Genomic DNA, 72,089 nt, shown 5'->3' on the forward strand with positions numbered 1-72,089 from the left:
CTTAAGGCAGGCATTACCTAGTAAGGCATGGTTGGGGGGTGCTGCAGAGACTGATGCACCAACCAAACACCATACACGGTGAGGACTTAGACCTTCTGCTCAGATGCAGTAGGTAGGCAGCACAGTCTCCTTGTGGGTCCCATAATATGGGGAGTGGGGACTACTTCTGACTTGGACTCTGGTACCCACTCATGGATCACTTCCTGTTGTGTGGCAGCCTTGCCAGGCCACAGAAGAAGAAGATATAAGAAGTCCAGATGAGAGCTGATAAGCTGAGGTCAGATGTTAGGAGAGGAGGGCTCCCCTTTCTGAAGACTAGAGGAGAGGGAGGGAAATAAAGGAGGAGGGGAGTGGGACCCAGGGGCAACAAAGGAGGAGCTACGATCAGTATCAGGATGTAAAGTGAACAAATTAATAAATATAAGTAAGACCCCAGGGAAAAAATGAATTCCATCTAAAGAGTATAAAGGTGCCAACTACAAATTTATCAAAACAGATTGGTAGCAGATTGGGTACATGGGCACACTCACACCACTTAAAGAACAAGAACATCAGAACAGAAAAAGAACCAAAGAGTGAAAATAAAGCAAGCCAAAAACCATATTGAATACACCAGGCTGAAAAAGGATACAACAGATTCACCTGGACCTACAGAGCAAAAGGATGATGGACCTACTAACCCAGTGTTTTTCCCATGTTCCCACGACGCAGCTCAGCTCAGTCTTCACTGCTATATACCATCTACTAGCATTATTATCCATCTTCTCCTCATCAAGTCTTGTCTTGTAAGTCTGTATCTTAACTCTGGGACCCAGCCACTCTCCTATGTTCATTTTCTGCAACATTCTAATTGGGTTCTGTGTTATCTAAATTGGTACAGTAACTTTTCGCATGTGTATTAGCTCTTCATTTGTCAGGACTCTTTGAACTCTGTAAATCATGAGATTTCTGTAACTCTCATGTACCCATTCTGTAATGTGCATGTATATATGCATAGAGAATTATTGGGTGAAGTATAATATGTAATCTGAGAGTTAATAATAGTGTTTAAGGTTAAAAAAAAAAAGAAATCATGTTTACCAGTGGCTTGATGTCAAGGGAAATCAGGACGACTTGGAAGAAATTATAATTACAAACCCCAAATATCATGAAGTTAGTAATTTTAAATGTAAGTAGACAGGAATGCACACTTATGCAGAGTAGCCTCATGCACTCCATTCCACAAGTCTTCTCTACACACTCTTCACAACTCTTCCATGTGCAAATGATAGCTATGACTTGAGTGTCACCCAAAAGATCATATTGAAATTTATGTGGTATTGCAAATGAATTCAGAGTTGGGGAGATTACAAGATGGCTCATTCATGACAATGCCTCCTTCATGAATGGACAAATGCCAATATAGTAGGAATACAGGGGTTGAATTCACACACCATCTTAATCACATCATGTGCTTCTACCATGTTATGCCACAGTCAGAAAGTCCTCAGCAGGAGCTAAAACCATGATCTTAGGTTCTTAAGTCTATAAAAAATTGATGAAGCAAACCAATTCCTATTATTTCTAAATAACTTTATCTAGAATATCATAATATAGCATTAAAAAATTGACTAAGGCCTTGGCTTGACTTTTATTTACTCTCCTGAACTCTGCTTTTTTGATTCCCGTGATAGTCTAACTAGATAACTTCTCCATCTGAACCTGATACTCCAAATGAGACAGGCATATCCTTCATTCTAAAAGTGGGACACTTAACATGTGGGCAGCCTAAACAAAAATGGCTAATAATGTCAAAACAACAGAATCTCATATAAATTTGAAATTATCCTAGAAGTTTCAGTATATAATTTGAAAAAGTAAAAGTGACAAACTATTAAAAAATGTGTACATACATAGACATGTGTGTGCATGCAGGGTGGTCCACTTGACAGAAGGTCCTTATAAACTGCATTAGATCCAGAAGCTTCCAAAATGCCTTGAATGCAATTTATGAGGTAGGCTTTCTTTGGAGGTCTGCAGGGCATAAATAACTATTGATTAGCTTCATAGAGACAGGATCTTAGTAGAACTCTGAACAAGAGCATTAGAGAAATGTCCCCAGTGGGGTCATTTTTTGCTGACCTGGGACTGCATAAAAATGGGAGTATTGAATGCTTAATGTCACATTTTATTGCTTGGTTCAGCTAATTTGTCTTGTGGGAAGCAAATGTTTTTTAAAGCATTCCAGAGCCTTTGTAGTGTTAAAGCTCATTACCTTTGGTTTCTTGTGAGCCAAAAAATATACAACCAATGAGGTCCCTCTGAAACTCAACACAATGCTGTGACTACACATGCAAGCAAAACTGTGTGCGATGTCATAACAAGGAGGGCAACTGAGTCATTTGCTTTCATGCAAGTCAATGTTACTAAGTTTTGAGTGATTCCTTTGTTACTGCTGTTTGAAAATACAAATTAATAGTTTCTTGAACAGACTAAGGGTAGAGTCTATTCTCTTTAGGATATTTTTTTCTGTTAACCCCAATCTCTTCATTTTTAGTTTGTCTACAATCTTAGAAAGAGACTGTATATATTCTATCTAGATGGATTACCTTCATGGGCCGAAATGTATCTTTTTATTCATTTACAAAGCCCTGTGTGAGATTCTTTCATGCATTTAATGCTACTGTAACTTTAAAAAGTATTTATATCTTTATACTTATAGTCCCAATGTAGTGTTCTGCTAAAATTAAACAATCAATATAAAACAAAGGCCAGATGACTCTATTGATTTCAAGAGACTATTAAGGGCCTGACAGTCAGACTCTCAACTTCCTCATGAGACTTTTTTTCTCACATATAATACTTATGAATTTGTATTACAAACTCATTGAGCTATGGATAGGCACTAACAGTTGACATATTCAGAGTTGAGGTTTTGTTATATCTGATACGTACTTTAACTATTATTGTTTCTGTCTATTGAAAATGTCCATTTTCCCATCATCTGAATTATTCATTATATAGAATAACATTTCAGGCTGCCTCTGGCCTGAGAATATTTTCTTTGCCCTCTTAAATTCTTTTCCACAAGTGAGAATGATAAATTCCTTCACTACTAGTAGAGCCAAACAAATAAATATATTGAAAAAAACTTCAAGATAATTTTTACCCTGTAAACTACTTTAAATATATCACAGTATTCCAAATGATATAAAATTGATGTGCAGGTTATTTTAAAACCATTCTTAAGTCATCTAAGTCATTCATTGATGTTGAGATATTTTATTATGACAGTTATACAATTTATTTGATTTTTCCTGAGCTTTAATAATTATTATTAGTGGGAATAATTTTGATATTTTAGCATATGCATATAGCACACACTAGATTCATTCCAGATCATTATATTCCCAATCTTTGTTAAGCGTTGTTCTTCATTCATCTAAACTTTCTTTTAAAATTTCTGATACATATGACCATTTTTTTCAGAGTTCTAAATATATAATTCTTGCAGATTTGTTTTTTGGGGACATAGTCATGCATTTCTGATAACTTTTAATGAAAAGTTATCGTGTATGAGTTAAGTAAAGGTTCATCATGTAGACACCAGTTAACTTATCTCAATAAGGAAAATAAGATATTTTAACATCAGGTTAGTTTTGTTTGTTGTTTGTTTATTTTCTGCAGTGTTGAGAATAGACCAAGAACCTTGTACATGATAAAAAAAAAACCCTCTACCACTAGGCAACACTCATAAGTCAAATTTATCATTGGTGGAATTACATATTCTATTATATTCTTTGCAGTATGTGCAGTTTGTTTTAATAACTCACCACAAATATTTAAGTCTCAAATAAACATTGCATGTACATATTTATTGAGCTGGAGAATGAATTTTTAGATTTGTTTATGAATACTATTTTAATGTTTTGATTACCTTTATTCTATAGAAATTTGTTAATGCCTCAAGTTTTAAATACACACAAAGTTCTATTATTTTTATTTTTATTTCTTATTTTGTCTTTAAACTATGTCTCAAATACTAAACTATCAAATGAGTATTATTCATCTTAAAATAAAACACTGTGTTTTCAAGTACTTTATTATCTTTACTTCTTTATACTTTGCCTCTTCATTATTTTGTCAGTGTGATGCCTAATCTTGGATGTCAATTTGACTACAACTGGAATCAGCTAAATCTCCTGTAGCTGGGTATGGGTGTGAGGTATTTTCTTGACTGGACTATTTGAAGTGGGAAGGCTCATCCTAAATCTAGGCCATGCCTTTTGGTGGTGGCCCACATAAAAGGACATGGAAGAAAGAAGCTTTTTGCATGCTTGCCTCACTCTCACTGGCAAGTGCATCTCCCCTGCTGCTGAGGCATTCCTTCGTTGTTGTTAGAATCTACTTCATCAGGATTGCAAGGTAGACTAAAGACCAACTGAGACAACCAGCCTTATGGATTGAACAACTATTGGATAACTGAACTTTCTCTCTGTGGACAGCCATTATTGGACTAACTGGACCACAACCTGTGTAAGCCATTCTAATAAATTCTCCTTTAATCTATTTGCTAGAAAACTATCTAAAATATGTTTCAAGCAGTGAGTGCTTCAATCATTGTTGGTGACGTGAGTTTGTTGTTTCTGTACTCAATAACTTCATTCCGTTATTTTCAAAGTAGTGTGCTTACGTTTTATGTTTTTTAAGTTTTGTGTCAAATTCACGCAAGCTAGATTCATCAGAGAGGTGGGAGGCTCAATTACGAAAATGCCTCCATAGGATCAGGCTGTAGGCAAGCTTTTAGGGCATTTTTAAAGTTAGTGCTTGGTGGGAAAAGACTCAGTCCAATGTTGCTGATACCATTCCTGAGCTGGTAGTACTGACTTCTACAAGAAAGCAGGCTTGGAAACTGAGAGAAGCAAGCCAGTAAGCAGTGCTTCTCCATGGCTTCTGTATCAGCTCCTTACCTCCAGGTCCCTGCCTTGCTTGAGTTCCTGTCCTGAATTCCTTTGATGATGAACTGTGAGTTGGAAGGAAAACTGAATAAACCCTTTCTTCCCCAAGTTGCATTAGCCACGGTGTTTCAGCATAGCAACAGTAATGCTAAGACAAATAGAAGCTCCATTCTTTTTTTTTTTTTACATGTGTTATGAGAGTTTTATTGTTGTAAAGAGATACCATGGACACAGCAACTCATGAAGGAAGCTATTTCATTGAGGCTGGCTTACAGTTCAGAGGTTTAGTTCATTGTCATCATGGTGGGAAGCATGGCAGAGTGCAGGCAGACACAGTGCTGGAGAGGTAGTCAAGAGTTCTACATCTGGATCCACAGGGAACAGAAAGAGAGAGAGAGAGCGAACCACTAGATCAGCCTTGAGAGAAGCCCCATTCTTTAGGGACTTGATCTTTCCTGACTCTATGAGATTTTGCATGCTATATTCTCAAGACATAGCATTAATTCATCATATTAATTCATCCATTAATTCTGAGATAAGCAGTCATAATGTCCTATCCCTTTGGTGACAGTGATTGGTGTGTGAATAAGAGTATCACCAAGCTAAAGTGATAGTGTTTTCACAGGGTTCCCTTAAGTGGATTAAGGAGGAAAATCCCCTTAATTTGTGATCATTTAGCAGAGTAGCCCTGATCTACAGCCTTAGATAATAGAGGCCTTGATAAAGATACAGCTGCACAGCTGATGCCAGGAGAAGACACAGAGCCAACAGCCTAGAAGATTTGATGTTTCCAGTTACTGCCTCCCTTGCATTGGTTCTGTAAGATTTTGTCTATCAATGCAGTCACCAAGTGTTAAAACAGAACTGTGTCCACATCCTCTCACATTCACTCCAGTATATCAGCATGTGTGAAAAAAAAAAAGCAATGCTTTAAATCCCATGCAAAGCAGATCCATCTCAAGTCACCATGCTGGCATCAGCAGGATTTTAGACATGGAATTCTGCCTACCGCATAAGGAAAAGTATGAGGCCAGGCTTCCAACAGGAAATCGGTGTCAACAACAGTCTTCAAGCTATTTTAATCCTTCAGAACCTTTGTGAATTGCCACAATGTTTTCATGCTCTCACACATTGTTTTCTAGTGGTGTTCAAGTGTTTCTTCATAAATTTGAATCATTCCAAAGAATGTAATTGCCAGCATATGGTAAATTTGAAAGCTAGAAGAATCTAGTCACTCAAGAAATGTTGTCCATTGGAACTTAAAAACTTAAGACATGCACCAAAATATTTTACAACTATACTTGGCATACTTCTACTTAATAGTTGCAACTGTTCATGGGTCCTGTTTCTCTCATTCAGACATGTTCTTATGTATATCTGCATCAGAATCATAGTCCAATAAATAAAATGTTTACATAAATGGTGACTCATATCATGCAAAAAGGTTAAATAAAAACTAAGATATGATTTTTAGTTTTGTGTCAAATATTTCTCTGTATTTTGAGTATAATTTTTTTTCTGGTCTGAGCTGTTTCTAATTCAATGTAAGCGTGCAATTAGATTAGTCTGGTTTTCTTTGGTATAATGAAATAGCTGAGGCAAGGAGCACATGAAGAAAAAAAGGTTTATTTAGCCATAATGTTGGAGACTCTGGGCTTGGTGCTTTCATTGGTTGCATTCTCCTCTGTCCCTTTACTGGCTTACATCAGGGCAGAAAGAAAGGGTACAAAAATGCATAGGCAAAAGATAGGAAGCAAGAGTTTCTGAATCCTGGCTCCAGCTCTTACACAAAACTTTTCTCTAGAAACATTGATGGATTTCATGGGAACTCCCTTAATCCTTTCTCACGGGCAATGTTCTCAAATAACCTAAAGATTTTCCAAATCTCAGTGTCCCACCACTGCCTTAGGGATTCAGCCTCTAACCCATAAAACCTTCCCAGTGAAAAACTATACCCAAACCATAGAAGACACCAATAATAGATAAACATATAATTTTGATAAGAACATATATAATATAGTATAAACTTAATTCTATGCATATAAAGAGGAATAAAAGATAAAATTAAGTACTATGATTCAGAAAAGGAAAAGTTATAGAAAATAAATGTAGATCTTTGACTGAGGTAAGATTTCCATATTCCCTCTAATGAACACTGGACATGGTCACATCAAATATGCCCTGGCTGTGTGAAGATGAAGAAAGACAGCTACAGGATGGAGCTTTGACATTCATTACACAGCATCTGTTCCTAAATTAATATATACCTGTATTGTATAGATCCTTGAGAAAACTTTTAAATAAATATTCAGTATGTATTATATTCTTTTTGGCTATGTGTGCTTCTATTAAGCATTTAATATCCTGGGACTTCCACCAGTCACTGCTGTCCACCTTAAAATAATAGATTCTGGAAAAGCTTTCATGCAATTTAATGACCCATCTTGGTGGAAGAGGGCTGGGAAATTGGCATCTTTGAATGCTTTGGGAGTAAGTTGCCTGTCTGCAGAAAACACAGCAAGTTTCCTAGACTCTGAAGTGATTGGGTTAGCAGCTACTCACAAAAGGTCTAGAAGGACTCTTTGGATGGCTTTCAGTTGACATCAGGAAAGAATTGACAGTTTCCACATTCTCTTCCTGGGCCTCTTATACCTCAGCCAATATGGTGCTTTGTGAGATGAGCAGAGTCTCTCTCTCTCTCTCTCTCTCTCTCTCTCTCTCTCTCTCTCTCTCTCTCTCTCACACACACACACACACACACACACACACACACACACACACAGCAAGGATCTATTCCCTGGACAACCACATACTGAAATATCTTTGTACAAGTAGTCTTTGGATCTCAGGGTAGAATACTTTGGTCTTCTTGTGGGTTTTCAGACTGTTGTTTAACTTCAAGGAGCATGGAAATTCCTGTTTACTGATATAGCTCACTGTGTATACAAGGGAACCACAAGATGCTAGGGTGAGGCAAAGCTATAGAAATTATCTTCCAACCACTTTCTTCATCTTGCTGGTCTTGGGCATCAAGCGATGTATGTTCAACATTTAGTTTCTTTTTTTATAATATATTTTATTAATTTATTCATATTATATCTAAATTGTTATCCCATCCCTTGTATCCTCCCATTCCTGCCTCTCTCCTATTTTCCCCTTACTCCCCTCCCCTATGACTGTGATTGAGGGGGACCTTTTCCCCCTGTATATGCTCATAGGGTATCAAGCCTCTACTTGGTAGCCTGCTATCCTTCCTCTGAGTGCCACCAGGTCTCCCCATCCAGGGGACGTGGTCAAATATGGGGCACCAGATAGGACTCAACAGATAACATATTGTGCTAAGGTAAGATTTACTCTTCTATAATTATGCCACATAACACACAGCCCAGAGACATCTCACTTGCATGAAGCTTTTCAGTGGTACTAACACCCACACATAGCCTGGGTATGAATTATGAGTTTAGAAACATAGATAAGAAGGAAGGTTTAGTGAGACCACTGTGTCAGTGACCACAGAGTCCTAGCAGTGGCAAAGACTACAACAACTACATAGGTTGTGTGTTGGTGCATGAAGCTGCATGCAGTGTGGTGTGTACCACCCAGGCTGATGAGTAACCATGGCACAGTGTGCCTTGATGTTGACTTCCTAATTGTAGCCTCCAGTCGTTCAGCACATTTTTACTGACACTTTCTAGGTACCAAGCCCACACAAAAAATTTTACATCTAACAAAAATGGCTGCTGTCTTCATGACTCTTAAAGTCCAATAACAATATGGTATGGGTCATATAAGTCCCTCCATGTTGTAGTAAATGAATATGTACATATCTTATCTATAGACTGTAGATATATTTGGACTCTCACTGTTTTTAGAGAAATAAAACCCCCAGACTATCAACTTCTATAAGTTTTAACAGTAACCCCAATCATGTTATAACTTATTTTTATCTAATTTTAAAACTGGAAAGCAGGAGATCTTGGTTTGAAACTGTCCCAGTGATCCTTTTCCTTGTGTCTTAGCATGTATACGTATCCCAGGAAGACTGAAAGTCTGTGTAGTGCTGACACTTCATTATTGATCTTCCCACCACTCTAAGCACAAGAGGGTCTGGATACTTACTTCATCTCTTCATTTCTTGAGCCAAAGATGGGCAGAATGCTTGAGAGGTTTTTGGACCTTCCTTTTCTTCTGAAATCACTGAACTTCATGATACTTACCAGTAACTTATATAATATATGAGCTTTCCTTCCTATTTACTCTTGGTATTAAATGAGATGTCAGAGTTAGATTATGCTGGTGAACCTTTCCTTGTGTGCTTGCACATATATTAACATGTATACCTATGTGTATATGTGTACATATATGTAAACATGTGAGCCTATGTGTATGTACATGTATACCTGTGTGCTTATATATGGTCTAGGCAGGCTCCGTTAGCTTGCAGTTTTCTCTGCAAGTGAAGTATGCTAACGTTTTAGGGTTAAGGCTACAGGAATCAGGAGCACTTCTACACTGTACCCAAGAAAACATCAGTGAATAGAGATAGTTAACAAATTAAGACCTTGAGTCCCCGGGAGAAGGAAGAACATCACATCTTGTAAGTAGGATACCCTTTGTCTAGTATCCTACAGCTAACATTTCATTGACAGAAGGATAGAAAGATTGGAAACTGTTGTTGATTCTTTTTGCTGTTATTGTTGTTTTGTTTTTGTTTTGTTTCCAGACAGGGTTTCTCTGTGTAGTCTTGGCTGTCCTGGACTAACTTTGCAGACCAGGGAGGCCTTGAACTCACAGCAATCTGCATGCCTCTGCCTCTAGAGTGTTGGGATTAAAGGCATGTGCCACCACACCCAGCACCTGTTGTTGATTCTTAAAGGAGAATGATCTAAGTGTGAGTCCTATATTTGCCATCTATGTGGGGGAAATTCTTTAATCCAGTGTGCATATGTGAAAATGAGTGATAAAATATGAATAAGCTACCCATTGCAATGTCTGTTGTATATTCAGAAAAAATGATTACTGCTGCCCTTGTTTTCATATGGTAATTTCTTCTAGAGTGATGCTGAATGTCAAGGCAGATTGTGAACATTGTGCTACAATAGTTGTATTGTCTACCTGAATGTAGAAAACTCCCTATTGGTGTTCTGTTCAGGAAGTTGTCTCCTGTGCCAATGTGTTCCAGCCTCTTCCCCACTTATTCTTCTAACTGATTTAGTGTCTCTGGTTTTATGTTGAGGTCATTAATCCAAGGGACTTGAGTTTTGTGCATGGTGATAAATATGGGTCTAATTGCATTTTTCTACATGTAGCCATCCAGTTAGACCAGCACCATTTGTTGAAGATGCTATCCTTTTTCCATTGAATAGATCTGGCTTCTTTGTCAAAAATTAAGTGACCATATGCGTGTGGATTCATTTCAGGGTCTTCAGTTCAATTCCATTGATCAACTAGCCTATTGCTGTGCCAGTACCATGCTGTTTTAATTACTGTTACTCTATAGTACAACTTGAGATCAGGTATGGAAATTCCTCTGGAGGATCTTTTATTGTACAAGATTGTTTTAGCTATTCTGGGTTTTTTGTTTTTCCATATGAGTTGAGACTTGATCTTTCAATGTGTTTAAACATTGTATAGGTATTTTGATAGGGATTGTATTAAATCTGTAAATTGCTTTTGGTAAGATGGCCATTTTTACTATGTTAATTCTCCTGATCCACGAACAAGGAGATCTTTCTGACTTCTGATGTCATCTTCAATCTCCTTCTTCAGAGATTTGAAGTTTTTCTCAAACAAATTTTTCATCTAGGAAAACAAGAGCTACTCCTAGATATTTTATGTTGCTGTGGCTATCATGAAGGGTGTAGTTTCACTAATTTCTTCCTCTGCACAATTGTCATTTGTGTATAGGAAGGCTACTGATTTTTTGACTTAATTTTGTATCCAGCCATTTTGCTGAAGGTGTTTTTCAGCTGTACCAATTCTCTGGTAGAATTTTGGGGGTCACTTATGTACACTATTATATCATCTGTGAATAGGGATAATTTGACTACCTCCTTTCCCATTTGTATCCCTGAGATCTCCTTTTGTTGTCTTACTGTTCTGGCTAATGCTTCAAGAACTATATTAAAGAGATATGGAAAACATGAGTAGTCTTGCCTTGTCCCCGATTTTAGAGGAATTTCTTTGAGTATCTCTCCATTTAATTTGATGTTGGCTGTGGCTTTCTGTATATAGCTTTTATTATGTTCAGACTGGGAAAACATCTTCATCAACCCTACATATGACAAAGGTCTAATATCCAAAATACATAAAGAACTCATGAAATTAAACTCCACCAAACCAAACATCCCAATTAAGTAACGGGGCTCAGAAGTAAACAGAGAATTCTCCAGTAGAGGAATATCGAATGGCTGAGAAACACTTAAAGAAATGCTCAACATCTTTAGTCATCAGAGAAATGCAAATCAAAATGACTCTGAGATTCCATCTTACACCCATCAGAATGGCTAAGACCAAAAACTCAAGTGACAGCACATGCTGGCGAAGATGTGGAGAAAGGGGAACACTCCTCCATTGCTGGTGGGAATACAAGCATGTGCAATCACTTTGGAAAGCTATCTGGCACTTTCTCAGAAAACTGGGAATAGGGCTTTCTCAAGACCCAGCTATTTCACTCCTTGGAATATACCCAAAAGATACTCTACCACACAACAAGGACATATGCTCAACCATGTTCCTAGCAGCCTTATTCATAATAGCCAGAACCTGGAAACAACCTAGATGTCCCTCAGTCAAAAAATGGATAAGGAAATTGTGATATATTTCCACTATGGAATACCTCTCAGCTATTAAAAACAAGGAAATCCAGAAATTTGTAGACAAATGAATGGAACTATAAATGATCATACTGAGTGAGTTAATCCAGAAGCAGAAAGACTTACAAGGCATATGTTCACCAATAATTGGACACTAGCCCAAAAGGGATGTCCCATGAAAGTCTTCACTTAACAGGAGATTGAGATAGATGTGAGTACATCCTATTGGCACCCTAGATGAGCAATGTATGGGAGAATGGGAAAATAGAAAGATCTGGAGGGTCCTAGAAGAACAAGAAGAACATCATGATGTGTGGATCTGGACCCAGGGGGCCTGCTCAAACTACTGCAATAAATGCAGTAAACATTGAACCCTACTCTGATCTAGCCAATGGACAGGACATTCTCCACAATTATGTGGAGAGTGGAGACTGACTGTGACATGAACTCTAGTACCCCATATTTGACCACTTCCCTGTGGTGGGGAGGCCTGGTGGGCACTCAGAGAAAGGATAAGAAGGCTACCAAAATGAGACTTGATATCTAGCCTATGACCATATAGTGGGGGAGGAGGTTCTGCTTGGTCATAGACCTAGGAGAGGTTAATAGGGTGAAAGTGGGAGGGAGGGAGGAATGGGGGGGGATACAAATGAGGGGAAAACAATTTAGTTGTAATCTGAATGAATTAATTATATAATTTATTTTTTTAAAGGAAAATCCCTATTGCCATTTAACAGCAGAGCACATGGAAGGCTGTGTCACCATGAACCATTGCATCTTCTTGTTACCTACTTTTACCTGTGCATTCTTGAGAGTATCTTTTCTAGAATGCTGTAGAACCCTTCCTCCTCTTTAAAGCCATGCTCCAAGCTCATCTTTCTCCATGAACCAACCTGGTTGTGCACCTGTTTTGGTTAATTTACCAGGAGATAACCGGGCTTTTTATCTAGAGCAAAACTGACAAAGGCCATCTTTCATGTGGCTGTGTGTATGCATATATATGTTTTCCTGATTTGTTTCCTATATTTATAAGCCTCTCTCTAGTCTACCAAGGATGGTTCTTTACTGAACCAAGGTAGAGACTGGGAAATTTCTGTGTGTGCCTCACTTACGGGGTAGGTCAGGACATCTAATCCTCTACCTACAGACCTGTATCAGTCATAGCACCCTCTCTGTGAAGAAGCAAATTGAGTGGAAAATTCAGCCTCTGGCACGTATGCAGAAGCACCAGTGCACCAAACATTTATTTGAATAAAATAAATGCATAAAGGCTTGAACTATATTATCACATTTAGGTCAAACCTTAGCTATTACCAGACATGCAGGCCAGAGGTTTCTAAGGTTGTTATTTCTTAAAAACATGATTGATTTTTGGAGATTTTTTAAAAAAATTGAATGTCATGAACCAGACATCCATAATTATATTATTTGTCTTCTACAAATGAAAAGGAATAAATTAAAACTCGACATGTTGCAACAGGACTGTTGACATTATACACAAAGCCTGCTTATTGTCCTAAGATTCTCTTAACCTTCAGCCAAAATCTTTCAAAACTATTAGTGTTAAATCTAGCAGCTGTTGTCAAAGTTCCACTGTTCTCTGTTTTATGCATTGTGCTTTATTTGAAATGTTTGCTGTATTTGTGTATATAACTTTCTGTGAGCTGTTCCTTGAAAGCTCCGAGGATTAAACATGAAGGTTGAGCCAGTTCAAAAGGAACAAAGTTAAGAAAATTAAAGAAAACTTGCTAAAATGAATGTTTAAACCATTAAAATGTTTAGCTAGGTTTGCCTGGAGCTGTTTCCTTTTATGTAAAACATGATGCATTTCTTTGCCATTTTCTCTCTCTCTCTCTCTCTCTCTCTCTCTCTCTCTCTCTCCCTCCCTCTTTCTTAAACAAATGAGGTTAAGGAAAACAAGCTTCTCTGATCATTTCCCTTTTCTCTTTAAAAGCATTAGAAATGTAATATCTAAATATTTTATGCAAATAGATATGCTTGATTGAAACAGAAATATCTCAAGCATCCCAAGCATTTGGGCTGGTGGTTTATGGAGATATTCGGTGATGGAGATGTGGAGCTGTAAGGATCATCCCTGAGCATGAATTGGCTTGTAACTTTAAGTCCTTAGGCTCTGACTATGAGGATGACAAAACATGGCTCTACTGCAGTGTTCAGATGCAGGAAAAATATCATTATAGAATTAAGTGTAGATATGCCAGGCAATCTGGACTTATTAATTCAGTTCTAAAAATAAGAATAAGTCATAAATTGTGATTTCAAATGGGAAATTGGGCTACCCAGCTCTCTGCACTAGCTCATAGCATTTGGGGCGCCTTCCTTGTCTACCCATTTTAAGAACTATGAATGATTTTTGCTTAATGCAGAAGGTCCAATTCTTTAACCACAATGCCATTCAGTGGGTCATTAAATTTTTTTTCATGGTAACCCAAAACAAAAAAAGATACTAATTTTTCATTTGTTAAATAGATGCTAAGAACTTCATAAAAATCTATGCTTAACAATTTTGAAGTCCTTTAAAGTTATGTATTTTGCCTGATTTAAAAGAAAAATCATTTTATTTTACCTTTTATAAAATAATTACTTGCAAGACATCTGTGCTTGATAAATTATATATAACTTCCCAAAGCTTGGATGTTTTCCCTTCCATGTTATGCCTCAAATAGAGTTCCATGTAATGGTTGCTTTTTATCCACAGCCATCTAAACAATTCTGGTGGTTTACAAGACACAGGGTCATTAGAAGTCACATGATACAATGTTCAGAGAAACCCATGCCCTGCTTTCATCCAACAGTCCATGTGCTCCATAAAGGATGACTACATTTCCTATCAGAAAAAAAACTGAGGAAGTTTGAAAACTTGAGTCTCCTATATGAATGAATTTGGTCAGCATCTGTGACACATCTCACAGACTTGGGCAGTTGTGGCCCTAGCATGTCCTTAGAAAAATGCTCACATTGCCTCTTGTCATGCTAGGAAGCTAGTGAGATAAAAATGGATAGAAGTCATTAAGGACAGGCACCGCTCCACTTCCTATGCCCTTCTCATAAGAAGCTGCTCTTAAAAGCAAGTTTGAAACTACAGGATGTTGACAATTGGTTAAGAGTGGTTCTAGGTCAATCACTGGCCCAGGTGACATCTTCAACGGCCCAAAGGCGATCTACATATAACTATCTAAACAGTATGAGATCACTGTCCTGCTTGGAGGCTTTGTAATAAAGAACAAGTATTTAACATCATTTATTCCTGAAAGACCATTTCCTTAGGCCTGTCAACCACTTGAGCAGGTTAATACCACCCTGGAACATTGTTTGCTCCAGATGAATTAGAGGTGGGGCAAAAAAAAAAAAAAAAAAAAAAAAAAAAAAAAAAAAGGAAGGAATATGGGAAGAAAAGTGAAAAGAAAGAAGAGCAAATAAAGGCTACTGAAAATGTGAACAAGTATAAACAAAATGATCTCTCTTGTGACGGGGCCCACAGCACCTCTTAAGAACAAACTGCATGCCATAATAGTGCCTTTGACTGTTTCCTGCTGTCACCCTGCAGAACGTGCTTGTGTCTGCTGTGCAATACCTGTCTTCCACACTATGTCCTGCATGTTTCTTTTCAGTTCTTTGGGCAGAGACTATAATAAGCAGAAAGTCAGAGCAATATTTCAGAGCCGTACCGTACATGCACCTTACCAGGAAGGCAGGCCACCTATGGGAATGTGAAAAGTGGAGGCCGGTTCCTCTGGATGGTTGCATACATCTGCCCAGCATCACTATCTGCTGGGAGATAAGGCCTAACGTTTATACATGAAAAACAAAAAACAAGGCTTTTTTTGGACTGTAGGAAAGATCCTGGATTTCCAATAATCATCCATTTGGCAGTATTTCTATCATATAGTAAAGTTAGGAAAAAAAATTTATTCCATTGCCGGTTTTTTGTAAATGACATGATATGTGAATTTTAATATTCTCTTATCTCTATCAACTTGCTCTTTTCATATGTAGGTAGAATATCCTCCTTGAATGAAAGCATTAAAAAGATGACAGTGTCTACTGACACTATTCTTTTGATTTTTTGATTTGGCTGTCTATACCGTTCACCTGTGAATGCATTTATTCAGTTTTTGTAGAGAGTATTTCATAGCTAGGATGTGAAAAAGTATACACATATAGCTATGCTTGTAGATATTTAACAAATGGTTTTGGAGTTGGGAAAGGTATACTTCTAATGTTAGCTAATTTCTATGGTGCATAGGGTCCCAAGAGGCTAATTTGTGGCTGCTGCTGGTTTCTTACTGAACGCAGAGTTCAGAATAGACAGGATAAAAGTGTACAGTGACCCTTGTCTCTCCCCCTGTTGACAAGATAGAGAGATCTTCTGTGCTTGAGTTGCTTAGAGTGTTAGGCTAGGCAAATAATTATATGTAAATAAAAATTCATGATATAAAATTCTAACAAACTATACTGAACAGAAATATAGAAGTCTATAGGGGAAACCTCTAGCTCTGCTAGGATCTTCACCACATAGACTTCACACAGGAGGAACCTCTCCGGTTAGCAGTGAAGATTGATTATAAATTCTCGTCAGTCAACATGAGGCCAGGACTTCACAGGCTGAAGTTTGTAGACACGAGTCTGAGTGAGTACCCAGGAACATAGCGTGCATGGAATGGGACCTGTGAGTGGTTTATTAAGTGAGGTGGGTGAGTCTTGAGGTTGTCTTAGGAGATGGAAGGTCCAATCTCAAGGAAAAATAATGTGGTTAAGAAATCTGTCCACTTTATCATGAAATAATTTAAACAAACTCACACTTAATTAGCAGGGTGGGGAGTAGATGTAAAGGTGATAAGACCTATAGTAAGGACACAGGCAAAAGGGTCTGGCTGAGGACAAACAAGGCTAGGGATGAGGAGGCAGAAGGGCTTGGCTGTCTGACCTTGAATTGACTGGGAATAGGGACTTAAATCTGTTCATCTGTCCTGTCTATTCTCCAGCCTCCTTTTCCTCCCTTACCGTACTTCCAGATGTGTACAGTGATCACTTCTGGTGTGAGACCGATAAGCAAAGCTTCCATCCTCGTGCCAGGTCCTCCCAGATTGGGGACCATGAAGACCGAGTCTTCCTTCTCGCAGACCATATCTCTGTTCCAGACAGCTGCAAAGATGGCTTACTCCCTGCTTTGAAAAGCCACGCAGACCAGGGCCACACTGCCGAGCACATGTGGTTGCTATTTCACTTATGCTTTATCATTTTTCATTCTGACATAAGAGCTCCTCTGCAGCCGGGTGAGAGCGCTGCGCATTGTAAGGCGTAATGTGAACCGAGCGCTCCTGCTTCATGCCAGAGGAAACGTGATTCAGAAACAATTTGAGGGCAACTGCAAGGTGATGTGGCCCAGAGAACCAGAAGCTATTGAAACTTTAAACATCATTTCTGGACATTATAATATGTTCTGCAGGGCAGCTTGGAAAAACAGGAAAAACCCTCCTTGGCCAGTCCCTGGAGAATTAGAGGGCTTTAAATGGCATATGGAGAAAATGTTTCTTAAAGGGCCACAGGCATTTAGAGTCTCAGAGGCTAGGCTGGAAGCACCTCCATCCTGTGGTCCCATGAAAAATAGAAGCCATGAGAGAGGATGGACCCCTGGCGCTGGCCATGTCTACGCAGATATCATGGGGCTCCTGCATTGATCCATCCCATTCCAAACTTTGTCTGAGACAGGCAAAGTACACTAGTCTGTCTCAACCTACATCCATTGAAAAAATAATTTCTAGGAGGACATATTTGTAAAAGAATTTTTTTTCAGAAGAGAGCTTCCCAATTGATCTGTGTAGAGTATCTACTTCTACATAGTGGGTTTCTTGAAGGTGCCAAAACAGACTGTGTGGAGCAGAGTGAAGGCTCAAGAAATATTGATGGAAGAGTGAAGGAGAAGGGAAAGAGGAAGACTAGGAGGTGAGCAAAGGAATCTGAGAACTGCGAGGTCAACATGCAGTTTTCCTATGAAAAAAAGCAATTCTGCATTCCCCAAAACAGTGCAGTCCTAGAGAAAAACAGAGACAATCAACCTTATGGCTTTTTATGTATGGTACCTCAAATCAGCTTACCATGGAGATATGGTGGTTCTCCTGTGTATCCTTGACAGCTCTGAACATGATATACCAAGGCAATTTCCCAAGATCCTCCATAAATTACTAAATTCTGGCTTTATTTGGTGTTTGGTGTTACTGTTTTGTAGGGCCTGGAATATCTCTTTTTGCCACCTTTATATCAGAATGACAATCACTCTGACTTTAGTGTTTGGGCAGAAATGTCACATGGGACACCAGGCTGTATAAATGAAAGTTTTGTAAATAATACTTTCTTCCAGATTGTATCAAATAGAGTTTATATTTTTGGAGATTATAATTACATTGTTTTTCCTATTTATGCCCCCAAATCCCATTTATTTATTGTCATTAATTATCCTATTATATTTCACTGTTTTCCCCCTGGTATGTGCAATCCAACATTAAAATGGAAATAAATAAAAACCTATTGCTCAGCTTAATAGAAATCAGTGAACTTCACTGCCCAGTATGGGCTTGTACTTATAAATGCCTATAAACACATTCTTCACAAACAACTGTGAGTGTGTGTGTGTGTGTGTGTGTGTGTGTTTCCATATGCCTATTTCATTCAAAGGAACTATACCTGATATGAATTTGTCTTATTTCCTTTTCAGGTTATTGTGATAAAATACTCAGGCAAAAGAAAGTGCAGGATAACTATGTTACAATCCACAGACCCAAGGAAACTAAGTAACAAGTCGGGGGCGGGGGTGGGTGGGGCAAGCAGGGGTGGGACTGAGAAGGTGAAATAGAATTGGCATCTGGGATGGATGGAGGGAAGGAAATGGGTGAGAGTGGGGAGGGGAGCAGGAAGGGTGAAGTTGGGGAGGAGAGGATGGAGGAAGTGTAAGAAAGAGAACTGGAATTGTTGTGGGGAGGAATCTCTGGGACAAGCTAGAAATCTAGGCCAATGGAAATTCCCAGGAGCTAAGACTACTAGCAATGAAGGCTATAGAATCTGAAGTGTCTGTATTGTGTAACCAAAGGAGGACCAGGTCACCAACCCACCTTAAAACCTTAGACCCACAAATTCTTCCGCCAACAAGATATGCAAGAGTAAAAAGTTGGAGCAGAATTTGAAGGAATGACAAACAATGACTGGACCAACTCGAGACCCAAGAGAAATAGCCTGACACAGTTAATGATAGTCAGTTATACTTCCAGAGAGGAGCCGAGCATAACTGTCATCTGAGAAGCTTCACAAAGCAACTGATAGAAACAGATCCAGAGACCACATATAGAACTGACTAACCTGGGCACATAGAGGCTCAAACTACCAAACAGAGAGCATACATGGCACAGACCGAGGCCCTGGTCTCATATGCAACAGCTGTGCAGCTCAGTTTTTATGTGGGACTCCTAGCAGCAAGAGCAGGGCCTGTCCCTGACCCTGTTGTCTGACTTTAGATCCCTTTTCTCCTAACTGGGATGCCTTATCTAGCCACAATAAGAGAAAATGTGCCTAGACCTACTGCAATGTGATATGCCAAGGGACGTTGATATCCATGGGAGGATACCTTTCTGATGAGAAAGGTAAGACCATAGGATGATGGAGAAGTGAGTAAGATGGAGGATCTGGGAGGAGAGAGGAGGAAGCAGCTATCAAGATGAAAATAATAAATAGATGATAGGTATATTATAGATAGATAGATAGATAGATAGATAGATAGATAGATAGATAGTTAGGTAATAGATAAATTAAACATTACTTAGAAGAAACTGACTAAATTTTAGTCAAGGAGAGATACCTTTTCAAACTCAAATATACAGGATAAATACTTTTGCTTTTATTATAATAGACACAAACTACACACACACACACACACACACACACACGCACGCACGCACGCACGCACGCACACGCGTGCATGCGCAAAACTAACTTACAGAAAAGTTTATTAACTTAGCTTCCAAAGGATATATAGTCCATGGATCCAGAAAAGACATGGAAGCAGGTAGGGAAGACATGGTGGCAAGAAGCAGAAAGATGTCTCATATCTTATAGCTGTATGAAGGAATCAGAAGATGAACAGGAAGTGGAGTAGGACTATAAAGTATTAAGCCCGGCCTAGAGTACCCTACTTCTCCCAGTGACGTTCCATTTCTAAATACTTGGCTTCCTAAATACTGATATTAGCTGAGGACAAGGTGTTTACTTTCTAAAGAGAAAGACAACATAGCTAGCCAATGATGTGGTCACAAGTGCACCATTGGCTGTCATCAATCAGAAGATGGTATGGATGCCGATCAGTGGACAGTGAGCTCCAAAGATCCTCCTTAACATGGATGCCCAGTCTCAGTTACACTATTGGGAAAGTTAACCATTGCCTTGGTGCAAAGCTTTCTGGAGCTTTGTGTACTACCTACAGTACCATAAAGAGCAGGAAGCTCCATCAGAGTCTTAAAAGAGGCCAGAGCAATGGGACTGCTCAACCCCTGAATAGAAGGCATGTGGCATTAACTGTTCACCCCATCCCTTCTTACCTGTTCACCTCTGCTACTTAGCTTGTTAAAGTAAATACTTAAGTGAAAGTTGCTTAAGCTTATGTGTGGTTTCTCTTACTATTGCCTACTTCTAAACATCTTGGCTTACGCTTTGGTTTTGAAATTGAAATGCTGTTTCTCTGAATCAACACTCATGCTGAAACACTTGCAAATGTTTCTTGGGGACTTTTTCCAGCAAAGAACCCAAATTAGCAACTGGAGAGTTCCTCTGTAGAACTCACACTCTTCCTAAGCATAGTCCATTTCTACTGTGTGTGTGTGTGTGTGTGTGTGTGTGTGTGTGTGTGTGTGTGTGTGTGTGTGTTCTAGGTGACATATTTACATCTAAAGAATCAGAACTAGGAGCCACAAGAAGGCAAGGATGCAGTATTCATCTATATGGGCCTGCACTATCTCAGTATACTATTTCCAGTTCCTTCCACATACAAATTTCATACTTCTATTTATAGAGGAATAAAATCCTACTATGCATGTATACAACATATTTACTATCATTCATCAGTTGAAGGACATTTGTGTCATTTAATTTCTTAGCTGTTGTAAATAGAGTGGCAATAAAAACTGACTGAGTAAGTATCAGTAAGGTATAATGTCAAGGCCTTTGGGTACTTGTTTTAAAGTACTGTAGTTGGGTCATATGATAGCTGTATTTTCATCTTTTGATAATTCTCCAGGTTGATTTCCATAATGGCCGTACCAGCTTATGATCCTAGAAGTGAGCAGGGGTTCCCTTTTCCCCATATGATGGCCAGCATTTGTTGCTGATTGATTCGTTGATCTTAGCTATTCTGACTGCAGTAAGGTGGAATCTCGGAGCAGTTTCCATTGCATTTCTCGGGTCTCTAAGAATTGTAAACATGTAGTTAGATGTTTCTTAGTCATTTTTATCTCTTCTTTCAAGAACTTCATGTTCAGAGCCATCATGGACAGCTCTTGCCTTGTACTGCTACCAATCTGTGAAGATTCAATCCTGGAAGGCTTAGAATATGCAAGATTTAGAAGCATTTGAGAAATTGGGAAAATGAGATAGACAACGCAGAAGATGAGTTTACTAGCTGCCTTTGCCATTCTTAAATCTCTGACTTGACTCTGAATGATGTTATTCTTGCTGGTATGCCATTCTGGATAAAGGTCCATCCCTACAATGACATCTTAATTTGCTTGCCTCCAAAGATGCTGTTTGTCAATAAGGTGGAATTCTGAGGCATTAGAACAGCAAATTGACCAGAGTTTTGGAGTTATATGTTTTTATTAAACTCATAAGATGTACTCACAGAGAAAAGATGCTTCACTTGGATATTTTAAAGAAATAGGAAGGAATGGACATGTTTATGACTCCCCTGAGACCCACAGGAAGGCTTACATTTTGAGTAGACTTAGCATTGACAATTCTATTCCTTTACAGAGATAAAGAGTCATCCCTGCTCCCAGATTGAATGCCATCATTAGAAAGCAATATGCTGGAAACACTTTCAAGTTTTTTTTTTCTGGTATGGGAGAGCACATGCTTCACCTGATGGCATAAGCATTTTAATCCACTCCGAAACTTCAGTTCTTCAAAAGTTTCAGTCTATAGACTGACCTTGTTTCTGGGCTCATAAAAAGGCAGAACATCAGAGTGACAGAAGCCTGTGCAGAGGCTGCTCATCTCACAGCAGACAGGAAGCAGAAAAAGGGGGTAGGGGTGGCACAAGATACATGGCCCCCCATTCACTCAGTTCTTCCAGATAGGTCCCCTTTAGGTGTCCAGAACCTCCAAAAACATGTCAATAGATAAAAAACCAAGACCCTACGACATGAACTTTTGAAACACTTACTATCCAAGTCATAAAACACGAATAAACAATACAATCAGTATCAGTAGTAAAACAAAGATCCAGTGAAAATCTCTTTAAATCCAAACTTCATGGTAAAGAGGTCATGTTACATAGATGGCTGTGTGGCTGAGCCATCTGTGACACACATCACCAGATTTTCAGTCACAGTATCATTATGCTCTAATTCTAATAGTTTTATTTAGAAGCAAATGTATTCATATTATAATCAAGTTCAAAATAAAGAGGTGTTTGTGTTGCATAGGTGCATAGCTGCATGTTTGTACTTGGTTTTTCTTCATTACCTAGAGGACCCTAAGTGTTCCTTGAAGACTACTAAGGTACCATTGAAAGGTTGAGAATAGATGCAATATAGTGATGACTCTGTGACCATCATTTTCCATCACTGTAGCAGTTTTACCTTTATTATGCATTGAAATGGAACATAACTACTCGTCGCAATAAAACATTGGTGTATGAAATGAAATTCATAAACTCCTCAGTTAAAATAAAACAGGATTATGTACAGTAATTATTTAAACAAATCTTTAAAAATATTTGTTCCAAAGTTCCTTATGTTTTTAGACTACCCCTATGGAAGATTATAAGGAACTATTTGTCCAGTGTCAAAATAACATGGCTCAAAAGAAATTCTGCTGAGAGGATCCTACCCTTGTCTTCATTCTAAAGGCCTAGGGCACCTTAAATGAGCTGCCCTATTTTTTCAGTACCTTACAGAATTTTACTTCGTTTTATGATTCCAGAGGATTGAGTCCATCAAGGTGGGGCATTGTGACAGTGAGCAGCAGGCTTGCAAGCAGAGCAGGAAGCTGAGATCTCACATTCTCAACTGCAAGTATGAAGCAGAGAGCTAACAGAAAGTGGCATAGGGCCTTAATCTTTTAATTCAAAGCCTGCTTCCTGTGAAGTACTTTCTCCAGCTTCTTCTTCTTCTTCTTCTTCTTCTTCTTCTTCTTCTTCTTCTTCTTCTTCTTCTTCTTCTCCTCCTCCTCCTCCTCCTCCTCCTCCTCCTCCTCCTCCTCCTTCTCCTTCTTCTGCTCCTCCTCCTCCTTCTCCTTCTTCTGCTCCTCCTCCTCCTTCTCCTTCTTCTGCTCCTCCTCCTCCTCACTCTCCTACTTCTTTTTGAGCTGCCTTATCCTTGAAACACATTATTAGCGATATATTTATATTTCTAAATGACTGTCAACAAGCAGCAATTATCCTCATTGCTAGATATTAAATAACTAAATGCCAAAAACTTGTCTTAAGTGGGTTTGAGGCAATCTCATCTTAATTTTCCAAATGATGAAGTGTTAAAACTTCTAGAGTCTTATTAAACATTTTTTAAATCTATGAACTCTTCTAAAAGTACCTGTAGCTGACTTCTGAGTTCAGGAAAGCAAGGTAACTTCTATGTATAAGTATTCAGTACTTAGAGACTTTGCAATTCTTGCCTGGGTCTATCAGTAAGCAAGCCATGTAGGCAAAGTGGAAATTTTCCATGTTTCATACTAGTGTATAGATTAAATTGCTTTCAGCTGCAAGTTAAAGAAAACTTCACCATTAATAATCTTAAATAGTAAGGAAATATACCATTTCTCTAGGGAAGGAATCCAGAATAATATAGTGGGTACTATTATCCCATTCAACATGTAGCCTCTCACCACAGGATCCCTAGAGAATGTAGCCTTATGCTCCAAGTCCTTTATTACTGGTAATTCATTAACTTCTATAATAGGAGTATTTACTACATGCTTAAAAGAATTAAAAAAATAATCACACAATTCATTTTATTAGTTTGTGATTCCTCCAAAGGCACCTAATTGTAAAAAACTGAGTAGTTTAGATTTTCTGCTCCCCTCCCCACAAAATGACAGCTTTTATAATTATAAGACATATTGGTGATTCCTAATAGCATATTCAAGACATAACAATTCTCAGGAGGAAAAAGAATCTTTATTCTCTCATCTTTGTTTAGAAACAAGAAAATATGGGACTGACCTAGGCCTTTTCCATGTATCTTACAGTTGTGTCGTTTGGTTTTCTTATGGGTCTCCTACTAATGTTAGCAGGGGCTGTCTTTGACACTTTTGCTGACTTTTGGGACCCCTTTCCTGCTGCTGGGTTGCCTGTCCAACCTTAATAGGAGGGGAGGTGCCTAGTCTTACTGCAACTTGATATTTCTTGTTTGGTTTATGAACAAATCCATAGGAGGCCTGCTCTTTTCTGAAAAGAAATGGAGGAAGAGTCGATGAGAGAGGCATAAGGAAGGGGGGACAGCTGGGAAGAGAGGAGGGAGGTGCATCTGTGGGTGGGATTTTAAAATACTACTACTACTACTACTACTACTACTACTACTACTACTACTACTACTACTAATAATAATAATAATAATAATAATCAAGAACCTCCATTACACTTAGCTCACATTATTCTAGCATGATAGTAAATCCATAAATTCTCTTTTTCTCTTGATGAACTCTGTGTGATCAATACACATCTTAAAATCCCTTAGTTGTCAAGGTTTTTTGGGAATGGTATATTTTATAGAATAGTACATTTTGAAAACATTTACCATATGCATTATTTATATAAGAAATAAGTATGTAATGAACACATCTCTAGAACCATTTCCAAATAATATAATTTATGGATATTTTAGGCCATTATTTACTATGAGAATGCTCTCAAATTGCATGTTCATTAACCACCAACGCCTTAATATATGAAAATGTTCAAATATCTCCTCAAATCTACCATGTAGTAACCCTTTTAAAGGTAATCGGCAATGACTCAGTCACTGTTACTTTATCAAGCCATAGGAATTTATAGTGAGAAATTCATGATGGCTAATTTCCATCCATTTACTTCATAATTTGTTTGTAGGTATAGTTTACTATTTAGTCTCCCTGCTTACTTACCTACAAGACTCAATTAGATTTCTCTTCCTGAAAACCCACTTCATTGACTTTATACAGAATTGATGAGGTTCCGAGTATCACCCAGAAGAAAGGAACATTTTGTAGAAAAAGACTTATCCTTCAGCAGAACTCAGCTAGTTCTGAGACTTTGTTATCAGAGACCCATTGGTTGGTGTGAGAAATTGCTGATATCATTTTCTGTTCTGAGTCAGTCAAATGGATACCAACATCCTTCACACTCCTCTCCTGTCCACCATCACTATCTCTATGGCTGTCCTTGTCATAGTGTCACAACTTGCAATGCACTGATGACAACAGCTATAAGTAAATCACTAACACAGAAGCCTGCCTCTCTTGGAATGTTGGGGTATCCTTTTAGTTTTCAACCTGTACTGTAACAGAAATACAAAGAAGAAAGGAGTTAGGGTGAACACTAATTCCCATTGTTACCAGTTACCTTTCTCACCTCTGTGACAAAATACCCAACAGAAGAAGCAATTTCATAGTTTCAGGGGATATGCATTTACCAGGGAAAGTATCATTTACATTAAGATGCTCAGGGTGACAAACACAAGTGTCATCAGATGTTAACAATTTTATTATTTTTGCCAACCCAATAGATCCATATAATCTCTAATGTTCTACCTTAATTTGTATGTGCTTTGATATTAAGATGTTTGGCATCAGTTGTGTATGATTACTGGCTTTTTGCTACTATCTGCTAACTTTCTGCTAATACCTCAGTTATTATTCTGGATTAATTCCTTCTTATTTTATTTTGTAAACATTGTTCACATTTGTACTATGAGTTCAGTGTTTGATTATTATCTGTATACATATTTTTTTCTGTTTGTCTCTTGACATCTTAATTGTCTTAAAGGTGGCTTAAGTAATCAACTTTATCAATTTCATATTCAAATGTGGGATTTTGTAGCCTATTTAGAGTTGTACTGACCACACCCGGTTTTTCATAAATAGATGTTGCATTCTGACTATAGTTTTACTCTTGTTGACTTGCTTGAGTTCATATTGGTGTGAGTAACGAGTTAGAAATTTACTTCAAGTTTCCCTCATTTGAAAGATGGCTCAGATACTCACAAACAAAAAGACAAAAATCTTGAAATTTTCCGTATTTGGTTGTCAATCTTGATACCCTTTATAAAATAATTTTACTACCCTCTAATAAGTAATCAGGCTAATCATGATCATTTATAAAATGTCTTTAATACGTGTATACTAATTTAATTTGTATATGTTACATAGACTACTTTGGCATCTCACATTCACAAATCATCCTATTCCTTTATTCCTTCTTTTTTTGAAAATCAAAGTGTGACCCAGGATCTAATGTTTTTTATTTAATTGTTTGTTTGATTGGTTGACTGGTATGTTTTCAAGATAGGGTTTCTCTGTGTAGCCCTGACTGTCCTAGATCTTATTCTGTAGACCAGACTGGCCTTGAATTTACAGAGATAATCCTGCCTCTGCCTCCAGAGTGCTGGGATTAAAGATGTGCACCACCACCACCTGACCCTGATATTTTATTCAGTGTTATTCCTTCTAGTATATTCCCTATTGAACATAGAATCATGCTGAAGATGTGGTCATATAGATTTTTTTTCTTTAAGACCAGATGAAAGATAAGTATGCTTGATTGTTTTTATTTCTGCCAACACTTAGTGACATTTCTCTTAAGGACAGAGAACCCCTGGCTCTCTGACTATGTATCTTTCCATAATCCTTATCCTTTCCACAATCCTTTCTACATAATAGATAAAGAATTATAGAAGGCAGAGGTAAGTTTGGCACAGGCCACACCCCACATTAGCTACCATCCTGAGAAGGCCTGTGGGATGCCTAAGCAGCTGTGGGCTTAGATCTCTCTCTGCCAACTAACCAATGCCCTGCCTCATGAAGGACGTGGCTAGCTAATCAACAGAGGAGACACCAGAGCAGCTTTGGACTTGGATCTCTCTCCATCTTCTCCTTTCTGGCCTGGCCCATCTGGAACACAGAGAAAACCAGCAGAGGTGAATTGTGAGTGGGCCACAACCCACATTAGCTACCACCTGGAGAGGGCCGGTGGGACACTTGAGTAGCCTTGGGTTTGGATCTCTCTCTGCCCAATCTCCACTGAACTGACCCATCCTGGACAAATCCAGCAAACAAGCCAAGGAGGCATGTGGGGCACCCGAATAGCTTTGGGCTTCGATCTATCTCCTCCTGCTCCTTACTGGCATGGCCTACCTGGGTCACAGAGAACGAACCAGTATAGGTGAGTCCAGAGCTGACCACAACCCACATTGTCCACCATACTGAAGAGGCTCAAGGGGCACCTGAGCAACTTTCAGCTTACAATTCTCTCAGCATGCTCCTCTCTAGCCTCTCCCAACCAGGACATAGACAGCAATCCCAGCAGAGCTGATCTGGGTGCAGGCTCCAACACCCATTGCCCTCCATCCTGAGGAGGCCTCTGGGTGAGCCCTCGCAAGTAGCCTTTGTCTTCGAGCCTTCTTTGACTGCTCCTGATCTGCCTGCCCCAACACCACACACACACAAACAGCAACCACATTGGAGTTATCTCCATGCCTGCTAACACCAGCGACAACTACATGGCTATAGTACAACACAAGAATACAAGCAACAAAACTCAGAGCAACATGGCACCACTGGAAACCAGTAGTCTTGCCCCCAGCAAGCTCTGGAGATACGAAAACCTCCAAAGTGCAAAGAGAAGATTTTAAATATGAGACAATGAAAATTATAGACGCCTTGAAGGAGAAAAAAAATAAATCTCTCAAAGAAATATAGGAAAATACATACAAACTGATGGAGGAATTTAATTAATCCTATAAAGAATTACAGGGAAATTCAATCAAATGGGAGAAAGAAATGAAAGAAATGAATTAAAAGATTCAAGACCTATAAATGGAGATAGAACCAATGAAGAAAACACAATCTGAGACAATCCTGGAAGTGGAAAACCTGGGGATGAGGACAGGAACTACAGACACAAGCATAACCAATGGAATACAAGAGATGGAACAGAGTATATCAGGGCTAGAAGATATGATTGAAGAAATACAATAGGCAAAGAAAATGTTATATCGACAAATCTCCTGACAAAGAACACCCAAGAAATCTGTGATACTATGAAAAGACCAAACCAGAGAATAATAGGACTAGAAGAAAATGAAGAAAACTGGTCCAAGGCCCAGAAAAATATTTTAAACAAAATCATAGAACAAAGTTTCCCTAACCTAAAGAAAAATGGCCATAAATATACAAGAATCCTACAGAACTCCAAATAGATTGGACCAGAAAAGAAAATCTTCCTGCCACATAATAACCAAATCACTAAATATACAGTATGAAGAAAGAATATGAAAAGCTGCAAGAGAAAAAGGCCAACTCACATACAAAGACAAACCTATCAGAATTACATCTGATTTTTCAACAGAGCCAATGAAAGCCAAAAGGGCCTGGATGGATATCATGCAGACACTAAGAGATCACAGATTCTACCCAGACTACTACACCCAGCAAAAAGTTCAATTACCACAAATCTCCAGATATTCTATGACAAAACCAAGTTTAAACAGGACCTAGTCACAAATCCAGCCTTACAGAATATACTAGAAGGAAAACTACAACTCAAGGAGGCTAAGTACAGGCAGGAACACAAAGGAAATAAATAATTCCACATCCATAAAATCAAAAGAAGGGAAATATATACACAAACACTCTAAAACCACCAACATAAAAAAATAAGGGAACCAACAACCACTGGTCATTAATATCTCTCAACATCAATGGCCTCATCTCCCCAATAAGAAGACACAAGCCAACAGAATGAATGCAAAAACAGGACCCATCCCTTTCCTGCATACAAGAAACACACCTCATCAATAAAATAGATATTGCCTCAGAGCAAAGAGCTGAAAAAAGTTATTCCAAGCAAATGGACCCAAGAAACAAGCTGGAGTAGTCATTCTAGTATCTAATAAAATAGACTTTCAACCAAAATTAATCAAAAGAGATGGGGAAGGACACTTCATACTTATCAAAGGAAAAATACACCAAAATCATGTCTCAGCCATGAACATCTATGTCCCAAACACAGCAGCACTCACATAATAGAAACATTACTAAAGCACAAATCACAATCGAACACCACACATTAATAGTGGAGACTTCAACACTCCACTCTCTCCAATAGACAGATCATTGAGACAGAAACATAATGGAGAAATACTGAAACTAATAGATAGCATGAATCAAATGGGTCTAACAGATATCTATGGAACATTTCATTCAAAAGCAAAAGAATATACCTTCTTCTCAGCTCCTCACAGAACCGTCTCTGAAATTGAACATATAATTGGTCACAAAACAAATCTCAACAGATACAAGAAGCCTGATATAATCCTGTGGAATTTATCAGACTACCATGGATTAAAGCTGGACCTCAACAACAGAAACAACAAACAGAAAGCCTACAAACTCATGGAAACTGAACAACTCCCTACTCAATGACCTCTGGGTCAGGGACAAAAATAAAAATAGAATTTAAAGACTTCCTAGAATTCAATAAAAATGAAGGCAAAACATACTTAAACTTATGGGGCACAATGAAAGCAGAAAAGAGGAAAGATCATAGAACAAAGTGCTTTTCTAAAGAAATTTGAGAGATCCAATATTAGCAACTTAACAGCGTACTTGAAATCTCTAGAACAAAAAGAAGCAAACACACCAAAGAGGAGTACGTTATAGGAAATAATCAAATTCAGGGCTAAAGTCAGTAAATCAGAAACAAAGAAAACAATTCACAGATCAAGGAAACCAAGAGCTTGTTCTTCAGGCAAATCAACAAGATAGATAAACTCTTAGCCAAACTAACTAAAAGACAGACAGGGGGGGGGGTGGAGAATGAATTCAAATAAACAAAATCAGAAATGAAAAGGGAGACATAACAACAGACACTAAGGAAATCCACAGAATCATTAGCTCTTACTTCAAAAGCCTATATGCCACAAAATTTGAAAATTTTTCTTGTTAGATGCCACTTATTAAAATTGAATTAAGATTGAGTAAACAAAGTGTATAGTCTTATATCTCCTAAGGAAATAGAAGCAGTTACTAAAAGTCTCCCATCCAAAAAACAAAAACAAACAAACAAACAAAAGAGCTCTGTGCCAGATGGATTCAGTGTAGAATTCACCAGACCTTCAAAGAAAAGCTAATACCAATTTTTTCAAACTATCCCACAAACAGAAACAGAAGGAACCTTATCAAACTTATTCTATGGCCACAGTCACTGTGATATCTAAACCATACAAAGACCGAAAGAAAGAAAGAAAGAAAGAAAGAAAGAAAGAAAGAAAGAAAGAAAGAATTTCAGACAAATTTCCCTTATGACCACTCATGCAAAAAAACTCAATAAAATACACACAAACTGAATCCAAGAATACATTAAAAATATCATCCACTATGACCAAGTAGGTTTCATCCCAGGTATTCAGGGATGGTTCAATATATGAAAAATCTATTAATGTAATCCATCATATAAGCAAACTGAAAGGAAAATGATCATTTCCCTAGATAATGGAAAAGCTTTTGACAAAAATCCAATACCCAATCATGACAAAATGTCTTGGAGAGATCAGGGATAAATGGCTCATACCTAAACATAGTAAATCCAATATACAGCAGAGAAACATAAACAGAGAGAAACATAAATGAATTCCACTGAAATCAGGGACAGAATAAGTCTGTATACTCTCTCTATATATCTCTTCAATATAGTACTTGAAGTGCTAGGTAGAACAATAAGACAACAAAAGAAGACCTGGGGATACAAATCAGAAAGGAAGAAGTGAAAGTATCCTTACTCACAGCTGTAGTGATAGGATACAAAAGTGAACAAAAAAAATTGTATCAAAGAACTCCTACAGCTGATAAACACATTCATCAAAGTGGCTGGATACGAAATCAACTAAAAAATATCAGTACCCTCACCCTGTTTTTACAAAAGACAAACAGGCTAAGAAGGAAATTAGAGAAACAACAATCTTCACAATAGCTACAAAAAAAAGTATCTTGGTGTAATTCTATCTAAACAAGTGAAAGACTTGTAAGGAAAACATTTAAGTCTCTGAAGAAAGAAATCAAAGATTTCAGAATATGGAAAGATCTTCCCTGCTTGTGCATTGGTAGGATTAATTGTAAAAATGGCCATCTTAATGAAAATCAATCTACAGGTTCACTGCTATTCCCATCAAAATGCTGACACAATTCTTTACAAACCTTGAAAGAACAATTCTCAACTTCATATGGAAAAACAAAAGACCCCAAAAAGCTAAAGCAATCATATACAATAAAAGATCTTCTGGAGGAATCTCCATCTCGATCTCAAGCTGTATTACAGAGCAACAGTAATAAAAACTGCATGGTACTGATGTAGAAACAGAGAGGTGGATAAATGGGATCAAATAGAAGACCCGCAAATATACCAACACACCTATGGACCCATTATTTTGACAAAGAGGCCAAAACCATACAATAGAAATAAAATGGCCTCTTCAGCAAATGGTGCTGGTCTAACCGGATGTCTATATGTAGAAACTGCAAATAGACCATTATTTCTCACCCTGCACAAAAGTAAAGTTCAAGTGCATTAACGACCTCCACATAAAATCAGACATACTTAATCTCTTAAAAGAAAAAATGAGAAAGAGCCTTGAGCTCACTGGCACGGGAGACAACTTCCTAAACAGAACAGCAACAGCTCATGCTCTGAGACCAACAATTAATAAATGATATCTCATGAAACTGAAGAGCTTCTGTAAAACAAAGGACACTGTCAACAGAACAAAACAACAGCCTACACACTAGAAAAATATCTTCACCAGCCCTACATCTGACAGAGGACTAATATCCAATATATATAAATAGCTCAAGAAATTAAACACCACCATATCATATAATCCTGTTAAAAATGAGGTGCAGAACTAAGTGGAGAATTCTCAACAAAGGAATATTGAATGTCTGAGAAACATTTAAAAAGAAATGCTCAGTGTCCCTAGTCATCAGGGAAATGCAAACCAAACAACTCTGAGATTCCACCTACACCTGTCAGAATGGCTAAGTTAAAACACACAAGTGACAGCACACACTGGCAAGGATGTGGTGAAAGAGAACACTGCTCTACTGCTGGTGGGAGTGCAAACTTGTAAACCACTTTGGAAATCAATCTGGCGTTTTCTCAGAAAATTGGGAATAGTTCCATCTCAAGACCCAGCTATGCCACTCCTAGGAATATACCCAAAAGATGCTCCACCGTACAACAAGGAATTTGCTCAATGTTCATAGCAGCTTTATTTGTAATAGCCAGAATCTGGAAACAACTTAATGTCCTGCAACAGAAGAGCTGGTAAAGAAATTGTGGTACTATTAAAAACAAGGAAATAGCTGGCATGGTGGCACAAGCCTTTACTTCTAGCACTCCTGAGTCAGAGGCAGGTGGATTACTGTGAGTTCGAGGCCATCCTTGTCTAGAAAGTGAGTCTGGGACAGCCAAAGCTACACAGAGAGACCCTGTCTTGAAAAAACCAACCAACCAAACAAACAAACAAAACAAAATAAAAAAGAGAAGGAAATCTTGGAGTTTCCAGGCAAATGGATAGAACTAGAAATGATCATCCTGTGTGAAGTAATCAAGACCCAGAAAGACAAGCATGATATATACTCACTTAAAAGTGGGTATTATCCACATAATACAGGATTACAGCACTACAATACACAGATATAAAAAAGCTAAATAACAAGGAGGACTCTAGGGAGAATGCTTACTTCTCATTCAAAAGGGCAAATAGAATAGACACTGGAGGCAGTTGAAGAGAAGAAACAGGACTGAGTCTACCTTATTATAGGTCCTATGAAAGACTCCACCCTGCAGGGGATGGAAGCAGATGCTGAGACTCCCAGCCAAACTTTGGGCTGGAATGTGGAAAGCTGGGGGGATGGAAAGACCTGGAGGGGACAGGAGCTCCACAAGGACACCAATGGAGCCAACAAATTCAGACCCGGGGTTTTGGGTGGGGGTGCAGTGTTGCAGAGACAGATGCACCAACCAAGGACCTTGCATGATTAGGACCCTTTGCTCAGATGTAGTAGATAGGAAGCACAGTCCCCTTATGTGGCCCCTTAATATGGACAGTAGGCGCTGTCTCTGACATGGACTTTGGTGCCATTCATTCATCACTTCCCCTAGCAGGGTGGCTTTGCCAGGCCACAGAGAAAGAGGAGGCAGTCAGTCCAGATGAGACTTGATAGGCTGAGGCCAGATGATAGAGAAGGAGGGCTCTCCCTTTCTGAGGACTAGAGGAGGAGGGAGGGGCGTTAAGAAGGGAGGGTGATACTGGGAAGTGACAAGGGAGAGGTACAATAGGTATGTAAAGTGAAGAAATTAAAAATAAAAAATAAAATTGAAATAATCACAGAAGGGCTGGAGAGATGTCTCAGTAGTTTAGAGCACTGGGTGCTCTTCTGGAGGGCCTAGGTTCAATTTTCAGTACCCACATGGCAGCTCACAACTGTCTGTAGCTCACACCTATGATGATACCTCACACTTAAGCACATAAAATACAATTAAAAGAAATTATTAAAAAAAAATTAGAACCACAGAAAGGCTTTTTCAGATGAGGGATAACTTAATATTTCCTTCGCAGCTGTCTTGCAGTTCTTCGTTTCCTTATTCCTGTAGGCTCCCCTTTTAGTGCCAAGATAATGAGATTTTAGCAGACCCCCTTTCCTTCCTGAAGGTGGTACAAATCTCTTTCAGATAAAATAAAAGAGCTCCTGACTTCTAAAGCTATTTATATATAACTCATCACAGTAGATCGTGTAGCACTTAACATGTGGCACTTTAAGAGGAATAAAAATATTTATGTTTTGTCTTTTGAAAACATGGGGAAAATTCAACTATTTTATAAATTATTAGCTTTTGGAATCTATTCTGTTTAAAAAGAAATCTCTGACTTTTGACTGTGGGCAAGGATGCCACAATTATTAAAGTATTAGATTGACAAGCCCTTGGGGACATGCCCAGGGAAGGGTTATCCAATTTCAGAGAACAAGGGATTAGAAGATTTCCCAAGATTTAGCCAGTACTGCCACAGACTGCTGGTTCAAGGGGCTCTACAGCAGCAGCCATTGAGAAAATCTACTGGATTTACTTACTAGATAAGAAAGACAAAGCTGGTCTTACAGTTTTTGTGTACTGAATAAGTTTGGTATGCTGACTATCCTCAAAATGTCTGCTCTTAAAGAGAGCCAGCTTTTTGCTACTTCTGTTTTGAATTACATGCAAAGTACATGGATCAAAGATTACAGAAAAATGATAAGGGACTATTAATTTGTCTATTATAGGTAGATAGCCCCAATTCTAAAATTTCTCTAACTTTATGATGTATCAAGACTTAGCACTTAAGATATCCCTCTTCGAAAAATGACCATAATGCCAATAAAATTAAATAATTTAAAAAATGTGAAAAGTTAATACAATATTATTTCAGTTACTAGAAGGAGAAAGGTCTCCAGATATATTTAATCTCTGGTTTATAAAAACTATGAATGAATACCAACACAAAATTATAACAGTATCTTTGTGAATTCTTAATAACTTGGTTGTGTAGTTCTCTGGCATGAACTCTGGATGACAGTGTAATGTCACAATGTTAAAAGATTGGACAGACAATATTGTCTATAATAGGTGTAAATTTGACAAGAATAAAGATAGCACATACTAAAATTTATTTTCAATGAAATAAGAGCACACATAGCTTTATCAGTAGTAATTTGTTGTATAACTGTAAAAATTAATGAAATTTATAGTTAAGAAGTTAAATATTCTTATACTAGATTATAGTTTAAAATTAGGTTAGCAAAACAATGTAAATAAAATCAGTAGCTTTTATGGATATATGCAAATCAGTTGGAAGAATTTAGGAAATAATCTATTCATATCAACAGAAAAATACAAATTATCCATTATGACAAAATGTGCATAAATTTAAAAATACAATAAAACCTCAATAAGTAATTTTAAGATAGAAAAACAGAAAAGACACAATCTGCCTCTAAGTGAGGAGCTTGAATTTTATATATGTCCCCAATTATCAGGTTAATTTTTATTCATCAGGGATAATAAATGTGATGACTAGTTTGGTGGGAAGTGTATAACTCTTAACATATTTCATATATCACTAATAATTCTATATCAATATGAATTTAAATATAGGAAAAATCAATTACCAAAAAAACCCAAATCCCTGATCTTGAGGTACATAATGAAAAAATGACAACCAAAAGGTATACAGCATGAGATTAAAGAAATAAATTATAATATTATTTTTATTATTGCTTGCAAGACTTCATTTTATATATTAATGCATTTGTATATTTCACACAAAATGTTACTGTTACCACTCTTTTAAAAGTATACTTACGTATGATAAGCTTTCTCATAATTAAATTGAAATAATTGTTAACTATTTTTTCATATATATTTTGTCATCCAAATTTTATACAAACACATAAACCTGTAATATTGCTAAACTGCATATTTTACTTGTTAATCAATAATATAATTTATTCACTGTGTTTTAGGGCTGGAAACATGGCTTAGCTGTTGTGTGTTTAATGCTTTTGCAGAGGACCAAAATTCAACTCTCAGCACCCATGTTATGTGCACACAACGGCTTGTAACATCTCCTCTAAAGGAGTCTGATGTCCTCTTCTGGCCTCTGTGAATACCTACATATATATGTTCATACACACATATCACAGTAGATTAAAAACATATATCTTAAAACCAAAAGGCTGCTTTGGATTTTTCTGAGTGCCGTGTGAAAAATTACTGAAGCAAAAAAACCAGGGACTCTTATTCTTAGAATGAAATAATATGTTGAAAGCCTTTTTGGTCACCATTTTACTGTCCATAGGAAGACTGTATTTACTTACTAAGCACTTATTTTCTTATAAATAAAACTGGTACACTTCCGGCCTCACTAAATTATTTTATTTTGATTTAAATTTGTTCTTCATATAATGCATTCTAACATGTCTTATCTACCTCTTAAGTTCATACTGGGGGTTTGTTTGTTTTGTGAACTACTGAATTTAATTGGGACCATGTGGGACCAACTTTTCATATGTAGGCTGGTACGTACACAACTGAAGAAAATGGCTGTCCATCTCCTAATGTCCCTTAGTAGCCAGTATTTTAGCCACGTTAGATAAGGCTCCAGGCCTTTTCCAGGTCTCTGATTAGCAGGCCTAATCTTGGGCAGGGCCACTGAAGGTACTTTGATCTGCTTTTAGTTCACAATTGCAATGTTTATATCATCCCTTGAAGATAGTTTCTATCAATCCTTCTCTCCCTCTTCTGATTCTTATATTTTTCCATGCTCTTCTGCAATGTTCTCTGAGCCTTAGAAGGGGTGGGATAAAAGTTTTCTTTAGTGCTTACCACTCAATTGTCACTTTTTCTTAGCACCTTTGGCAAACAAGTCTCCGCACTCACCGTTGTTTACTGCAAAGAGAAGCTTCTCTGAGTAAGGAAGAAAGCAGTGTTTGTCAATGGATATTAGTGTAGATATTTATAAGACAGTTTGATATTATGTCTAACACCTAAGCAAGAGTAGTAAGGCCATTGATAGGGCATACAGTCCCTCCAGTCATGGATTTTGACCAGGGTTATAGACTCATAGCTACTTTCCTGTGGAGTAGGTTTCAAAGCCAATCAGAGAGAAGCTGACTACGCCCATAACAGTTATGCCACTATTGTATAGGTCAGCCAGCCTTGCCTGGCAGGATAGTGTTCTAGCTTATATGGCTCATAGCTGAGTAAGACCACTAATCCTTTTTCTGCCCCAGCCTACACAACATTACCTTCCAGCACAGTGCAAGTTAGCAAACAGAGAGCACTTCCCTACATCAGTCCGAGCTTCGATTCTTTATGTCTTCTAGACAACATGTGTGGATCTTATGATCTCGTTCTGGTACTCAGCAAAGGGGAAATGCAACAGCTTGTATTGCCTGGGATGGTACTTCTGGGGCTTCATGAGCAAAACTTCTGTGGAGGTATCCCTCACCTGGTCCTGAAATTTTTATTTAGCATCCTACTTCTTGTAAGAGCAACAGCATATTGCCACACATGGTATCTCCTTTCAAATAAATTTTATTAATTTTTTTTAAAACATTAAACCACCAAATCCACCCTAACTCCACGCACTTCTTTTTTCTCCCAGCTTCATGTGCTATTCTTTTTATTATTTAATAAAACAAAAATAAAACCCACAAATACTGTCTCCTCTTACTGTAGCTAGTGTGTTCATGTTTGTAAGCCCATTTACTAAAGTATAGGAGCTGAATTCCTAAAAAAACAAACAAACAAACAAAACTCCCCTTCCTGCTATTGATTAAATGCTAGTAGCTCTTCAGTTAGTACTGTTAACTGGGCCAAGAACCCTTGGCAGGAGATATTATGGTTCCAAGGTGGAAAATACTATAGTATTAACCTGACCCCTAAATATGTATCTGTATGTCCTCATATTAGTGTAGTTCTCAGTTTTTACCAAAGAAGCTTCTTTTTGTAGATGACTGTCATCAGTACAGAGCCCACAAATAGCCAATGTACGGAGAATAAAATAATGAGGAGGGAATTGCCCTTAATGGGACATCTACATCACACCCTCTACTCCCAGCACTCAGGGGCTATCACAGAAAAGGAACAATTGGAAGAGCCAGAGATGGTGGATGAATGCAGAGAAATAATCTTCTGGAAATAAAGGAGCTGTTGTGCACAAAAAGTCACAATAGATGTGACAGTATGCATAACACCTACGCAAGAACAAACCTTCCAGAGTCCACACATGGGTAGAGAAGGGTAATTTTTTAAATTACATTTTTATTACATTTCAAGATAATAGGTTTCCATATTACTTTTTATACACTCTTCATTTTGGCTAAGCCTCATCTTGCTCCCTTCTTAAACCTTTCCAAATCCAGTGTCCATCCCTTTGTGCACGCGCATGTGCATGCACGCACACGTGCACACACACACACACACACACACACATGCTTGCTTGTAAACTATGAATTATCACTTTCATTTTAAGGTATTACTCTAACTCAAAATATAATTACTTGTTGAGCATTAGTTGCAATTATTACATAGTGTAATCTATATGTGAAGCCCTTGGCCATGCTATTGAGAAAGAAAGGGCAGTGGGTGTTTCGGGCTTCTTGCACTACATGGTGTCACCTCAATAGGAAGCATGCCTTTCCTGTGGCATGTTGGAAGCCTGTGCTCATAGGAATATGGTATGTGGGGATCTGCTTTAGTAGAACACACTCTAAGAGCTGGGCAAATTCACACTGTGGAGAAGGTGCTTCTGAATCATTGCTCCACTCTAGCAGAACATACTCTAGAAGCTGAGAAAAGTCATGTTATAGAGGAAATGGTCATGAATAGCACAACTGCTCTCAGGAAAATAATCACAGCGAGCAATCTTTGCAGAGGAAAGCCTTACTGAGATCGGATATTTGTTGCCGAGCGAAACTTTTATGGATTCTTCTACTCTGCTGTATAAAAATGACAACACTAAGGATGAAAAGCTAAAAGGTTTCTTCCCTTTTAAAAATAGCTTTTATTGAATTCCTTCTTTGAAAATTTAATGTATTTATATAATACATTCTGATTTTTATAACCTCCCTACCAACTCTCATCTTTCTTTAACCCTTATTAACTACCCCCTCAAACTCCCTTTGTCACATGCACGTCTCCTGTATTGTTTTGTGATCCACTAAGTTCCAAGGATTTCTGGTGGGCTTCTCAGTGAGTATACAACTGACAATGACTTCCCCTGCTCCCAAATCTGTCAGAAGCCAATGGTTTGCAGGGAGAGCTCTCCTGGGTCTTTCCTCAATTGATGATTAACTGCTGGTATACACAGTTTTATGCAATCCTATTATGTGTGGCAGAACACAGCTTGCACTCAGGCGTTGTACAGGGGAGAGGGGAGAAAGCAAGTGGGATGGAACACGTGCTGTCTTCCCCTAAAACGAGTATAACTGGAAACAGCCTACAGTGAAGGTCAGGGTCAAGAGTAATAGAATCCTGGCAGAATCTGCTAGTTTATCTTCCCCCATGAACTGCTGCCAAACAATATACACAGTGTCGCGCAGCACCGGAGAGAGGCTGATGCATCGCTAGAGTATTTATGAGGACTTCTGTTTGGAAGTTAGTTTCTAAGGTAACAGAGTGAAAACACGTATGGATGAGCTCTCATTTATCAGAACTTTGGCTTCCTGTGAACAATTAAACAAGCAAGAATTTTGATATTTGGTCCTTAGTAAAGAAGGCTCTTCAAAGAGATGCTTGCGGCAAGGGTACTTTGAAGACTGTATGGGGCTAGTTGAGTCAGCAGAAGTGTCAGCAACCACGTGAATTACTCCGAGGTTCAAGACCAGTGCTGCTTCTTGTCTAAGCCTAACATAGCCCAGCCAGCTGTTGCAGGCCTGGGGGAAGCTGTTGTTTGGAACACTAGGCCTCCCTCGTCCCCGGCTCAAGAATGTTCAGTATTGCACTGATTCTTGCAAGCACCTTCAAGGATCTGGGAGTTTTCCAAACTTCATTCAGTCATTCTGGTGCCCAGAAGCTGCGCTGGAGACTAGAGATTATTTTCTCTTTAAAAACAATCCCTCCGGTTTTGTAACAAGAGCTGGTCCTACATTATTGACACGGGAAGCTTTTGGCCGGCGGGGAACAACTTGAAAATTCCCTTGGAACTCCAAAATCTCTAGAGCATAGTTTCTCACAAACAAACCCCAGAAGACACAGCAGGGATTTAAAAGGGGGTTGCTCTCGTGGCACCTTAAAGTGAATAGGAGATACAAATGATGTCCTTTCTCTTTTACCACGATGTCAACATCTCCCATGTTAGTATTTAAGGAAGGGTGAACATTTTTATCGTGGTATCATGTATTAAAAAAAGCATACAATTGTAAGATGAACTGATCCCACCATAAAATGGTATAAAGATACAATCTAATTCCAAAATACAGAGATAGCGTTCTACTGTAGATATTTTAGGGGACTTTTAATGATTAAAAATATACTGTCATTGTTACTCACAAATACAGGTTATTCTTTAGTTCAATGATATTGAATTTTGTATATTGATGCCAATCATGTTTATGTCAAAAATTAGTCTAATTTTATCACAAGAATATATACTTTAGGTATAATAGATAGATATGATTCTATACATATATGAGGTAAAATAGTTAAATAGGATCTTGAAAAACCTCAGAGACCTACAGAATATGGCATTTAAAGATGTTTTTATTATTCTAAAGATTCTCTGACAAGACAAGTTAACTCCTGGCAACAGCCAGCCTACCTCAATGAAGATGAGCATCAAAAAACCTCCTTATGGAGTTGGTTTCAAATGTGGTAAAAACAGCCACTGGGGAAAATGTCCTCATTTCTGCTACAGACAGAATTCTGCCTAAAAATGGGCAAGTTTAGATGCAGGCAGAGTTGACAGCCAAACCCTGCCAAGACAGGGTAAGGAAGTCCTCAATAATTCTTACTTCACAAATGTCTGTCAGATATATTGGGCCAGAAGGCTGAAGGTGACACTCCAATGTTATAGGGAGTGTTGAGTGACTGTTCAGGCACCAAACTGTCTCAGTCATTTTTTTTTTTTTTCATTTTGGAAGCTGCTAACTCTCACTCCGGGTTCACTCAGGTATTATCCCTTCTTAAGTCTCTGATGGGTTTGAAGACCAGAGAGTTTAGTCTTTCAATTAAGCTTAGTAGGTTAGGGGTTAAGATGTTTTCAGATCAAGATAGATGTTTTAGGTTAATAGAGCTGAGATATGATAGATATTAATCTCTATTCAGAAATTTAGACCCAACAAGATAGGAAAGATGTTTATTTCAAGTTTGCAAATACAAATGGCCAAATCACTATAAATGTAACATTTATATAATTCCTGATTGTCTCATGGTTCTTTCTGCTGTATGTAGTTTATTTTACTCATGTGTATAATATAAATGTGTATGTTAAAAAGAAACATAATAAAAATCTTTTCAAAAAATAAAAATATATACTCTCAATAAATTGAGAGTTTGTAAGCAGTATAAAATATAAAAAGCCACCCAATAGCCCTGCCACAAAGCAATAAAATAGCCGTTGTTCATTTCCTGAGTTTTGTCTAATACAGACATTAGAATTATATGGTGCACTAATGAAACTGTACATAATTCCTTTGTCCCTGACTATTTCCTTAGTTGTGAAATTTTTTCAAACAAGCTTCTTAGTTTTATTGAAAATATAGTGCATTTTATAAATATCCCATAATATCCTAGGTCCCCTGAAACAAGGAAATAATTAAACAGACAGCTTTGGGGTTCTTGACCTAGTTAGTCAAGGGCACATCAACAGAAATTTATTGACTCTTCTCAAATAGAAATAATGAGTCTTGAAACAACTAATATATTTCTTGCTGACAATATTCTAGGTCACAGCAGCCTCTCGCTACTGATTCCTATCTATCTACCTTCTGTTCGTAAAATTGGGCTTAAGCACCAAGTGGCTTTATAAACAGTCCCTGTGGAAGTCATAACACCATGCCCGTAGTGTCTCACTCTGACTTCTCAGATCCACAAGCCGAGTCAGGCCACTTGAAAGGGAGAGGAGAGAGACCACAGGTAGGCCAGGGGACTAGCAGTCCCAGATTCCAGCAGCCTGGCTCTGTCCTCATGCTCTAGGCTGAGTGTTTTGACTCATTTCAACAGCATTCTCAGTCAGGCCCATGAGAGATGTGCTCATAGAGTGAAAGTCCACATTTGGAAGCCATTTGCCTTTAGAAAATGTTTACTATTCCAGCCCCTGACAGTTATTGTTACTGGAGTCATTACTGATGGAGTTCAGAGAAAGGAGGGTCGCCTTTGGTTTCAGAGCCAACACGTGGAAATGTGAATGGATGAGGGACAGATAGAAAACAAATGGGCATCTGCCACTAGCATTGCTGCACCTTTCCTCAAGACCCGAATCTCTTATCACATTCCATCACCGTTTGAGAGAATTTTTAAAAAAGAAAAAAGGGAAAAAGCATCCATAGGCAATATTCTGTTTCCCAATAAAGATAACAATTCTTTTTAAAATAGTAAGGGAAACTTTTGTGGCTGGTTCTCCAACTATAACACACTTACCATTGCCAAGAACAATCGCAAGTTGATTATTGCTTTGCAGATTGTTCCTGATGTGCAGTATCTTGAAGAATTATCTGGTGATAGGATAGGTGTGAGTAATAAGAACTAAATTTGACTCCAGGGAGCTCCAAGTTCAGCCAATCACCTCATCAGGCTGTATCCATGGATGAGACACTGTTTGCAATATCAGGACAAGCAGGGCCCACGTTCATAAATCTTTGTTCTTGTTAATTCTTAAGGAATTTATTTTTTCATCTCTTAAGAGGAATTCTTATGTATTATTAAAAAACGTTTAAAAATCTTTAAGCATATTTAAAATAACGGATATCCCAGAACCTAAGTAACTACTATTACCATTTCAGATGATATTTTCATTGATATGGGCACTTTAGTTACACACACACACACACACACACACACACACACACACACACAAACACACACACACATGTTTCATTAAACTAAAGGCTTATTTTAGTAGTGAATATCTCATGTCATTTGTTGAATTCTATATTAATGACTGGAAATTGTTATATGGCTACCCCCTGTCAATATATAAAGCCTAAACCACATGTGCCTGAGACCTATTTGAATAATTACACTAAACTTCACTGAGGGATGATGAGGATGTCACAGTGACAGCCATTAAGTTCTCTCTCTTCTGACGAAGCTTCAGGACAGCTGGTAGAAGATACTTTGCATTGATTGGCATATGAGCATGGTCTTTTTCAGAAAGATAGCATGCTCTCACTGTATAGCATTTTTCCTTATATTTTTCTGTACATCAAGAAATAAAAATCCCATGTATAATCAGTGTCCATTTCTAAATTATATAAGTGCTTGGAAAACAGCTAGGAAATGGTACTGATGAAAAGCATAGCTGAAACTTCATTGGCACTGAGGTCAAAGAACTAGCTAATAAAGAATTGATCAAATTAGAAGAAGAAATAAATTAGCATACTGAAGCAGAGAAGTAAGTTTTGTACTTGGGGGTACCAAGAAGTTCCGCTGCCAAAGAAAAAAATCAGTGGCATTTAACACAATCAGCAATAGAATTCATATACACTAATAGGGTTTTCAGCATCATATGCCATTAAGAAAATATATGAAATGGTGTTTTTTGAAAATAAAATTATCATTTCATAATACCATTTAAGGAGGTTGCTATAGAAATGTAGTTTGAAGGGTTTTGTTTCTTAAAAATAACATGAAATAAAATTGATCCTTGGAGGATATATGCTTTTGTGGTTTGCATAATCACCACAAGTCCACATCCCAAAGAATGCCCCACCCCTGCCATCTCACCCTTTTTAAATGCAGCCTCACTCATGTTCAGCCCCTGGCAACCACAATTTGTCATCAGTTCTTATTCCTGTGCAGTCGTGAGAGTGTCATCAGAATGGAATCATATACAGTCTTTTTGTTGTTGCTTTTGAGACAGGGCTTCCTTGGGTAGCCTTGGCTGTCCTGGACTTGCTTTGTAGACCAGGCTAGCCTCAAATTTACAGAGACCCACCTGCCTAGGCCTCCCTGAGTGCTGGGATTTCAGGCGTGCTTTCCTATACCTGGCTTCATATTCAGTCTTAAACTCTGGCTTTTCTTTGACTGTAATTCATCACACTGCCATTGGGATCGAATTGATCCCTGTTCTGCGTATTAGTGTGTTTCCTCTAATTTTTGAGTAACTTTCTATTCTTTAGATATGGAAAGTTAGTAAAACCATTATCATGTAAGCCATTTGACATCTTTTTTTTTGCCTTTGTATGATTATAAAGAAGATACAAACATTTATGTATAGGTTTTTATATAAATATAACCATTCATCTCTCTAGGCTCAGCTTCTAAAATTACAAGTCATGGCCCCATGAGAGGTTATGTAATTGTGTGTAGGGGCCTTGACATGCTTGAGGAGAGCAAAATGTTTCTGAATGTGCAACAATCAAATACCAACCTAAACCCAAACAGTAATAAGTATGACTTGCATCTTGCAGTGCTCACATATGCCATGTCACGTGGCTTTCTTCCCTCTAGCCTTCTTTCTGAACACAAAGATAATTTGACTATGGATGACCGCATTCCACACAACTACAATGAATATTACTTAAGATTTGAGACTATTATCTAATAAACTATGCTCTTTTTCTGTATACAGAAAATCTTTTGTTCATATAGAAATGTTTTAATTACAGAAAAAGATGCTTTATTATTTTCCTAGCATCACTTATCAGCATATAACTATCACATTAATGTTTTTTACATTATATTGTTAGAATGTTTGATTCTATTTAAATAAAATCGATTTCTATTTGATTCTCGCTATTTGAGTTGTTGACCTGCATTTCATTAAAAATAATTTCATTAATTTTCTCTTGTTTTAATAAGACATTATGGCCATAAGGGTCATATTTCCAGAGGGAAAAGAGTGCATTATAATGGGGAGGCACGGCAGCAAGGGGCAGGCATGGTGGCAAAAGCAAGAAGCAGAGAGATAACATCTTAACCACAAACACAAAGTGTAATGAACTGGAAATAATATGAAGATACACACTTTCAAAGTGCAGCCCCAACGACATAGTCTCCAGCAAGGATGCACTTCCTAAACCTCCATGGAAAGCACCTGCCACTGGGAACTAAGCGTTCAAACATCTGAGCCTGTGAGGGACAGTTGTCATTCAAGTCATAACAATTGTTAGCTGAAAATCAATTTAAAGTTAGGACGCAACTGCCAACATTTTCTGAAATGACTTCAAACAAACATCTGTCATTTGGTCCTCTAATTTTGTATAAGAAAATGTTCTTAGCAATGACGATTATAAAATAAAAATGTTGATCGTTCTGAAAACTATTGTAGATGCTTGACACTTTACAGTATTGGGTCTTCAGCCAAGATTCAGTGTTTTTCCTGTGTAAAATAAATCATCACGTCTATCATATCAGCATGTAAATTTTCTTTTCTCTTTAGTAAACACTAAAAATGTACTATGCCAATGAATTCTTTTTAAAACAACATTCTTTACAATTTACCATCGTTACGCATTTGATTTGTATATCTGTTTTATATACATATATACTTATATATGGGATTGGATAAAATGTTCTTAGGTATAAATGAATCAGAGTAGAAAAAGTTTAAGAATACTTGTCTAGGATAAATATTCTAGAGTGAAAATTCCAGTTCTAATGGAAAATGGAAGTTCTTAAGAAACAAAAACATGCATTCCAGAATTCATGTATAATTTAATTTTTATATCATCAAAAACAGCACTTGATAGTGTCAAATTTGTGTATCAAATTTGTTATTACTCCTATTATTGCTTCAGATATTTTTACAAGTGTATATAACATTTTAGCTTTATTTTAGATTTTATTAATGGCTAATGACAATGTATTGTTTGTTCATGTGTTTTTCATTGTTAAAATCTCTTTTAAAATCAGTTTAAATGTTGACCATTTTTATTCATCTTTTTAAATATAGTTTTGAGAGTTCTTTTTATATTATGGTTATAAGCCATTGGCTAGATCCGTGATTGTCAAGTATTTATACCAGTTGGCAGCCTGTCCTTTAAACTTCTAACAGGTTTTGTATAAAAATATTTTAGTTTGATGAAGTCCAACTTGAATAATTGTTTTATTGACTTTATTTTTATATTATGTCTAATTAATTTTTTGCTCAATCCCACATTTTCAAGATTTTTTACTTCTGCTGTTATGCTAGTTCAGTTTTTGTTGTGAACTTAAGATTTATCTGTGCCTAATTTGGATTAATCATTCTATGAAAATGTTAAGATATAATTTAAATTTTTAACTCATGCTTCACTTAGAGCTCCATGTATGTGCATGAATCTAGAATGACCTATTGGACCATGAGTAGCTTCTTAGAGGCCATGTCTCTGAAGAAGCCTAACTCTCCATCTCCCAGAAGATATCAATTGTGAATAGTTGCTCAGCTAATGGAATGGGGCTTAATGAGCATCTCACACATCTATGCCGACATTCTAGCTGGCTTGACCTAGTGCAAAGCGTGTACATGGAAATAAGGCTACTGTGAGTTCATGCGTACAATAGCCCTGTCAGGTCTGGAAAATACGTGTTGATGCAGAGAGCTATTACCTCTGCTCCAATCTTTCTTATCCCTGTTCTGTGGTGATTGCTAAGCCTTGTGTGGGGTGATATAGGTGTTCAGTATAGAGAAGGGTACTCCTCAGTCTCTTAGTCCCTCTCTGTTGACTGTTGACTGGTTGTCAATCTTTGTATTAATCAGCATGGACTGCAAAGAGAGCTTCTCTAAGAGATGAGAATCCAATAATCTATGAATATAAGGATGAGGCCTTAGGGGGCAGTTTTTAATGATGTTAATTTAGCAGAGTAATGGCACTAGGTTTTCTTGTATGACCCGACTAACAATAAAGGGGTGTGTGTGTGTGTGTGTGTGTGTGTGTGTGTGTGTGTGTGTGTATGCGCAGATGGTAGATAGATAGATAGATAGATAGATATAGACAGATAGATTCTAATCAGTCTGTACAGTGCTCCTTGTATGTTTATTTTCAGATCTGTCCGTGTGGTGCTGGATAACTAATCAATGTGCTCTACCTTGAGGAAGGCTGTTTTCCTAGCTCTCAGCATTGCTTAGTCACTTGTAGTTCTGTATGCAGGGCTGAGAGCCCCTAGATGCCTCATTCCTGTCCACTTTACCATGTTTATCCTATTGTTTAGCTCATGTTTGGACAGTCATGTTTGTATCTGAGGCATGGCCAGTTCATTTAATAGGAAAAGAAACCATAATTTTTGAGTTGAAAAAAATTATTAAAATTCTGTTTCTAATTCCAAGTTGCAAACCAAAGTATTCTATAAATATCTATTCCCTTCTTATATGGCTAACTGTGGGAAAGCTTGTTAACATGTCTTAGATAAGCATCTCAGTTGTATTGGAGTTAAAACAAATGCGTGTTGCAATACAATTTGCTCTGGGTGTTTAGTTTAGCTTAGAAACAGAAAATGTCAACACAGTAATTTCAAGTTGTTGATACTAGTTAGTATTTTGGGGGCCAGTACTGAAACTGATATAAACAAAAAGTACTTACATTGGATTTTTAATTCATTCTGTCTTGTGGCTCAAGCTGTTGGCTGTTTAAAAGAGGAAGTGAGAGGAAAGAGATTAAGAATAAGTGGCAGCCAGATTTATGCATTTCTTACTAAGTGTAATTTTCAGATTATACAAAAATTGAATTTAAAATGTGCACAGTTTTAGAAGGGAAACAGAAATATGTAGCATGGTATAGAAAAGCTTTAGCTTAAATCAGCCTTTCCAGCTCTAATAAGTGAGAGTGAGAATCTATGGCTGCCTACAAAAAAATAATAGTAAAATCACTAGATAATTGAAAGGAAAGTTTCTATTTGTTGTATCTTGATACATTACCCATGATTGTAGAATTATTTATGAAGAATATATATCTCTATTTTTTGCTAATTATAGTATGACATTGAGCAAATATTTAACCTTTTAAAAACCCATTCCTTTTATATGGAATATTTATGTTTACTTCATCATGCTATTTAGAATTCAAACTAAGTAAATTCATGAGCTTGTAAGAAGTACAACAGGGCCTGGGAGATGGCTCAGGGGGGTGAGAGCACCCTCTGTACAGGCCTGGTGACCTGAGTTTGTTCCTTGGAATACAAGGATTTACAGAAAAATCTGCTGCTGCAACAGGTGAAATGGGACCACCTTACAGACCCAAAACTGCAGGACATGGGCAACAACAGGAGATCTGAGAGAAGTCCTAGTGACATTCCAGAATTGGTAGTGTAGCAAGTTGAGAGGACCTGAACCGCACCAATGACTCATTTCAATACATACATTTCATAGTATAGAAATTGTTTCTGTGATATCATGGATATCATGATCCTATTATACATTATGGTTATAGGTTTCTTATAATTGTGCTTTGGTTCTTTATAGACAGGGCCAGGCCACTGTTTTCAAATTACTACTGCATAAGAGCAAATAAGGAGTACTTCTTATAAACACAAACACATATTTATATATTATTGTATATAAATATATATTTCTTTTTTCTAAATGTTTCTTTGTTCTCTTTCAAATAAAATTATCCTATATAAAATTATCCTGTGTAAAAATGTACATGGCAGAGTTGTGGAATGTAGTGGAAAGGATATGTATAGGCAATATGGCTAAGGGGGAGGGGATTCGATCAGTTTCTATGCACTTTAGTTTGGAGAAAGTAAGAAGTCTCGGGGTTCCCTGGATCTATCTGACACAGAGCTTCCAATTTAGTTCATGTTTAATATTCTAAATCCAAATGAACATTCCCCTTTGGTTATGTCTTTTGCTTTCTCGTTGATCCTTTTACTCTGTATGTACATATGTCTTTCAAAACCAGTTTGTAAACTAAAAATCAGTAGGCAAACATAAACTGAGCTGAGATTAAAGTATTAGGATGAAACCTAGTTTCTGTTTCAGTCAAGTCCTTGAGGAGAAAAAAAAAATCCAAAGCCCTAAGAAGACACCCAATAGGCAGGCAAGAGTCAAGCTACTCAAAACAAGACTACACAAGTGTGTCTGCCAAAAACATCATCAGGCTAGAGTTGTCTTAAGTCCTGCTCCACTGTGCCACATGGAAAGGTTCTTGCACATGCCTTAGGGGTGAGATGTAAGAATGAGGTCTTGAAGAATCAACGAGAAAAGAGCCACGGGGCTAAACGGCTGGTATGGGGAGAATAACCCAGAGAAGCAACCTAAATGGGAAAAAACAACTCTGGAGTTCTGAGAGAAAGTTCAATAGTGCGTGACACTCAAAGCTTTCCCTTCCTTGTACCTCACATCTCTCTCCTGTCTGCTTTTCTAAAAGGGGGAACCAAATCCTAGGTTTTCCAGTGGAAGAGGGAAATACAAGCACAATGCAGAGAACTAGAGAAGTCTAGAACTTTGCTGTTCCTACAAGGTCCTTAGAAACAACTTGCTATGATTATAAACAAAATGTGTGTGTGTGTGTGTGTGTGTGTGTGTGTGTGTGTGTGTGTGTGTGTGTGTTTACAGGCCAAAGTTTTAGTAGTTAGGTATTTTCCACAATTGCTTTTCTTCTTTTTGTTTATTATTGTATGTGTGCCCAAGAACGTGATGTGTGATTGTGTATGTATGTGTGTATGTATGTATGTATGTATGTATGTATGTATGTATGTATGTATGTGTGTATGTATGTATGTATTTGTGAGAGAGAGTGTGTATACATGTGTATATGCCATGGCAAGCATGTGGTGGTCAGATGGCAACTTTCAGGAGTCCGTTCTCACCTTCCACTATGGTGTCCATGGACTGAAGTCAAATTCCTTTACCCATAAAGTCCTATTATAAAGTCCTGTTTTGCCTTATGTTTTGAGACAGGTTCTTTCACTGAACCTGAAGCTTAAGCCATCATCCCATCTCTTCTACCTAGAACTAGTGAAAGGACTGAAAATCTGCCTCACCACACTAGGCATTTTACATGAATGTTGGGGATCTAAAATGAGGTCCTCATGCTTGCATTACAAGTACTTTACCAACTGAGCCATCTCGTTAGCCCCATATATGGAATTTTGATTATTAATAACAAGTATTTATCATTATGGTGCTATAATTTTGTTAACAGCAAACAAATACTTTTTATGACTAATGAGTATCTACAAAAGCCGTGCAGTATACCATAGTTTATGAACAGAATAGAAAAGAATTAGTCCACAGAGCAGGTGTGATTGGTCATGGCACAAAGTGGGTTTCTGATCATATTCCTGGGTATGGCTATTTTGGAGCATTGCATAAGAACCAAACATAGGAAGTGATGAGCATTCCCAAGGAAATGCTCAGTCTGTAAATGCTACCCATTTTCCATCTTCACCCTACTCCCCTTTTCATAGCTATCATTCACTCAAGCATGGTAGTTGCCAAAGAGCACAACTAACCAAGACAACAGAGATGCCAGTTGTAGGGGCGACCTCTGCACACCAATGGCACTGGCACATGACAAACCTGCCAGCCTCACTTTTCAGAACGCTTCCATCTGTACCTGTTCTCATATGAGCTTTCATAGGCTATTTTGTAGGACGGAATGAAGTGATGGAAAGATTAGTCCTTGGTCCAAGAGAACGCTTTCTTCTGAAATGATTTCACAAATACCAAGGGCAAGACCTCATTTAGATAGAGGGAAAGTTTCCCAAATCCAAAGGGAACATTCCTCCCAGAGCTGCGATTTCTGCTGAAGGAAGGGAGGTGTCAGAGATAAGCTGAGTAGACGGTGCTGGAAGAAACAAGCATGTTTGTTGTTCCCTTGCTGCACGTATTTCCCAATATGTACTGGGCCATGAGAACTCTGGCTGCTCCCAATGCAGGCAGAGACGTGACAAGCTCCGACCTATACCAGAGGCCTATGCCCACTCTCAGGCTCCCATGAAGGTCCCTGGGATGAACACCAATCTGGATGGGATTGGTCTAGGGGCAGTATTTTTGATCCTGGTAGGGAAGAGACTGAACAGCCGATGTAGACTGATGATACGGCCACCTCTCTGATCTCTATCTTTATAAACTCTTTTCTCTGATACATTATATCTCATCTGCAGTTTTTCCTCCTCCACTCCTCCTTGCCCCTGCATCTCCCCTCTGTTCCAGATCCACTCCTCTATTTCTCTTCAGAAAGAGTAGTTCTCCCACGGATGTTTACTGAACATAGCATAATAAGTTGCAGTAAGACTAGTTACAAACCCTCATATCCAGACTATATTAGGCAACTCAGTAGGATGAGAAGAGTCCCAAGAATAGGCAAAAGAGTCAGAGGCAGCCCATTGCCACTGTTAGGAGGTCCAGAAGAACACCAAAGCAGCAACCATAACATGTATGCAAAGGACCTAGCTCAGGTCCACACAGGCTGCTTTAGTCTCTGAGCCCCTATGAGCACTGTTTAGTTGATTCTGTGGGCCATGTTCTCCTGGCACCCTCAAGCCCTCTGGTTCCTACAATCATTCCTGACCCATGAAGTCTAATTTGTGCTGCCCATTTACTCCTATATGTTGTATTATCCACTGAAAACCATGAGTTCTAATGACAAAGAGACAAAATGTAGATAGTTTATGTGGCAGTATGACATGTATTTATTTTTCATTAACTTTTAACATTTAAGTTATTGAATATGAGTATAATCGGGTATTTAAGATGTGATGTTTCTTCAGTATTCATATCAGCTCACAGATGTATACTTCACTGAGTGTGAGTATGTCTTCCAAACTGAATTATCTTCTTTCAAATAACTTCAAAACAGAAAAAAAAATTGGAAAGAAATAAATAGATATCACATCAGTGATGTGCCATACTATTTTTCTGAACCAGATCTTTTGTTTACATTAAATCTCATTTATTAGTAACTGGATAATTATTTGGCAAAAGATTTTATATCCATCTATAACTAAAGCATCAACGTCTTATGTAAATATTATAATTACTAAATGAATAAATTCAGAGAACTTTAAAGATGTAATATTAGATGTGAATCATTTTGGTCCTTCTTATCAGTTTATTTCCTGAGTACACATGAAAAAAATGGAGTCATACTGATGAAGTGAATAGGTCTGGGCCTCAAATACACAAGATGTATGTCTGATCCCAATATTACCAACAGTGACCAATATTTACCTTATGTCAGGCAATGTGTGGTTTTCAGGCATAGCAATGAACAGAACATAGCTTTTACCTTCCCCAAGCTTATTACCAACTGGGGGGAATGAATAATAAATACAATTAGATGATGGTGAAAATACATTATCCTTAAGTATTTGTGGTGGGCATAAGGGGAGACAGAATTATAAATAAGGTTAGAGTGAATCTCAGTGGGATAATGCCAGCCCTAACACTCTGAAGGATGCAGGGTACCACTGAGGAAGTGTGAGAGTCAGTGATAACTGTCAAGGCAACAGAACTCAGAATCACTGTGAAGATGAGCCTCAGGCCATGTCTATTGGGGATCATCTTATGTTAACTGAGGTAGGAAGACCCACTCACCATGTGCAGTAGCATCTGCTACCCGGCATGCACAGCAGTGCACATCATGTCCATTCATTCCTCACTACTTCCTGATTGTAGTCAGATTGTCAATCTCCTCTTACCATGATGGCTTGCACCTTGAATATGAACTAAAACAAGCCCTTTCTCCATAAGTTGCTTTTGAAGGAGTATTTTATCATAACAATAGGAAAAAGAAACTGAGACAGTCAGAGAGACTCAATGATTCCATGGCTTGAATGTCACTGTCTTGGCTAGTACTAACACTGTTTGCCCAAAAGAAAAACATTTGTGCCCATGAACATGTCTAAGCTGTCTAAGTAAAACTCTGTATAGAGCTATACAAAAACCAGTAAAGAAGTCTATGGAGTTGAGGAAGAGCAGAGCTTCACCTAGCAGAGTAGACTGACACAAGAGAGGGTTTTAAGGAAACACTGCACTTAAACTGGCCTTGAAACATGCCTAGTATTTACAGGAACATAAATAGATCTAACAAGGCCATTTGGGAACCTGTGGGAAATCATGATACTTGTGAATTTTCATCAAAGAAGCCAACAGGTGGGAATAGAGGGCGAGTACTTGATTGTTCATGTTACGATGGGACAATGAAGATTATTAGGTCAGAGTCATGTACAGTTCCTCCCAAGGAGATACTTATGAAAGCTGAAGGCAACTAGGTGTAATAGTGACCATAAGAGCTTCAGCATAAATGATCAAAATAACAAAATCCCAAGATAGCTGGAGTGGGCTGGGTGACAAAAGGGGACTGAGGACTAATGTGTGCGAGAATGTCAATGCAAAGTTTAAGTAAATGCAGAGGACTCAGAAGAAAGGCAGGAGAAGATTAAGAATCTGCTTGTGGTGTCCTTGGAAAAATTAGAAACAAGCCTCTGTTAGAGGAACGAATGGAAAACATGATTATGCTCTACTTAGTAGTACTTAATTCGTGGCTCCTAACAGGGTAAGACTAGAGGGCTCACCTCTCTTTTTCTCCCCTTGATGGACTATCTGTTGTCCTATTGTATTGACTGAAGATAGAAAAATAGCCTCTCTCTCTCTCTGTCTCTCTCTCTCTCTCCCCCCCCCCCTCTCCATGTGTGGATGAATAAACATACTTTCTCATTTAAAATGTAAAATTCAGTTGAGATAAGGTTTCCTACTACTTGGATGAAGAGTGTAGAAATGATTTAGATAGTGTGTGTTCTTTTAAGTTGACCATTCTAGCCAATAAGAACTTTAAGAGCAAGGTATTCTCAAGCCAGCCAATGCTCAGATATTTGGAGCTGGTGAGGCCCTAACCCCTATATTCAGGGAGGAAGATTTGTGAAGAATGGCTGACTCAGACCATTCAAGTGTGGTCCCCAGACAGCACTTGATAAATGCTTTCCATACATATCACTCTTCTTCTATCACTACTGAGGCTTTAAAAAAAACTCAAGTAAGCATGCCATTTAAGAGGGTGAAAATATGGGCTTTTGAGTTTTGGGGGTGAAAGCATTTGCATTTTAGTCATTCTATCAGATAGTCTCTTGCCATTTGAAAAAAGAGTTATCATATCTGCCTAAAGATAATTTATTCCCAAGTGCACAATGTGATGAAGCATCTAATGTGCTCAATGTGTAGAGGTTTCATTACTATGTATAGATTCTATTGAAATAGTTCTTTAAAAGCAACCCATGTCTTGCTTAAAGTAAAGGAGTACAGGAAAATTACAGCCACCCAAAAATTAGAAAAAGAAGGTTCATTATTTGCAAAGACCTCAAGCACATGTGGTCAAAGAAAAATTCTCTCCAAAGTGCCAGCTGTCCCTTCCAACACCTACACATTTATTTATTTTTCCTTCTCTACTCCATTAAGTAGGCCATGCCAAGGAATTGTCCTCAACAGAAGCAGAAATGGGTTTTGTATTCTATTATGTGTAGCAAGACTTCTTCAGCATTTTCCCCTTTGATGTTAGGATTAGCAACCCCCTAAACATTAGAGATGTGATGTTTCCCCAGATGTCAGATTCAGGATTCAGAAGAAATAAGAGCATGCTCCTGAGGGAAGTCCTGAAGTTCCATTTTTGGAAGAGAATGCTTGTGTTTATAGTCCCACATTATAAAACATTTACGGATAACTTGGCCTCAGAACATGTTTACAAAGGAGAAAAACACCCACAAAACAAATAAACGGCTTCTTGCGCAGTCTGCACTGGCAATCCTTGGCTCTTGCCTTTGCAAGATGAATTCTCTGTGCCTTGCAGAGGAACTCACTCTCTAGGCAACTCTTTCAATGGAGCATCCATTCCCATCATCACAGATGCTTTTGGTCCTTCACATGATTTACAAACACTGGTTGGCACCACACTAAGACAACTTATCACTGATTAAGGAAACTCACTGGGGCAGAACTGGCCGAGGGTCACTCTTACGTGTCACCTTGGGTTTTGTGGAGAATTCCCTCAGTCAATCTTATGGAAAGAGCCATTTGTGCGGTGTGTCTAGTTCTTTGCCTGGGCCTCTGGTGAGACTAGGTGATAAATGAGTTACCAGTTCCTAGTTTGGTCCAGTTTGTTGAGAGTGGCACAGACTCAAAAGCTTTCTTCTTCTTTTTTTCTTACCGCACATCCTTTGTGCCACTATTGCCCTAGTACATTTTGCAGGCAGGGTACCATTGTAGATCAAAGGATTTGTGGTTGGCTTGATGTTTATGTTTCTCTTTTGGTAATATGCAAAGTGTCTTCCTGTGCCAAAGATGCTAGGATGCAGGGATGAAGTCTCAAGTTTTATGTCGTAGGTCCTGGGGAACAAACCATTAAGGATACAGTGAACTGGCTTGTTTCAACGTCTTCATAAAACCAAGCAAAGACAAGACTTTTTTGCTCAGTTAATAGAAAATAAAGTTATAAGAACTAGGATTAAACCTCATGAGGAAGATCAAGAAATGAGTGTACTGAACACACAGGTGTAGGACTAAGGTTGGAGCATGACGCTGATAGCATGGCACAACCTAAAGCACTCACAGGAAGTATGGATGCCCATTTTCCTAAAAGGGGAGAATCACTTCTTTTTCTATTGTGAACATAAACTTATCCTAGTGATTTTCATATAATAGATGCTTGCCATTTCCCATCTAAATTCTTTGTATCATCTGTTGAAGAATAAAGGAATAAATGAATTAATGAGTTGGCAAGTACATGTCCCCTGAATATTTGAAACTGCTTCCCTGCCCAATAACAACTTGACATTCTAAATCACGGGTTCCTTGCTTTATTATATATTATTAGAATCTATGTTTGTGTTTTGAAAGTATTGATTTTAATAATCTCTGATGTTTTATTATTAAGAGAAACATCTACTGCTGAACTTTCATGGAACATACTACTTTTGGCTTTGTATGAAACATGATTATTTGTGTCATCAGTTCCCCTGTGATGGATGTCTACATGGCCACCATTAAGAACAAGTTAAGCACTTAGCAAAAAATGTGTGCCATTTTCTAATTATAAATTTAAAATGTTATTTCTTAAGTGGGATGAGACATTCTATATTTTTAAGCAAGCTCTTAGATTTTAAGGTACACTTTTTCTCTTTGTGTGTATGCAACAATATTGGGTGCATATCCTATAGTGTATTTATTGTGTCACAAAATAAATGGATGTTTGGGTTTGGAAGGTAATATAAGGCAATTTTCAGATGTGATTGGACCAAAACATGATGATAAAGTTTAGGAAATTCTGTCAATTTCCTGCTAACCCACATGTGGGACTGTCAGACTTCAAACATGGTGGTTACATGATAACCTATGTCAGATTTCAGCTGGAATTTGCCTGTCACAGGTGACATTAATAAGGTCTTTATATTTTATCACTGGTCAGTAGACCATTTTCTGCCACTGCCCTCTCTCTAGAATCCATAGTTTACAAGGTTTTAGTTCTTGTTGATCCTAGATCTCTAGAATAGAGAGAAGCCTGTTTTGTTTCCCTCTGTCAAATAGTGTGGCTCTTTCAAGGCCCAATTTCTGGATTCACTCACCCCAGACTTCTAGTTAGATCTTTTAATACAAGAGGAGCAGTATGTAGTGTCTTGTACTTCTAACTGGGAAAATAAAGATGTGATAACAATATCATTTTATACATCAAATGATATTTCTAGAATTGCCTTAAGGTTTACAGCTCCATCAATGTCAATCCCATAAATGTTGACTCTCCTATCCCTACATTTGTTATACAGTATACATTATATTTAGTATATATTAACTTACCCGTACTAAGAGCCTATTACATCATGGTTGTGACCCTTAGAAACTACTTATGATATTATGAGAGAGGTAACAGTCCCTATTAATTACTAGAATATTAACATCTGAGGATGAGTGCTACAATATGATTATCTACAAAATCAAGTGTTAAACTCTAATGTTATAGAACGCCCAGGCCAGACATAATTTCTACCCTTGTGCAATAGAGTACAGTAGAAAAGTTCTATTGAACATTGTAATTTAGCAAATATTTACAGGTATGTAAAATGTTGAGAAGAAGTAACTGTGGAGTCTATGAACATATGGAATTGGGGGGTTTTATCCAGATTACGAGGTGGTAGGACATGAATTGAAAGGAGAATTAGGGCCAGGCAAGTGGGATTTGAACATAGAGTTAAGGAATCTGGGCTTTATTCTGGAAACACCTGGTAGGCATCAAATATTATTGAACAGGTGAATGACAAGCCTATTCCTTTTGAAAGAGACTCTGGCAACCATATGGAGAGTACATTGAAAATATAGCGATTTGGGGTCAACAGACTCAGTCTTCACTGGTCTCAGTCAGAAACCATTAATGAATCCATGAAACTGGCAAAAAAAAAAAAGATAGCCATGCACACAGTGAGGCATGTGCACTACCTATATCCATTTTTAGTAAATATTTTAGAAAGTAGAACATTGCTTTTCTTTGTGGTACAGTTATTCAGTTAACATGTCCCAAAGACACTGGTGTAAAGTTCTATTTGTGTATTTATTTATTTATTTATTTTTAATTTTTAAATTTTATTTTATTAATTTATTCTTATTACATCTCAATGGTTATCCCATCCCTTGTATCCTCCCATTCCTCCCTCCCTCCCATTTCCCCCTTACTCCCCTCCCCTATGACTGTGCCTGAGGGGGACTTCCTCCCCCTGTATATGCTCATAGGTTATCAAGTCTCTTCTTGGTAGCCTGCTATCCTTCCTCTGAGTGCCACCAGGTCTCCCCATGCAGGGGATATGGTCAAATATGAGGTACCAGAGTATGTGTGAAAGTCATACCCCACTCTCCACTCTGAAATTTGTGGACAAATGGGTTGAACTAGAAATGATCATAATGAGTGAGTTAACCCAGAAGTAGAAAGAGCCAAATGGTATATGCTCACTTATATCTGCATACTATTGTGTATTGAAATAAATCTCTGCTACCTGTTTGCCTGTTCATTGTCTTACAAGCTATTTTTCCATGTATAGTTAAAATCAAAATGATCATCAAGTCAACATGATTATAAATTATAAGATTGTAGCTACACTACATAAAACTCTGACTCAAAAAGTAGGGACTAGGAAGATGGCTCACTTAATATATTCATGCTATATATTCATGAAGACCTGAGTTCAATCTCCAGTACCCATGCAAACAGTGAAGTACAATGGTGCATGCTTGTAGTATCAGCACCAGGGATGTGGAAACAGGCAGGTATCTCAGGCTTCAGCCTGCCAGCCTAGCCTAATTGGCAACCCCAATGCCTCAGCAAGATACCTTGTCTAGTGTGCAAATGTGACAGTCACACAAATGCCTGAGTATACTGCACACACAGAGAGAGACAGAGACAGAGACAGAGAGGAGAAGGGGAGAAAGAGAGACAGACAGACAGACAGACAGACAGAGACACACAGAGAGAGACAAAGAGAGAGAAAAATTCTTAAAGCTTTGGAGTAAAAGTTTACTTTCCACTTAGTGACTGAATACAGAACACAATGCATTCAAAATGCATCGCTTTTCTGCTCCATTGTCACTTACTATGTACCAAAGGATTAATGAATTTTGTCTTAGAAGGATTTCAGAATAAAAAAGATAGTGTGAGATAATTAGAGTCTTGACAAGGGCAGTGGCTTCTGACTACAAGGCCTTGGCCTGAGTTACAGCAAGACTGTCATCTGCCTGGTGGCACCAAGGTTCCCTTGCAGATATATAGCCAAAGCAGAATCCTCTCTGGGAGCCAAAATAGCTTACAGGCAGAAAAACAGCTGCAGGAGCCATCCATGAATAATAGAAGGACCTGGAAGGATGAATCTGGGAAAGAGCTGTTGCCTGTGAGTGAGGAAAGGGTTACAGGTCCCCTGAGGGCTCTCTTCAGCCACACATACGTGACCAGGGTATCCACAGAAACGCCCTTCTTACTGACAGGCTGCTGATGTCTTCTGCAGCCTACATTGGTTTTAATATCTGCATCCTAATTTATTTGACATCTGCAGAACATCCAAAGAAAATATTCAGTATGGGATGGGCAATCCGGCTGCTTTCTGAGTTCATCAAATATCTCACACTCCTTTTTCAAATGTTTTCGGTTTTGCAAAACTCAAAATGCATTTTGCCAAACATGTTCTTTGTTAATGTTTATTTAGAAGGGAATTTAATCCGTATGCTGCTGATGCATTTACACTTAACTCATCAAAATGTTTTACTAGAGTCATTTGATGTCCAAGAAACCTTTTGAGCCTTTTTTATAAGCCTCTTCAAGCCCATTTCGCTTCGAAACAGGAAGTGGCCTGTTACTAAACCATAAACGATTGCAATTCCCGGAGGATTTGGTTTCATTTAAGACCCTGAGACCACAAGGTCTGAGCTTACCCTGAACCCTACGGAAAAGACCTTCCTACTGAATCCACTCACAATGCTCCTTGCATAGAGACAGGGTGCTGTTATAAGTTTCCAAAACAAAAATCCTTTATGAAGAGGCATCCTTCATACAACTCCTGGGAAAGACAGTAACCAAAGCAGAATGCTAAATCACTGGCTTTGCAAGCTGCACCTGGCCAATGTCACTGTCTCCATGAATCTTCTTGCCATTCAGAGCTTGTTCCCTCATATTAATAGAACAAATAAAATGGGAAGGGAGATAAAGATACCAGGGCAATGATTTCTTCTTCAGGAAGACCTTTCTGAGTTACAGACCAATACAATGTTCCCAACCACGAGCCAGAGAGCCAAAGCTGATATAAACACAGCATCCAAGCCACAGAACATGACTTGTTTAAGGCTTAATTCTGTGAAGTAAGGCAGGAAACAAGATTTATCCTTCTGGGAAACACTTGGCATTTGCCTCAAGCTGAGCCTGATTGCTCTCTGCCGTCCACACCATCCATTACAGCTATCTGAAGGAAATCAAGGGTTTTTTTTCTTTTTTTCTTTTTTTTTTTTTTTTTTTTTTTTTTTTTGCCCAAACTAAGGCAAAAGAGAAATGTCTCCATCCCAGCCCTGTAGAAATCCCTCTGTTTGACGTGGCATTAAACAACAGAGAGCAAACTGCTCAGTCATTTTGCCATGAGGATCATCGCTGCTATCTTGGGCCCTTTGGCTGTGAAGGGAACAAATTTAGTTGGACAGAAGCCATTTTTTTTTGCAAACACAGTAAAAATAAATTACTACGCTTAATAAATGAATCTTAAACTTGTCATTATGGCAACTCAAAATTATTCCAAGAGCCCTCTTTTACTGAGACTTGGCAAAAGGATCGGGAGTTGGAGGTCAGTTTTCATGTCTGAAATCCAGCTTAGGTTATAACTGCACGGGCTACAGAGTAAACGTTCAAAGGATGAATGGGCCATTGAGAAGTAAATCAGACTTCCTGAGACTCTTAAATAAGTCCTGGGTGCTTTCAAGCCATGAGTGTGGTGGGCTACCAAAAATCCTTGGGACAGATGTTACTAGAAGAGAATGTGAGCTTATGAATACCAGGTTTGTCCTTCTTTGTGTGCGTGTGTGTGTGTGTGTGCATGTGTGTGTGTGTGTGTATTTGTGTGTGTGTGACAGTTTGTTTCTTAACATGTTTTTGTTTGTGTTATTTTAGTCATAGTGAGTGTATGCTGATTGGACAGTGAAAAGCTGTATGACTTGGTTCTCAACAGTCTCAATTCCTGGGCACAAGGCAGCAGGGGTGGGGGACGTGTTTACACTGAAGGAAATGCTCAGACTCTGACCCAACTGGGAGACATTTCAGTTAACATCTGGCTTTGCTTACTTGTCCTAAATATTCAATTATTAAAGGACTATTAATATCAGACCATTTCATTGGTTCATTCATTCTCCACTTAATACTATATTTAAAGGCCACACTCCTTAGGATAAGTTTAAGCTCTCTCTGCTGTCATTGCCTCTGAATTTAGCACTATGAAAACGTTCAGTACATTCAACAGAAGGGATTTCCCAATATGCATCCAAAATTTGATTTTTTTCATAGACATCTAAAACAACAAAATTAGTTTTTTTTCCTATTGAATATGTAAAAATTTTATCTACAAATGCTAATTGTGTGGGCTAATAGTCATACAAGACTATGTCTTGGAAAAATCATTTGAATAACACTAGCCAAAAATAAATAATTTACATTTATTCCATTCAGGTTTATTGAATTATTTCTTAAATCAAGGTGATATAGTCACAACTGCCTAATTAACTAAAGTAAGATTAATTGTGGTATAGAGGTACATATATATGTGTTCATTGACTCAGTGCCAGGCTGCTCTTGCCAAAATAAGTCATGGAAACATCATGCCTAGTGATAGAAATGGTCTCAAGGGGTAAGCTGCTGTACTGAATTTACCCCATTCTTACCACACACATGCACACACACACACACACGCACAGACACACTCACACACGCACACACACACACAGTCATATCAAAAGCATGACAGAATACACCTCGGATCATGGCATATATGAGGTATGTGTGTGTGGGGGGGGGGAATTATAAGGAAATTACTTCTTTAGTTTTGAAGGGCTTTCTTTTTTACAGAAAAAAATTCTATATACCCTGTGGGTACTATTAGTAACTAAAGCTTCTATGTGTCACATTGTCCCAATAATTGTGGCTTTGATTGAGCTTTCAATTTGTGTGATACTTGAAATTTCAAAAAACCCCAATTAGAAGTGAATAAAAGTAACAGCCGTTGCTTCATATGAAGATACTTACTTAATGGCCTCATACAATATTCTCTTTCCCTTTGAAGGTGAAACAATTCGGGGTGGTTTCTTTAATATGTCATAAGAAGTTTACATACTGACCAGCAAGGTGACTCCATGGGTAAAGGTCCTGCTGCTAATTCTAACATCCTGAATTTGACCCCTACGATCCACATAGTGGAATGAGAGAACTGTGTCCCTCCTCACTGTTGAAATTTGTACCTTATTTCCTATCCCTGATTTTTTTTTAAACTCTAACACAAATATTCTCTTTGAATATAAAACAAAACAAAGAAAAACAAGACTTCTTATGCAAGAACCTGGACATGCTTCATAATTGTGTTGACAAGTATAGATAGGTACACATGGAATTATTCCCTTGAGTAACTATTGCAGGTTATGAAGAATATACTCTAAAAATCAACAACATCATAACAATAGAAATTAATAATAATAATAATAATAATAATAATAATAATAATAATAAATTTTTAGAGCTCCATGACTTCTCACTAATTCTTGTAGTTGTGACCAGTCCCCTGAAAGCATCACGATCACCCTTCTCCTTATGAATCTTTTTCTTGTCATTTTCTTCCATACTTGGCCCATCTTAATGGTACTGTTTTGCAAATAGCAGCTGATACTTCTGTTGAGATGACTGAGTGCCAAGAAAGAAGCCAGAGTTTGATGTCCAGAGGATCTGACTCCAAGCCCAATCCTCTATATCAAAGCCCTAGCCCTAGTAAAGCCCACCTAGGAATAGTCATCTTCACCATAATCATTTTGCATGCAGTGTAGGAAAGCTGTAGGGGTGGAGCTAACATGTGGAGACAACCAAGTGGGTCAGTTTATGAAACTTCATGAGAAAAAAATTAAGCTGGTGTCTACTTTTACTGAATAAAACAGATCCTGCTAGTATCACTCCCAATACTGTCCAAAGCAATTGCCACTTCCAGTGTAACAGAGGCAAAGGATCCTGGGTAAGCCATTCAAGCCAATACTGACTCTGAATCAGCAGCACACAAGAGTGAGGTCAACTGCCAAGAACAAAATAAGCCTTCAATTTTGTGCACCAAGCATGTCACTCACTTGCCTCGCTTAACTCCTGCCATACACCCACAATTACCATGTTTGAGCTTACTAGAACTAAATGACGATCAGCTAGAAGTTTATTAAGCATTTATTCTGTGCTCGCTGATGATAGGGAGGTGGAAACACTTCTGCTCACATTCCACAGGGATGAACTGAAGGGAAGTGTATATAGCTGGTAAGCCATGACACAAAGAGAAACACTGAATCGGCTATACCGTCCCTCCCATGAACTACTATGGTTATGTGAGGTCATAGAAAGGTAGACTAAGTTGAAAGGGCATGGAGAGAAGCCTACACTGAAGAGCTGTTTAGAGTAAGCTCCTGGCTATGAACCAGATATAGGAGGTGCGTGAGGCAGGGACAAAGTGTCCCCAAGCTGACTGACTGACATGGCTGCAGGAAGCTATTTATGTGTTCGAACAGGGGAACAATGTGCAGAAAGTTCTGAGATGAATTATGCATCCCTCTTCTGGAGTAGGCTGGGGTGATAGCTGGGTGGTGGGGTCTGTCCAAAATTAGAACATTTCTTTAGAATGGGTGCCCATTAGTTTAAACTTCACTTTAAAGTGATTACCGCTACAAAGGGAGTTTTGATCTGTCGCAGGGAAATTTAAGTTTCAAGAAAGGAAACAGTAGAGGTTGAAATATCCAAATCAGGGCATCTTATTTATACTGTTTTGTCACAATCCCATTTCTCTTAAAGTTGGCTCTACGATGCACTTAGCAGTTGTTGTTGGCTCTGATACCCTTATTGTCTGAACCGTGTGGCTGACCACTCCATCACAGGCTGCTTTGTTCAATGAGTGGTTTTTGTGTGTGGTTCTGGTCTGGAAGGCCAGACTCACAAACTACACAAGGTCAGGAATAAGAGCTCCTGGGAAGCAATCTATCACTCCAGTCTCTGACAGAGACTGCATATGGAAGGCAACCAACGAGGGTCTGGTGCTGCCTGCTGCGGAAGAAGGACACAGATAGAAATTGGACTTGATTACTTAATGGAGATGGTTCTGAAGTTGCTGTACTTTGCAGGGCTTGGACTGGCCTGAATGAAATGTCCAATGGCTAATTTCATTTTGAATCAATGTGTGAGCCAGCAAGCTCCACCTGTAAAGGAATGGTTTCCATTGCTCTTCCTGTGGGAAGGCTCTGCACCCCTTTCCTTTCATCAGGAGCTGCAGTAATGAGAAAGGATGGACTGCTTCTCTGATGGTTGTTGTTGTTCAGGCAGGAATCTAGGGCTCAGGCTTCTGAAAAAGTTCTTGGCTTAAGGACAAACCAAAATGAATACTGCAGGGCCCATAGGCCTCTTGATGTACGGATCCCTGAGCTGGAACACTGAGGCCAAGACAGCTTACTAACAACGTAGAATTATGTAGCCCTGTCACTCCTCATGGCTTCTGTCCAAGCCAATGTATCTTGGGAGTGAATAGTCCACATGGTAACAAAACAAACAGAATGCACACTTTTTGCATTATCAAATGGAACATCCTCTACTTTCTAATGTGTAAATCCCCAAAGGTACAGTAGAGCGATGTCTCCTTCACTTATCGTCACTAGGGAATGAAGCACTTATTAGAATAGATATTCCAAGTAATTAAAGCTTATGAATTTCAATACCAAAACTTGCAAAAATATTAACCATGTGTGATGAGAATGCTTCTAAGCATACCCTAATGTCTCTAACATGGTCTTCAGAATAGACTTACAGTTTCAATATGCTCAGAGGCAGAAAAAGTGGCAGAAGTTTGACCAGGACTGCATTGCGATCTGACACTGTAATGCTGATAACCAAGCAGTAGAAAGAAACTACTACTTCTATTCTTATCTTACTTCTTGGTTTTTATTCCAAAGGAATTCTTAGTGAGGTGGAGAAGTGGGATAGACTGCTGTGCTATAGAGACCCTCTGCTATGAAGAGACCTTTACAAGGACACTGACACTGTTGAGTATACACAATGAAACACCTTTTCCAATCAACTACCTTTTGGTCATAAGGCAACATACAGTAAGATCTCCGACCTTCTGTAGACAACTTCTGGGGGAGATCATAGAAGTCAAGGAAAGTGTAAAAATCACTTCAGAAGCATCACAAAAAAAGTTGTCAATCTATAAGGCCCCAGTGGAAAGGGATATTTGTGAACACATGAATAAGGGAACTTATCCTCCATTTCACCCTAATTCTGTTGCCATGTCTGATATGCTCACAGATCAAATCAGGTATATCTGCAAAACAGATATGTAACCATGTGACCTTTGCCATCACCTTGAGAGACTGTCAAGCTAGTTTAAAGTTCTGGGGCAGATCTCTGAAGGAGATGGAACAACCAAGGTAGCTTGAATACCTTATAAATTTCATCTTGTCATTCAGTGGTCAGCTGAGACTATTATGACCCTCATTTTCTTGAGTATGAGCACCATTAATTAATCCATTGAATTTTTGGATCATTTGCTACATATCAGAAATTCCCAACCTGTAGCCTGTGTGTGCATATCAGAGATATTTACATTACAATTCATAAGAGTAGCAAAATTACAGCTATGAAGTAGCAACAAAATAATTTTATAGTTGGAAGTCACCACAACATGAGGAACTATATTAAAGGATCCGCAGCATTAGGAAAATTGAGAACCATTGCTATAGGTAAGTTGTTTTTACCACAGCTCACTGGCAGAACTGTTAGAGCACCACCACATCTTGCTTTTCTTGTTACCCTTCAGCATTTTTAAAACAAAAATCAGAATACAGGGTGTCTTAATTAGGCTTTTTATTGCTGTGATGAAACCATATGACCGAATAAACAACCTTACTAAACCAGCATAATCCATAACAAAAATATAAAAACACTTATCCTTATATGAACAGATAAGTATGATCTTCAGCCCCCAGCAAGAAAACTTCTCCTTAGAACAGATGAAGACCAGTACAGAAAAGTTCAGCCAATCAAGATAAAAAGCTGTAGAGAGCCGGAAGGATAGCTCTTCCAGAGGTCCTGAGGTCAATTCCCAGTAACCATGTGGTGCTCACAACCATCTGTAATGGCATCTGACGCCCTCTTCTGGCATGCAGGCTTACATGCAGACAGAGCACTCATACATACAAAAAAAAATACATAAATAAATACAAATTAAGGGAATGGGACTGGCTAGATTGCTCAGTGGGTGAGATCACTAGCTGCTCTCCCAGAGGATCCAGGATCCATCCCCAGCTGCCTGTCCCTCCACTTCCAGGGACATTCACGCAGGCAAAACACCAGTACACATAGAATAAACTTTTTCAAAAAATGTAGAGCTGCACAGCTTCGTCCTATTGGGTATATCTACAAAACACTCCTGCACCTAAGGTCCATGGAACGGCGAGGAAAGTGGGGTTAGGTAGAAATCCTGCAAGATCAACACATCAGGGAGTTTGCTCTGAGATTCTGCTGCCTAGTACTACCAGAAGCTTTTTCCATAGACTCTCAACAACATGACTGCCTAAGTGGGCGCTGAACAGGAATGATAGCATGGACATGTCAGACTGTATGGAGAAGAACCCCTGAGGCCTCAGACCTACACAAAGACTACAGGAGATTGAGGAAAGCTTAAAGTGGGAGGCGTGGTCATCCCCAGGGAAGAGTACACCAGTTGGTTGTCCACTGGAAAATAGTCAGCCATGAAAACATACATACTAGTACCAGTATATGGATTAAGCATGTTATATTTAGGAATATATATGTATGTATGTGCACACATATGCACACAATAACAATTAGTAAACAACAACAACAACAAAAGAAAGCCATGAATTGGAAGGAGTTCCCGGAGCTGCAAAAGAAAGGGGTTGGAGAGAGGAAAAGCAGGTGAGAAACGTTGTAATTAAATTATAATTAAAAATGTGTGTATTTACTCATGCATTTATGTATGTGACTGTGTAGTGCATGTGCACATGCGTTCAGGTCTGCATACCACAGGGAGGCCAAATGGAACCACTGACTCTCCTCCTTTATTACTTTCTGCCTATTTCTTTGAGCCACAGTCTCACTCCAAACTTGAAGCTCATTTCCTCATCTATAGTGACAGCCAGCAACCCTCAGCAATGATCTGGTCTTTGTCCTTCTCAGGTCTAAGTTAGGCCTTGCCCAGCTTGTTATTTGGGTGCTGGGATGGGGACTCTGATTCTCAGCTCCCATTGGTTTGATAAAAATAAAATATAATATATAAATATATAATATAACAATTTAATAAATATGTTGCCATTGACTTCATTTAGAAACAAAGTCTCAGTATGATACTTGAGTGTTCTAAAACTTACTATATCGTCCAGGCTGGCCTTATACTCATAGCAATCCTTCTGCCTCAGCATCCCAAGGTGAAGTTTACAGGCATAAGTCACTGTACCTAGAAAACTCAATGATATAATTTTGGAATAACTCTTTAAAATACACAAGAAACTCAAGTAACAAAAACTTTCATGTTGACAAGAATAGATATTTCTCCAAAGAAGACACGTATGTAGCTAAGTATTCATAAAAATTATTCAATATCATTAATCCATAAGAAAACATAAAACCACAATAAGACATATCTGTCCACAGTTGGAATGGTGTTATCAAAAAAGACAAAAGATAGTAAATGTAAACAGGATGTGTGGAAAGGAAAATTCATACATTGTTGGCAGGACTATGAATGAGTGCAGCCAATATGGGAAACAGTGTGAAAGTAAGTCCCTCATAAAGCTAGGAATAGAACTCTATTTTGTCCAGAAAAAACCCACTACTTGGCATATATCCAAAGGAAATGAAATCAGCACATTGAGAAGACATCTTCACATGCATATTCTTGTAGAGCTGTTTACAATGACCAAGCAAGATAGAGAATCGGCAGATGAATGAATAAAAAAACTGTGCGTACATACAATGGAATAGTATTCGTTCATAAAAAGAATGGAGTGCTGTCACTTAAGCAGCAGAGAAGGACAACACCTCTTCAACCCCTATGTTAAGAGAAATAAGTCCAAAGACAAAAGACAATTACCATTCATGTGGAAGCTAAATAAATGTCTCCAAGAAACCAAGTGTCAAAAGCAGGTTATAGCAGGCTAGGGAGGATGCTAGAGAGGAAATTATAGAATCTGATATATGAGTTTTGTTCCTAGTTTTGCAACGGACTTCCACAATATTTCCCATATTGGCTGCAGTGGTTAATAGTCCTGCCACTATTCTCTTTTCCCCACATCCTCCTTACAATATATATATATACACACACACATATGAAGAATCAGTTCTGCTGTTAAACACAGTGTTAACTAAAACTGACAATAATGTATTATCTATATTTACTGGAGCCTCAAAAAAGGATACTGGATATTTACAACACAAAGGAGTGATAAAATTTGTTAAAGAAGGTGAAAATGTTCTAGACCAAGTTTTTATTGCATGTGTGTATATGAATAAAGATAATCTACCATGTCCCAATTATTATGTATCAGTGTGTATATACATGTGCCCACACATGGTATGTGCACACATGGATGCAGTTGCCTATAAAAGGCAGAAGATGGTGGCAGATCTCCTGGAAGTAGAGTTGTAGACAACTGTAAGCCACCTGTTGTGGGTATTGAGAATGGAACTACATCCTCTACAAGAACACTAAGAGCTCTTTTAACTACTAGACTATCTCAGGTCCTGGGCCAGTGGTCCAGCACTTAAAAACCAAGCAAACAAACAAACAAACAAACAACAGCAACAACAAAAACCATGTATGCTCTAGTACCTTGCTATTTGGTAAACAATTCCACTTGGAGAGAAAAGCTTATAAGTAAGTAATTACAAAGCAGCTTGAAGTTGATATGCTCTGCATGCAAATAAGGTTCATCTGCTTCTAAGACACTAAGATTTATATAAAAGCTTGAAAATTGTACTAATTATCCTCTGGAACTTGGTGATTGTAAAAAAACTTATGGTATTCAAACCTATGAGAAATTCAGTATCCACTACCAAAGACAAGGCAGAATTTCCATGACCATTTAAACATTGCAACATTTTTTTAAACTAGCAAATGACAAAATGTTTTCCATTCAATCAAATGGTATTTTAGAATTTGTGGTCAACACAAATGATGTCTCTTGCTGGGCAGAGTAATATAATACATTCTGTGTGAACAGGAAACTTTAATGATATATACAGTTTTGTTATTAAAACTGAGTTCGATATTTTGCTCTGCACTGGAAAATTGTGACCTAGTACAACATATTCTCCTCACATTGTTTATAAGTAGAGGAAAATCAACATTTTGGGTTCCCAGTTTGCACAGTAGGAATTACATTTGTTTTGGCCAAATATAATTTATATAACTGTAAGGAACAATAAAACATGAACCCTACAGTGTTTTCTTACCTAAAAATAATATAGACCTTGTAAAATTGAAGAGATTATTATTATAAAGAGAAAGACAGTAACTTAAAAGGCTGCAGCTCATTTTACAAGGCTTTTTTCTTGCCTGTGCAAATAGGCAGACACCTGTGCGCCCATCTTTTTTGACCCCAGCCATGGGAGTGAGATTCCACACAGTCATAAATAACCTTATATGTAAAACTTTGAAATATTTGCTTGGGCAAAAGTTCTTCCCTTCTCAAAGTGCATGCTCAATGTGACTTCTTTAAAAGAATCAATCATTGTTTTTCTGTCTGTCAAGATCTGTCCTGTGATATGTTAAAAAAAAAATCCAGCTCTTGTTTATTGATAAGATTTCTAGTTAGCAGAAGGGTCATTTTCAATTTAATACCAGAAATTACAGCGATGAACAAATGAATAAACAACGCGATCGAATGTGCTTTGAGAGTCAAATGGCAGCTGCGCGCGTTGACTCCTCTCATTCCCTCCATCGTAAAAAGTAGGATCTCGTGGGACATGCCACGAAAGCCTTCACTTACCAGGAAACTGAGACAGAGGGGAGGACATTCTATTGGGACTCTAGATGAGAGAAGCATGGGAGAATGGCAAAGTAGAAGGATCCAGAGGGTCCTAGAAGCCTACAAGTAGAACATTATGATAGGCAGATTTGGGCACAGGGGTCCCGCTCAAACTAAGGCACCAGCCAAGGACAACACAGGCGGTAAACCTTAAACCCCTACCCAGATCTAGCCAAGGGACAGAACACTCTCCACAGTAGAGTGGAGAGTGGGATATTACTTTCTCACATACTCTGGTGCCTCACATTTGACCATGTCCCCTGGAGGGGGAGACCTGGTGGCACTCAGAGGAAGGACAGCAGGTTACCAAGAAGAGACTTAATACCCTATGAGCATATAGAGGGGGAGGTAATCCCCCTCAGGAACAGTCATAGGGGAGGGGAATAAGGGGAAAATGGGAGGGAGGGAAGAATGGGAGGATACAAGGGATGGGATAACCATTGAGATGTAACAAGAATAAATTAATAAAGGAGAAAAAAAAGAAAAAAAAGTAGGATCTCAATCTCAATGTGAAACTCACGCTGCATGCATATTCATAAACCTGCAGAATCCATAGTATAATCTTTATTGTTTCTCAAAGCAATGTGCGTGGGGTGGGGGCTGGGGTTGGGAGCATGACTCTTTGGTAGCAAGCATTGTATTCAAGGCACAAGTCATGTGTTTTGGTTAATTTCCTCAAGAAGAAATCAAGTTTATAATAGCTGAATAGTATTCCATAGTGTATATGTACCACAGTTTCTTTATCCATTCTTCTATTGAGGGAAACTTAGGCTGTTTCCATGTTCTGGCTATTATGAATAAGGCTGCTATGAACATGGTTGAACAGAGAATGGCAAAGTAGAAGGATCCAGAGGGTCCTAGAAGCCTACAAGTAGAACATTATGATAGGCAGATTTGGGCACAGGGGTCCCGCTCAAACTAAGGCACCAGCCAAGGACAATACAGGCCATAAACTTTAAATCCCTACCCAGATCTAGCCAATGGTCAGAACAGTCTCCACAGTAGAGTAGAGAGTGGGAGATGACTTTCTCACATACTCTGGTCCCTCACCTTTGACCATGTCCCCTGGACGGGGAGACCTGGTGGCACTCAGAGGAAGGACAGCAGGTTACCAAGAAGAGACCTGATACCCTATGATCATATACAGGGGGAGGTAATCCCCCTCAGGAACAGTCATAGGGGAGGGGAATAAGGGGAAAATGGGAGGGAGGGAAGAATGGGAGGATACAAGGGATGGGATAACCATTGAGATGTAACAAGAATAAATTAATTTTTTAAAAAAAGGAAAAAAAAGAAATCAAGTTTATGAAGTTGGCAGAATTATCTCTCCCTTCAATGTGAAGAGGCTGAGATTCATAAATCTTCTGTGACATATCCTAAATCGTGTCTGCAAGGAGACGCTAGAACTGGCCCTAGACCGCCTGATTCCACTTGCCACGCTCCTCCCTTCATGTCGCTTGAGAGTCTGCTGCCATAGCCAGTGCTTTAGCCTAACCACCTTCGTGTAATCATTCGGCCAGTGAGTCTTGCCCTCCCACCTGCCATTCTAACATGTCCTGATTCCTCAAGCTTCTTTTTTCATTAATTTAAAAAAATCCAAGCCGGGCGTGGTGGCGCACGCCTTTAATCCCAGCACTCGGGAGGCAGAGGCAGCCGGATCGCTGTGAGTTCGAGGCCAGCTTGGTCTACAAAGCGAGTCCAGGACAGCCAAGGCTACACAGAGAAACCCTGTCTCGAAAAACAAAACAAAAAAAAAAAAAAAAAAAAATCCATATATTCACTTTACATCCCAATTGCAGCACCCCCTCTTGGCTCCTCCCTCTTACCTTGTTCCCCCTGTTCCCTTCTCCTCAGAAAAGGGAAGCACCCCCAACCTACCCCAGCACATCAAGTCACATCCACTGAGGCCAAGCAAGGCAGCCCTTTAGGATGAAGTGATCAAAAGCAGGCAACGGCATCCATGTCATAGGTAGTACCTGCTCAACTTACTAGGGGACCCACATGAAGACCAAACTGCCTATGGGTTATATATGAGCAGGGGGCCTAGGTCCAGTCCATGCATGTTCTTTGGTTAGTGATTATGTCCCTGTAGGCCCCCATGGGGTTAGGTTAGTTGACTCTTTCTCTTCTTGTGGCATTCTTGTCCCCTCCAAGCCCACCCCACCCCACCTTGTTTTCACCAGATTTCCCAAGCTCTGCCTAATGCTTGGCTGTGAGTCTCAGCATCTGATTCAGTCAGCTGCTTGTTAAGGCCCCTCAGAGACTATTAGGCTAGGCTCCTGTCTGTAAACAATGTCTAGTATCATTAATGGTGTTAGGGATTGGCTTTCTCCCATGAGATGGGTTCCCAGATGGGCCAGGCATCTACTGGAGATTCCCTCAGTCTACATTCCATCCTTATCTCTGCACATCCT

General features: G+C 38.4%; 1 long non-coding RNA gene across 1 annotated transcript; it reads right to left on the reverse strand.

Moving 5' to 3' along the window:
* Positions 1-23,306: 23,306 nt before the first annotated feature.
* On the reverse strand, positions 23,307-49,076 carry LOC311603616. The gene is made up of 4 exons (XR_014781183.1): positions 49,059-49,076; positions 47,483-47,525; positions 36,645-36,707; positions 23,307-23,351 (listed from the first exon to the last, which is right to left on the reverse strand). It is a non-coding gene; the product is annotated as an uncharacterized lncRNA (long non-coding RNA).
* Positions 49,077-72,089: the final 23,013 nt, after the last annotated feature.

The sequence above is a fragment of the Acomys minous genome, assembly GCF_964271855.1.
Source record: "Acomys minous genome assembly, chromosome: 8".
Classification (NCBI taxonomy): domain Eukaryota; kingdom Metazoa; phylum Chordata; class Mammalia; order Rodentia; family Muridae; genus Acomys; species Acomys minous.